This window comes from Zosterops lateralis (genome assembly GCF_965231275.1).
Source record: "Zosterops lateralis genome assembly, chromosome: 4".
Taxonomy (NCBI): Eukaryota; Metazoa; Chordata; class Aves; order Passeriformes; family Zosteropidae; genus Zosterops; species Zosterops lateralis.
Genome location: NC_139765.1, coordinates 69,011,343 through 69,083,431, shown reverse-complemented (window position 1 = coordinate 69,083,431; position 72,089 = coordinate 69,011,343). Strand labels below are relative to the sequence as shown.

General features: G+C 37.6%; 1 long non-coding RNA gene across 2 annotated transcripts; it reads right to left on the bottom strand.

Annotated features, from left to right (window-relative positions):
• Positions 1 to 31,062: 31,062 nt before the first annotated feature.
• LOC310908249 lies at positions 31,063 to 59,928 on the bottom strand. Of its 2 annotated transcripts, XR_014589816.1 has the most exons (5): positions 59,796 to 59,928; positions 46,107 to 46,378; positions 35,952 to 36,061; positions 32,535 to 32,577; positions 31,063 to 31,282 (listed from the first exon to the last, which is right to left on the bottom strand). It is a non-coding gene; the product is annotated as an uncharacterized lncRNA (long non-coding RNA). The 2 variants fall into 2 exon arrangements; XR_014589817.1 differs by lacking the exon at positions 35,952 to 36,061.
• Between the last annotated feature and the right edge of the window lie 12,161 nt (positions 59,929 to 72,089).

The following is a 72,089-nucleotide window of genomic DNA, read 5'->3' as shown; positions in this document are numbered from 1 at the left end:
CATTATCAGATTTACATCATTTTTTTGTGTAGCATTCTTGCCACTTAGGCTTTGTTCTTATACATGGACCATTACTGGCTCTAGGCATGCCACCTCTTCAGTTGCACTGAATAATGGTATAGAGAAAAGAACCTTCAAGGTTTAGATAATCTTCCTTAAATTAATATCATTATGGAATAAGAGTCCATTTCTTAAAATTAAACCAGATATTGACATTGTATTCCTTGTCAGAAACCGGTCCATGGGGATGGACTATTTTCATATTGAATATATTTTTAATTAGGAGAAAATGTATAAAACACATAAGTGCATCTTGAGCCCTTCTAGTCAAGGCCTTCCTGAAAGCAGCACTGACGTATGTCGCCTCTATATCTAAATTAAATTAAGAGTACAAGGAGTTGTTTTCTTTCTGAAAGCACTAGGAATCTATGTGCAAAAAAAAGAAAAAAAAAATCCTTTCTAGCTGTTATGAATTTATATATTATGCCCCATTCCTGGAAGAGTTCAAGGCCAGGTTGGACAGGGCATTGAGCAACCTGGTCCACTGGAATTTTTCCCTGCCTATGGCAGGGGGGTTGAAATGAAATCATCTGGAAGATCCCTTCTAACTCCAACTTTTCTATGATTTATGATTCTGTGATTCTATTTCTAGAAGAAATAGAATGAATAGAAAAATAGAAAAAGAATGCTTCTGGACATAGCTTCTAGACATGCTATGCCTTGTCCTGAATAGACCAAGGTGGATTAAGAGGACCTGAATACTCCAGATTTTATCTGCTTACATCTTTCTCAGTAAATGTGTCACAAGAAGGAAATAAGGCAAAAAAGAAGTTATTAGGGTCTGCCAAATATTTTCTGCGAAATTTCTTGGGTAGGAACTTGTGTTTTCATTAAAAACATACCTACGATGTCTGCTTTCCTCAAACTTTAAATTTTCGTCAGATAACGAAAGCTTCAGGATTTTCATCAAAAAGGCAATTTTCCGCAGGAAGGAATTTTGTTGTTTGACTGTATCTAGAAATTACCAATTTCAGAAGTTTGCTAAGCTGTACTGCAATGAATATAATTATTTCTGTTAAATCTGAGCAGTCTTTACCAAGAGCAGAACAGATGAGTACATGCAAGCCATGAAGTGAACAAGTCCAGCACACCTCAGCACCTTCTGAACTGCAGGTGAAGATTCCCATTCTTCCTGTTGCAGTATCCATCATGTTTTTTGCTCTCACTAGTGATTGGAATAATTTCTCCTCCTCTGATGTCAGCATTCAATCAGAATTGGTTTGTAAATGAAAAAGTGTAACCAGGGAGTCTAATCTGAATAATAATCAAACTTTTAAAGCTAATTTTAATGAAAAAGCTGTTTAGCCTTGCTTTTATTCTAAAATATTAGTGCACATTAACCTTTTAATAAGCCATCTTGTGGGGAAGGGATACATCTCATCTGTTGCACCACACAAAAAGGGATATCAGGGAATAGACCATCTTGCCTACAAGTTTCATTTTAATCTTAATTGGTTTAATACTATGAGCTTTTCTTCCTGGCTGAAGGCAGAATTGGAACCTGGTAAAGCAGGCGCGTTTTTTCATTTCTTCTGTGTTTTAACTGTAATAAAGGAACCTTCCCAATTTCCTCATAATCTGCTACATGCCAGTTCCCTCAGGTTGCTAGCTTCATTCTATTTCTATTTTTAAACTAAGGTAGTTGACTCTTGTTCTTTTCAGCTACCCTTTGCTTAACCTCTAATTTGAGTCTGCCAGTCTTTCCTGTTTGTCACTTAGAAGAAATGCTCCAGTAAGTAAGAAACAAGTTCTTTGTGCAGAGGAGCAAAAGCTTGTTTTTCCTTTATTGTCTCATCCTGTGCATCTTGCTGAGTATTTCACTGTACTATTGTGTCCTGCAATAAATCCCTCAAACCCTAGAAAATGCAAAAATTGAGGTTGCAGGTGTAATGATAGCTCAAGCTAGCAGTGCACAGGAGCACAAGCCAGAGTGAAATCCAGGGCTTGTGTAAAGCAGAGCAAGGCTGTCATTTCCTTTACTGGACCAGGACTGCATTTGGGTCTTTATAGGAATTTTATAAAAACATAAGCAACCCTTTTTCTCAAATTAGGCATCATTCAATACTGCAAATTCAAAATACTATTTTAAAAAACAAAAAGTACTCAGACTGTCCCCAAAAAGCTGTAAATTCTTACATCATTACTTTAAAACTATGACCTAAGCTATTCTTTTTACTTTACTTTTAAGACTTTGGGAATAATTTAAGGCAGACATTTTAAGCAGTTCTCCTGTGTTATATATCTGAATATGGAATCTGATGTTCCTTGTCTTTTTCAGTCAAGGCTGTGAGTAAAACATCATGTATTTCAAGGTTTGCAGTAACTCATGAGAGAAAGCCCCCACTAATTAGACTCAGATAGATGAGGATTGGGGTGAGGAAGGGAACAGATATATAAGGATGAATTGCAGCCAAGAGAGATTGGAATAACCAGTGGGGAGAGTCTCCATAATGTTCATGTCATATAACTTACAGATGAAAAAGTAAACTTCCTACTCTTACCTTGTGTGGCACAGCAATTTTTGCTTTCCCATGGAAAAATGGTATCTGCAATTTGGTGGGCTTTTTGTTTGTTTGTTTGTTTGTTTATTTGTTTGTTTGGGGTTTTTTGGGGTTTTTTGTTTTGTTTTTTTTTGGGGGGGGAGGGGTTTTTGTTTGGTTTCTTTTGATGTTACAGTTATTAAAGTGAAATGTTTTATGCTCTTATTGATATCTGAACCTATTTAAAACTCTTCTGTATTGCTCTGACTATAGATCTTACCTTAAGCCTACTGTAGGCAACAAAATTACAGCCCTGCTGACCTTTCAGGATTTGTTTCCCCTTCTACTGGATTCCCATGGAGTTTTTTAGCACTGGCTTAACTAGGAATAGTTTCTGGTTTTAAGTTCCTATTTTTGCTTTTAAATACAAATACATATTTCATAATAAGAGCTTTCTGCAGGTAATAAATATTCTCATGCTGGAAGACACAGCGGTGCAGAAATTATATTCAAGCAACTGAAATTCAAGTTGTCTTCTCTAAGAAGAAACTTCAAGTCTGTGCTCAAAAAAAAAAAAAAAAAAGTAAAAAAAGGAATCATGGAAACAATAAAACCCTATAATTCAGGTGATGGTGATTGTGATCTGTATTTTAGAAGTATAGCCCAAGGGATTAAAAACATGACAACACCATGATAACAGAAACGATGGTGTAAACATTTCAAATAAGAAGGATTGTGTCATCTAGATAATATGACCTCTGAAGAAAGAGTGAAAGAAACTCGAGTTATTTAAGCTTAGCAAAGTAAGGTGAGAGATTGAAATAATTGATCCCAAATACAGGGAAAATAATTCTGCAAGGAGGATTGGGAAACCACAGTCTGCCATGTTCGTGATGGGTACAGCACACAAACAGAAAGTTAGACTTCATCAGGAAAAAATATCTGGCTCGTGCAACAGGAGAAATTTCCTGCCAGGGTGGCAAAGTACTAGAATAGATTATTTAACCTTTTCTGAAAACTTCTTAGAGGAAAAGAGGAGTTAAGTGAAACAGTACCGCTGGTCCCATTAAGGGGCAGATGGCTGGATTAGCCCAATGTTTTCTGGCCTCTCACCGCCTGTTTTCCTCTGATAAGAAAACATTTTTCTTTTAGAAATATCATCTAGAGAAACTGCCTTTGTTGAAAGTGAAATGTTTTGCAGGAATGTGGTACTTTGGGCAGAGATCTGTTGGGATTTTGACTTCCATGATTTTGAACTGGCTTTTTCAGCTGGTATTCTGAAATGATAACTTCAATATGTTAAATGAACATATAGAACAGAAGGAAATGGTTTGAAATTATTTCTGGGTTTTTTTGAGGGGTGGTTTGGTGGGCTTTTTGGGGTTTTTTTGTTTGGTTTGGTTTTGGTTTGGTTTGGTTTTTTTGTTTGGTTTGCTTTCATTTGCTTTGGTTTCTTGGGTTGTTTTGTTTGTGGGTTTAGTTGTTTTTTGGGTTTTTTTTTTTTGGGTTTTTTTTTTTTTTTTTTTTTTTTTTTTTTTTGGTGGTTGGTTGGTTGGTTTGGTTTTTTTGTTTTATTTAAATAAATCTACAGATTACTCAAAAGCAATGATTAATTCAGTTTTGGAAAGAAGTCATGTTCCGTAACACCATTTGTCCAGTATTTCCCAGACATTTTTGTTTTAAATTCTATCACTGTATCACAAACATACATGTTTTCAGTACCTCACTTTGCCAAAGGAATCAATTTCAGCCTGTCAATTTTTAATTAAAGTTAAATGATATGTGAATTTTGTAGCTTTTAGGGAATATTATCTATGCAAAATCAATGAGTTCCACTGAACCTTATGGAAGTGTCTTGTTACGTCAAGGAGCTATAAAAGTTTCACTCTTTCCTGAAGTAACAGTATATTTAAGTGATATTGCATAATGAAACCTGACTTCATTTTTTTCTGTGAGAGACTGCACTAAAAATATCTGTACTTTGACTGGCAGTGATTTTGGGGTTTTTTTTGCTGTAGTTCATCACTCTCTGTGTTACCTGTTGAGAAAATAAGTTCTGGGTCATAGAGGAAAAAAAATTGATTTTTTTTCTTCTAAATCTTCTTGTAATATCATTTTTTAAAAATTAACACCATCTTTATTTCAACACATAAACACATAAAAAACAATTTTTTTCATATCGCTAATAAAATAAGGTTATTTTTGATGTTGATGATACCATCTATACCTTCTTAAAAAATCATCTGCCTTTACATGGTGAGAATTTCTATTCTGACAGGCTGTAAATGCCTCTTTGGTGTTTTTTGTGGTGCACGTCCATGAAAAGGCTGATTCCATCCCCCGTGTATTCTCCATTTATGTCCACTTAAGATAAAGACTCACTCCACACCGTTACTTTTTAAATATTTTTCTTGACAATGAGGTTGGTTTAGTGTTTTTTAATTTCAAACTGTACATAATGTATGCATGTGGAGCCAGAGAGAATTCAAATTATTGTGAATTTTCTCATGTGAACTTCTGCATTTTATTCCTGTGAAATAAAGGCTATCACAATATCTTCCAAAGCAAATCCCAAGGTCTAGCCCCATATTTTGTATTTTTCGATCAAATAAGATCCATGGTAGTTATATAATAACATTAAAGGTGATATTCAAGTGCAAGAGCATAAACCCTAAATGGCAATTTTCAACTCAGTGATATAAGACTATGTTATATATTACACAGACTTGTATGATTTATTTAAGGACATGACTCTGCACCAACCTAAATCCATGTAACCTCAATCTCAGCTGCCCACCCTCCTTCCTACGTGGGCCCCTGTAACCAGCTGGTGAGCTTTTAAAGGATCAGACCTAGTAAAAAATCATATCCTGCAAAAGATGGATGTTTTACTGGGAACTGGTGAGGAGAAACTGATAACTGAGGCCATTAATGGCTCTTTTCCTAACTGTGAGCTGAGTTTTCCAACAACCTAAGTAAGTGTGTTCCTAAATAAGTACCAGCGTTTGGCTCCATCTCACAAGTCATGTTTTACATTACTTGCAAGTGTTGTAAAGTAATTTCAGATGTTGCTAATAATGAGAGGAAATTTTAATGCTCAAAACCCCAAGTTAGTAGAAAAGGATTAAACAAACTTTCCAGGGTCATTACATTCATTCACTTCTTTTTTGTGGGATGGAAAGGAGGTATTAGATCAGTCATAATTACTGTACCAATGAAGATCTTAATGAAATAGAAAGGGAAAGGGTTAATGCAGTGCCATTACATGGAATTTACAGGCTTAGCATGATGAATGTTTCACTCATGTTGAAGGTGTTTTCGTTGTTATCCATGGAGTAAGGCTGACTTAATTCTCCAGTGATGAGGCTTTACTTCCATGATTAATGAACAAATTGCTATTTTCACAAGGGCTCATAAGACAGCCGTTTGTTCCTCCCTGATTGTTTAGGAGACCCTTAAGGCTTTCATTGGGGACCTCATTATTTTCTATATGGCTGGACAATGAAATAAAGGGAGCCTTAAAGGACATTCATGTATACATAAAGCAGAGTGCCTTATCCATCTAGGGGGAATGAGGATGAAACAGAGATGAAATCAGGAGCCATACAAACCATCCTTCTTTACTCAAAAATATGAAGGACCTAAATGCCATCTTTAAGCTTACTTTCTCTCTCAGGATTTAAAATTTCATCATTATCAATAAATCAGTCAGGAATAAATCAGAGTAAAGAGCAATTTGTTTTGATATAGGTGGGGGAAAAAAGCCTTGCAGTGGACCTGATTTGCAGATTATGGAACTCAACAGAGCTAATTACAGCAATATTGATTTATTCCAGCTGAGCACCTGGACTCCAAAAACTTCATAAAGCCCTTGACTTTGTTCCATTCTGTGCTTAACCAAGTGTATGACAATATTTCATTATTGTTTGCTAATGTGCTGAACTTCACATGCCAATATTCCTTTCCCTGACTGCATGCAGAGAGAATGAATATACAAATGATGCAAAGATTTTTATTGTAGGAGTTTGTGTAGTCAGTTCTCAGCACATGGAAGTCAATGAAGCCACAGTGATCCACAACAGATGACACAAAATAACCTGCCCCACAATTTTTCATCTTAGCTTCCAGTGGATAAAGAGACTAATTTGATAAAGCCAAGCAGAAATCCAACTCCATATACATCTCATATTTTTGTGGGTTCATTGATTTTAATTGTATTTGATTAGGTAATATAGGAGTTTAAAAAAGCAATTGGATAATTGAATAAAGAGCTTAGCTGTGCCTTCAAGGGGACTGCTGTTCTGAATGGTCAACAACAATTGGGAAGTACTGCAGGGCACTACTCAATGTTTTACATGGTTCAGAGGAAAATTCGTGGAAAGACAGAAAATAGAGATGGTGTTTGGTCTCACCCTTCCATCTCCTGTCCATCAACAGAAAAGATGAGCACATGTGTAGATCACAAAATGAGAGTATTCCTGTGCCAAGGGGAACCCCATGACGTAGGTGGAAGTAAGAAACTGTTTTGTCTAGAGGCATAAATCCTGGTCATCTCTAAGAGAGATTTCATTCTAAATCTTTGTTTGCTGTAATTCCTTCTCCAAAATCAGTTCAAACAAACAAAACAAAGCAAAACTCAAAAGCCAAACAAAGAGAATTATCAACTTTCACTGATATGTCTTATCATATAATCACCTGCATATATCTCATTTCTGAAATAAAAGATGATGCAAGATTTTGGATAAATATTGTTACATAGTCAACAAAGCCACCTTTTCTGTTAAAAGAAGAAGCTGTCTCTTAAATTTTGTGATCCATGGCAAGTCAAGGGTACCACGCACGTTGTTCTCTCATGGGCTTATCAAAATGGTTCACAAACACTTTATGTTTTGTTTTGGTTTTTTTTTTCCATGAAGTACCTCTGTTATTCAAGTACAATGCTCTTAGAATGTGATAAGATGTGTATGGATTTTAAAAAGAAAACATTCTGGAGAGTTCCAGCATATCTGACAGAAATGAAAAAGCATTTCTTACATTGTTTTGTTTGTTTTCCTTGTAAAGGGAGAATGTTTCAGTCACCTGCAGCATCATGTGAAACTACAGTTCACTGGAGGTGAGATGAACATGAAACCAGTAAAGATTGGTGGCATCTGCTCAGCCTGCACATATAAAAGAAACAAATCCTAACATAGGTTTGTTATAATTTATGCTTCCAATTGTTCGGAAGGATTTGATGGAGACACAATCCCACAGAACTTGTGGCAAAATTTTATTGAAGTTAGGTATAAGATAGTTTCCTTGCACCATGAAAATCTGAAAGTCTACTGCTTTTAGGACCTGCATTGAACTCAGTTAACAATTTAGGACATTTTTTAAAATCAAAACAGAGAGACTAAGTTCAATTTGGTGACTGAGAAGATAATAAGAGATTTGTGTCAGTGATAAAAATATCACATTTGATTTTAGGCAGAATTAGGACTTTAACTCAATTTACCATGACCTAGGCAGACTTCTCAGTAAAACTTTTGGTAATTCTGGAGCTGGGAAGGAAGACACTCTTTTTTATGCTTTTGGGGTTAGTTCTTGTCAAATCTGACATGTTTTCCATAAATATTTTTGTTGTTAATAAATCTGGGGATTCTGACAGAAGCACATGTTGCTGAAACATGAGAACACCCAGTGTGAGAGAGAAAAGGCTGCAAGGACACTTAGTGAAGGACAGAGGCTCAAAATTTAACAATAATTTTAAACAGTGAGACTGAAGGATAAATTGAAATTGCATGAAGAATCCTTTACCAAATGTTTGGGCTATTATAGAAATAACTCACCATGAGTACTGCATTTGAGCTTGATCACTTTTTTCTAAAAAGTAAGGGAATTTTTTTTTTCAAATCCTAAAAAGGGCAACATAAAAGGTAAGAAGCATAGGTGGTGGGGAGGAGTGTTTCTGTGAAAGAGAATAAACAGAACACACTTGATTTTTTTGGATAGAAAAGCAACAGGAAAGAAGTCAGTAATATAAATAATACAATAGTGGAGAGATTAACCTGAAGCTTCTCTGTGTGTTCTCTTTCTTGCTCCATTCCAGAAATCTGAAATGGCAGGTGGTGTAGGCAGAGAGAGATCAGAGCTGTATTTAGGAATACAAATTTGTACCGTGATATTTTTTGAGACATACACATTTGAATGTTAAAGAAAAATCATGAAGATCTGTAGTCATTTATTTTGACACATGAGCCACATCTTTCTTTAAGAAATTTCATTCAAAGAATTGAAAAATATTTACACTTAAAAGATGAGCTTTTTTTTTTTTTTTTTTTTTTTTTTTTTTTTAGAAAACTCTGGGGTTTATTATCTCAATAGGTTAATTCAAAATCCTCTCTTGTTTCAAGTGGCATTCCCCAGAGTTTATGTGGATTTTTTTGAGACATCTCCGTAACCTCTGCGTGTTAGACAGCACTAAAACAGTTTCCTTGAAGAAATCAAGAGCAGTTGGTATCATATATCCCTGAAACTGCTGTAATTGTATATGGCAGGTACCATGGGCAGCTCTAGGGAAAAGCAACAGAGTTGCTGAGGCAGCAGCGAATCCTCCTGAACTCTTCTCTTTCCTTGCAAGAGTGTAGGAAAATCAGGTTAGATGCTGTGACTGATGGTACTGGGGGAGGACACTCAGCAAACATAGGATAATAATTGTTTTTGTGGTGAGTGGGTTGAACCTGTAGCAGGAAATGTTGCTGTTTCCACCCTTCCCATGCTCTGGTGACAGGAGGACCAGATAAATCTATATCCCAGTTTTTTGTTTCGTAGATACCTGCTTTAGTTTCAGCACTTTCTTCAGTTTCTCTACTTGTGTTTTAGCTCTGTCCTGAGCCTTGAGCTGATCCAATTCAGTATTTCCCACCCTGCTGGGAAGTGTCAAACCAGGCTGTCATGTGTGTCCTCCACATCTGACTGCCACTGGCACAGTGTGAATGTCATTTTATTAGGAGAAAGCTACTGCAATCCCATCAGGTGAGCAGTTTTGGAATTGCCCTCTCCTTTATGTCATGGCCAATTTATTTTTTTGATTTTTTTTTTGGTTGGTTTTTGGTTGTTTTTTTCCTTTTAATGAGGAATAACTTGAGCTTAAATTAGGACCATTTGTTCTTTGCTAACAAACATGGTACAACAACCAGTAAAATAAATAGAAGGACTTTCATCGACTTCATGAACTTCAGATTGAACCCTCCGTATGTAAAAACTCCATCAGCCAAACCAACTTGGTCTCAGGAATGTCAAAAAAGGGAGAAGTCAGTTGGTCAGTGGGTGGAGGACTAGTGCTACATCTCAGTAAGAGAATCTGTTGTGAGTGTAGGATGGGAAAGTGGATTTTAGTGTCAAGAGCAGGACTTTTTTTAGAGCATGTAGACATGCAAACTGTTCAACGGTGACAGCAATCCTTTATTCCTCTTTAACGGCTCATACGTTCTCAAGGTTAATGATGAAAACCCAGAGGTCAGCAACATCAGCTATTTTCCTGCCAGTCATGCTCCCACCTCCAAAAAATGAATGTACTGTGTGTCAGGTTTTGCTGCTATTAGTTTTGAACTCAGATAATTGTACCGGCTTTGGTACACAGCCGCCCTGAAAAGAGAAAATGTCAAATGCAACATTTCCTTGCTGTAAATGGAGTCTGTCTGCCTTCAGAAGGTGATATCACAACAGGCTTCAATTACAAGTTCTCGTTGTAGCTATGACAGTGAAAATTATTTAAAAAAAAAAAAAGAAGAAGAAATTTTCTGGGTTTTGTTGTTTTTTTTAAAATAAACCTTCATAATTTATGAGCTGTTTAGGGAGACACAGCTCACTCCACCTCCACCAAAAATGAAATTAAAACCAACAAAGTTTAAATGGGTGTGTGTACTTACACTGTGCATGATTTACTCTCCAGGAAGGAGCCTGGGGCTGCAGGAAGTGGTTGAGGAGCTGTGTAAGAGCCGAGAAAATTTAGATAAGTACGAACAAGAAGAGCAGCTTTTCAGTTTTGTTCGCTTAGTTAGGCAGAGATTACAAAGCCTGATGGGTTTTTTTTTTGGGTTTTTTTTGGTTTTTTTTTTTTTTTGCTTTAAAAGATAAAATGAGCACCACCTTTATTTGAGAATTGATGGAAGATTGAGAAAAATGGAAAATGACACTGGCACATGACACAGCAAGTGACCAGCATGAGAGAGAATCAGGAGATATTTGGCGTGTTTAGGAACACTGAATCATTACCAGTCAGAAATCAGTTTGCAGTGAACTCACTGTTTGTCTGTCCTGACAAAAAGCAAGTGGTAGCACACAGAACTGACTATCTGGAGCATGTCTTAGTTTCTCACTCACATGCTGCAAGACAGCCTGTGACATTTCTTGTACCCAGCTTTGGTGAGCAGAAAGTAAAACAAAGATGACTTTGATGCACAAAACAAGCTGTGGCAGAAACTGGGAAAATTGTGATTATGTATGGTCTTTGAGAGGGCAGCACTTAGCTGTAATATGAGTTTGTATTAGGACTAATGTGAAACAACGGGTTTGTTCCAGATTACAGCCTGTGCTGACTGATTATCTGCTCTGTGAACCTGCAGTCACAGGTAATGTGTCTAACAGCTCAGTGAACTGTGAGTTCTCTGTGAGCTCCTTCTCCCTTTTACTCAGACTGTTTTCCTCTCAAACAGCTCATCATTTTTTGGCTGCTGAGGTACCTCGGTGCTATCCTATAAAAAGCACAGTCGGTGAAAGACTGAACATGTTCTTTGAATTTTTACTTGTTTTAAGACAGAGGTTGTGCTGAGGGTGGCAAATGTCAAGTACCAGAAATGGCACTAAATACTGAAAGAAATCCAATTTTCGTAATTTGATTTTTCTTTCTCAGCATAGATTCTTCAGTCTCATTGCCTTTTCTGGCCTGTTTTTAAAACATTTTACAGAGGGAGGAAGACTCTGTAAGCAATTGAGAAAACATAATTTGTGCTTCACTAATCTTATTACAAAAAACTTTTGTTAACACTAAATTATCTTCATTTTAGTCTTTGTTTTAGCAATTAAACATCCATTTCACGTGTCCTGACTGCCGTGGCCAAGAAAAACACATTTTTCAGTTTCACTTGGTAGCATCTTCCCATCTTTTTTACTTTTATCAAGTACCCAACTCCTGCTCTTCATTTACACACTTTTAAATCAGTCTTTATTTCTTTTCTGTGGGACTTCAGCCTTCTGATCATTCCACAGCTTTTCTTTGAAATTTATCTATGTGAATCCAATGATTTAATGGTTATTGGGATCTAGATCATGGTGCATGTTGGTTACTCCTATTCTATGAATTTATATTTTTTTAATCTTTTGGGTGGTGCTTATTCCTAGATGTCATTTATTTTTAAAAAACTATTTTTTTTTATTCCTGCCTGAAATTTCAGCCCTATCTTACATGTTGAAGTAATAACAGCTGAAATAATAGTGTTGCATGAGCGTGTGTCATTATTATCATCCATCAGTCAGGCAGTAAAAGACTTTATTTCTTTTGGAGGTTTGAGGTTTATTCCTTCAGGTCACCCCATCAGCTACTCATGAACCCTGTCCTCAGTCAGCAATAAGTCATAGTAGCCGGCCAGCTTGCACAGAATGGAAAAATGAGATTTCTCAGGAAGGCTTTTCAGAAATGATGGGCTGTGCCAAAGTGACCCCTCTCAGAGCAGTCACCAGATGTAGGAATCAAATAGGAAATGTCCAGCTATAAATTAAGATTGAAAAATTAAAAATCTATTTGTGAGAAAAAACAGCTGCCTATAGAAATCCATACAGTTGCCACTCTAAATTTTAAATTAACAATTTAACAATAAACTCTTTTTTTAGAAAATGTACTTCTGGCAAAAGGATACATAAGAATTTCCCAGGCCCATTGATTCTGGTTGAGCATCCTTGTCATACAGATCTAGTGGCTTTGAAAATGATGCTTCAACTTCTAGAGACAGTCACTGATAACAGAACCTTAATTATTGCAGCCAGAGTGGAATGAAGCAGAAAATTCCCTGCCATTCTTCTTTTCCTCTTTCAACTAAATAATTTAACTGTAAAAACTATATGTGTCATCAATGGAGTGTTATTTAGATTTATGTATCATATTTCAAATCAGCTGCTTTTCAAGGTACCTCAACCTAACTTGAATGACATAAAATTATATCCCTCATATGCCTAAGAGGGCATCAGTGCAACTCAGTGCAATCAAAAATTATCAAAACAAGTTGCCCTTTTACCCACACAAGCGTAGATATCTTCCATGTGGTTGCCTGTTTTAACATCTTTACAGTTTTCATGAATTTATTGTTACTACCTCTCTGAGGAAAAAAAAAAAAAAAAAAAAAAAAAAAAAGGATGTGTTCTTTTATTCTTGGTTTAAGATGTACCACTAGATATAGACACTCTATGCAACTTGTTTAGGAGAATGGAAGAAATTTATGGTAGGACAGGCTATTGATTTTATGTTTAAGGTTGCTGCTGTTGGAACTACAGTATAACACTGAAAAATGATCTTAGCTCTTCCTTGAATTCCAGCAGTCTCCGTGGCCTCAGCTGTAATCCTGGGCATCTTTTTTCCAAAAGCTTGTGTGCAGGCTGAGTAGAGGGCTGACTGTAAATTCCAATGCAATAAATTATATCAGTGTTCTTTTAGGAAGAACTACAGTCCTCTCTGCAAAGAAGAACCCAAGTTATCTTCTCTCTGGCATCAGAGCAAGGAGAGATGTCTAAAGATCCCAGGCCACTTTGGGCTGAGATGTGGAGAGTTTACAGTAGTTAAGTTTTTAGGAAAAGCTGTAGAGGTGTCCCAGAACAGAAAGGTGGCTCTTTTAGTCTTGAAATCAGCAGGGGAAAAGGCACATTCTGTACCATAACACAGAGTTCACAAGATTGTTGATCACCCTATTCTCTCCCACATCCAAATCCATGATATTTAAGGCCAAAGCAATTTTTACTGAGAAGTTAGCCAGTCAAGAGAGGGTAAGATTTCCAGAATTTGATTTTGAATGCAGGAAGCAAAATGCTTCCTATACAGCCTAATACCTAGAATTGATTGATACATAAGAAATGCTTTTCTATTATTGACTGAGTTATAAACAAGACTCTTCTTACACTGCCTGGTCAAACTACAAATCTATATTACCTCCTTCTTATTTCTCTACCCCATGAATAATATTTGCTCAGTCATCATGCAGTCAAATTATAAAGAATATTTTAGTTCTTATTCAGAAGGGTGAAAAAGCATGTTCACCACTAAAGTAAGATGGATGTAGTTGGTATAATCCTTACTTGGAGGACACTTCATTCCTCAAATCAACATTTGACTTTATGAGGAAATAAAGGATAATATTAGCCAATATTACTCAAAGTATATTTGATGAAACACTATTTATAGGCATGACTGTTTTTGATGTTAATGATTTTAGTATAACAATCATTCTATACTCCACTTTTGTGTCTTAATCCTCTGATTTACAGGAACTTGAAGCTCAAACTGTATGTTCTTCAGAATAAAGGATGCCAAAGGCAAGGTTAAAACATGGGAATTAAAACATGGGTTCATGTTTAAAAGCTGTTAGCTCTGCTAAATTCCAATTCCCCTCTTACAACCTCCCCATATTATTTTCCTCGCTTTCCTCCTAGGCACTTATTTCCTTATTGTTTTGGTGTGCTCTTGTTTGCAATGCATCTCGCTTCAAGAAAATGAGGCACCTTGCCTTTAAATATTGCTTTAAAAAGAATCTGTGAAGATTCTGCAGCTGCTTTTCCTGGTTGAGCAGTCCTTGATGGGACTGGGAGGGAAGGGAAGCCTCGTTGCAGAAGCTGGAAACAAATCCCTGGGACTTGGCTTGCCAAGCACAGCCTTTTGCTGGAGCTCACACAGCTGTGGAGTCCCCAGAAGCGAGGAAGTTTGTCTGAGGCAAGACGAAGAAAAGATAATATAAGCCTTGTGAGAGTTATTTGGCACTTCAACATAGAAGTGCTTGTACTTCCATCTGGGTTGTATGCGAAATTAGAGAAGCCAGAGCTACATCCTTCTCCTTGGGCTGTTGACAGGAGTTTGGCTCGCACTTTAATGGAATTTTTATGTTTGCCAGAAGGTTAGAACCACAAAACCTGTGCTGGAAATGGCAACCTATATTGTACAGAGGAGCTCATCCTGGCAGATGGAGGACAGAAAGTCAAACCAGTTCTTTCATGTCCTTTGAGTCTTGCAGTTATACCTCACAATGTTTCTGCTTCTGAGCACCTCCTATCCCTTTCCCAACATTGTTTGCATTCTCTCTTTCCGCTGTTATAACCACGGGGTTTTTTTCAACACAATTCATGCCTGGCCAAAGTGCTGCCCAAGTTTCTTGAGCAACCAGCTGCTTCTTTTACTTCAGCCTTTCATTTGACAGGATTAAAACAAAAAGCACATCAAATCAATCCACTGTGGTTTCTTCAGTGTTTTTTTCAGTATCAATGGGAGTTGCTTCTCAAGTTAAAATCACGCTCTATGCTGCTGACAGAATTAATGAGAGTGATGTAAGATAACATCATTCCATTCTCATATGATGGAGAGATCCAAAAGTGGCATAAATGGATGGAGGTCCATTGACCTCAGTCTGTGTGTGTGTGTGTATATGCAGAGACTTGCCTGTGTATATAGAATTATAGAATTCTAGACTGGTTTGGGTGGGAAGGACCTTAGTTCTGACCCCTGCCATGGGCAGGAACTCCTTCTATTATATCAGATTGCTCCAAGCCCTGTCCTACCTGGCCTTGAACACTTCCAGGGATGGGGCAGCCACAGCCTCTTTGGGCAGCATGTGCCAGAGTTTCACCACCCTCATAGTAAAGAATGTCTTCCCAAAATCCAAACTAAATCTATCCCCCTTCAGCTTAAAACCACTTCCTCTTGTCCTATTACTACATATCCTTGTCAAAAGCCCCTCTCCATCTCCCCTGTGGTCCCTTTAGGTACTGGAAGTCTTCTATAGGGTCTTTCTGAAACCTTCTCTTCTCCAATATGTGTCTTCACTGTCATTAGTGATATGTAAATTTTAACAAGAAAAGGACTACTCAGGAATTTTCAATGGTAGAACACATTTCTCTTCTTAATTTTAATTATCTAAATCATTACTCTTTAAGAGTAACTGTTCTGACTACATACTGTATGGAGGTTTCCCAAATAACTGGGTATTCTAAGGCATGAGAACAGAAATTGGGAAAAAGATGAACAAAGTTTATTGTACCAAACTTCTGAATGTTCTGTTTTTTACTAATATGGGAATAAAATATCTGATAGCTATTTAATTCAGAATATCTTCTATTGTGCTCCTTAATAACACATTAATGAAAAAAAAAAAAGTATAATGTTGAAGACCATTAATGCAGTGAACATAAAGGAACTGTAATACAATCTTGATTTAGACATGAGATTTTAGGATGGATCACTTTGATTGTGTTTTCTCTCCTGCTCAATTCATGCCAAAATTTTTCACCTAATTCTTTCTGTTCTGAGCCACCATGAATGCCTCCTTTCCACTGTTTCCTGTAAACTTCACTCTAGAGAGGGGAACAATTGTGGAAGAGCCAGTAATGCTGGACATAAAGCTTCTTGTTGCTGTGAATTAAAGTGTTCTCAGGGAAACGATGGGACTTTCAGAATCTCCAGCCTGTTGAGAATCATTCCCAGAAAAACTTCTCATCTATTACCAGATATTAAGCTTTGAGTCATTCACTGCCACTCTCTCAAACTCCAAGAAGGTCAGGGAAAGTGTCTTTAAGTTAAACTGAGTTTATTTTTATTGTTATTTTTCGCTGCCTCTAGAATCAGAGTTTTAGCCAGCATATAATACTGAATATTTTGGAATTTTCTTAGTGTTTGTGTAACCATTTTATGTGTTTATAAGCTCACTAATAATATTATTTCCACTTCAAAAAAATACTACAAATGCCAAAAAAAGAGAGAAAAAGTTCCCATGCAACAATTTATTGTTTACTTTAGAAAACAGACAATTGTTTATCTTAGTTCAAGCTTCGTTTAATGCCTTTCAAAATACAAAGTTAACAAGAAATGTATCTCTGTGGGTTTAAAAGCTTGGGATTAAAGTATTTCAAAATGGATTGAAAGCAAGTGTTGATTTTCTTTGGAAATCCACATTTTCTGGAAATTTAAACTGGTTGACCTTCATGGAACAAGGTAGTTCAAAACACTCTGAACCATCTCTGTGCATTGGTAAGTGCTTGGTTCTCCCTTGCCTTTCATATCTAATTTTGTTACTCATTATATTTGCAACAGAATTTTATCCAGGGACCCAAAGAATCAAAAGCATGAGATGTGAATTTGTAATAATTTGGAATGATAGGAGACTACAACCTTATGCAGAGGTAAAAGAAGTAAATAAAATGTTGCAAAAATAAATGCATAGTTCTCTACAGCATTTAGTTTGCTAATTAGTTAAACATATCTTTGCAAAGGTGGATGTAAAATGAAATTTTCTGATGAAGTAATAGCATAGTCCAGTGACGGGGATGAGATGGGTTAGGTAGTAATCCCATCTTCACCTCCACTCTAGATTGTTTGTGCTTCTCCTCTGCCCCACAAAGTGCTGAGACTCTATTTGACAAATAATGGTAAAAAAAAAAAATCTTTAGCAGAGATAAATCCACACAGATCAATTGACTCCAGTTCACAGCCCCCTCAATATCTGGCTTAGTGCTAAGACCTGGCATTTAGAACTAAGGACAAAAAGGATTTTCGGAGGAAAAGAGATGTTATGACTGCCTCTGGGGAGGGAAGGGAGATGGTGTTGGGGCTGGAAACTGTCCAAACCAGCCAACTCCTAAGGCTGCCAGAGTTTTACTTTCTCACTGGAAGCAGACCTGCATCTCATAAAAAGGAGAAAATGCTATGATTATTCTAACAGACCTCTGGACACTACCATGAGCTCTTTACCAGAAAAAAAAAAAAAAAAAAAAAAAAAAAAAAAAAGTGATTTAGAAACTCTAGCAATTTCTTTTGCCTCTCTCTTTGGAGTTAGCTCTTCATTTTAATAGCCAGATTCTCAAATAGCCCTTTAAAATGCCAGCAGCACTATCTGTGAAGCCACCTGCGTACAAGTGGAATTACCTGACAGATCTCCAACTGCTTCGATGGGAGCAGATTTTAAACAGAACTTTGAACATGTGAACATAAAAGGTTTACTACCAGGAAGCTCCAAGGCAAATAAAACAGTTCCTAAAGCAGTCTTTCTTGTATTCTGAAAAACTTCGTTTTATGGGTGCGGGTGTACCAATCGCCATGGCAGGAGGGTTGGAGCTGGATGATCTCTAAGGTCCCTTACAGGCCAAGCCATTCTATGATTCTGTTATTCTACTTGTAGGATAATTTCCAAGGGACTGGCTACTCTTCCTGCCCAGCAGCCAACCTCGTGTCTAACAGCATCACTGTCTTTTTGCTACCTTTATTGTAAGAGTGCTGCTGAGGGGTGTTTGCCATTTTACAAAACAGGAACTAAGGACAGAACCTGGGGGACATTCGAGCATTTAAGCAATATGGCCTTGTAGCAGACCATACAACTTGATGAAAAATGCAGAAGTCTGTTCACATTAAAAGAGTCAACAGCAGTCCTGCAAGTTCAAGCTTAGAGACATTTATTGATTTCTTCACATGCTGAAGAAATATTAGATGGATTTCCTAATACCATGGAAAGATTCAGTCTCACAGTACCTCTGAAGATAGGCTGATAGGAACGAGCCTATCACAAAATTATTCATTTTGTGATTCCATGAAAGAGAATTTGTCTTTGTCAGAAATTTCATTACCTTCCATTTCCAGGATTTTTGTCCTATTTTGCCATTGATGTTAACTTTATGTAAATCCCCTGGAGATCAGAATTTGGTTAAGCATCTCAGCTAATGCTCAACACAATAGTAAGACCTATATGGATCTGTCATGGGTTGCAGTGTAGGATGTACACAAAGTATTTATTCTATCACCATCTTCAGGAACTTTTGAAACCAGGTGGGGCAGTGTTTTCCCAAGCCCCTGCCTCTTCTGCTCATGGCCCATCAATGCCTTGCCCAGGACTCACAGGTAACTCCCTCCAGGAGTTATCTCTGTTTAATGGGCCATCAAGGACCCACTTCACACTCCTCACCCCATTGTGAGATGCTCCGCCCAGGGGGAGGAGCCAAGCATTCCCACCTGGATATAAGCTGGTATTTGGAACAGTGCAAGGAGCCCCTACCCACTGGATTCCCAGAGGACCAGAGCTACCAGACCTTTCTACAGGATCACTGCTTCAGGAAGAACACCTCACCTGGACTGCTTCCACTATCCTGCTCAGGTTGTGTTCTGACTCTGTCAGTGGTCCTTTGTGTTATCGCATTTATTTTATTTTTACCTTTTTACCTTTTTTCTTATTAAATTATATTTCTGACTTGGAGCCTCTCACTAATTTTGCTTTCAAACCACAACAGGATCTCACAAATTCCCTTCCATCTTTTTCCTACTCTTGTTTATAATGTTCATCTCAGGATGATTAGAATATTTTATGATAATACTATTATTTTGGAGCTCCTGGTGGCACAATATTTGAAACTGGAAGCAATGGCTAAAAGCTGGCAAATAAGTGTTGCAGTGAGGGACAAACAAACCTTCTTGAGCCAAGCCCCTTTAATGATTCATGCTGCATTGCCTCACCCTGGAGAAGGATTAATAACACCCAGCCAGTTGAGGGGAGTTGGACCCATCCATTTCCAGGGCCAATTCAATCAAAACCTCTGATTGAATAGTCGTTCACACAATAGTCACGTCTGGCCTTAAAATTCATACCTTTTCCTGGCAATCCCAGTCCTTTAGCTTGTAGAGTATTGATTTATACAGGAGCACAGGAGGTTTCCTGTTCCAGCCTTCCAGCCTGATCAGGGTCGCTGCATCCTCGGGTCCGATCGCTCGGCGCGTTTTATGAGCTTTGGATAATACACAGGTCACTAACTGGAACACTGCACATTCATCTGATTTTCTAGCTGAATGCTAATAGGGGCTTCAATATTTGTTCATTCAGCATTGTATTTCCAGTTACTGCAGTTAATAAAACTTCTTTCCCAGGAATCGTGCTGGCTAAGGGAATCAGAGCAATGTTTATTCCCATATTTTTTTCCCAACGCTTTTCCTTTCAGTCCTGTCCCTGGCTGACTCAGAGGTCTGCTTTGTATGAAGAAGACAAAGAAAAGGTTATATGATTATCTACTGAAAGCCAAGAAAACATACTTGGTGGCATGCCTTTTTCATTGTTACTTGGAAACCATTAAAATATTAAAATGTCTACAAAAGCAATAAAATGATCACAGGAGTATGTGGTGATATTTAATTTTCCCACAAGTTAAATATCACTGATAATTAACTGTTAGAAGTTTATTTTGAAATGACATTTCAGTGGAATATCAGACCTTTACAACATAATTAAAGGTTTTCTCATTGTAATGGTGCCCTATTCCTGGTATGAAAGCTGTTTGAAATTATCTGTCTGCTTCATAAATGATTTTTTTTAACCTTATTTTTTTCCCCCATTTAATTTGGCCATTTCTTGTTTTGTTTCTTTTTTAGCTACTGATCACAGCCATCTCATTAGGTAATTTGGATCTCTAAGACAGGAAAATGGCTCACTGTTTAAAATCAAATTGTTTGATCTGGTACTTCTCTCTGATTAGGTGGATTTTTGCTGCCAGTCTGGAAAGAGTTTGCTGTTAATAGAGTCACTCCAGGACATGGTTGTTTTCTTTTTTTTTTTTTTTTTTTTCTTTTCACATTAGGACTAGGGAGATTTAGGGAAATAGAGTCAGATTTTAAAAAGTCCTCAGATGTTAACTGAAGCAGGCTTTTGTCACTCCTCAGATGTGACCCAAAAGGTTCATCTATCCTGTAGAGAAAAGAAAAAACAATCTCCTGTCTGTTGCTGTTGAAAATATGTGAGACATAGCCAAGTGCAAATATAAAGAAATTTTATTCTAACAAAGAAGTGTTTGTGGCACAAATTCCCCATCGCAGAAGATTCTTCTCTACCACAACTCAGCTAAATTGGCTAACGTCCTACAAAAGAAGGGGGCATTAATCCTTATCAGAACATTTATTTCTCTTTCATGGTATTCAATCTTGACACGGTCAAGAAGCCTTAGTAGGGCATCTCAAAAATCCCAGACTCTAACACCAGTAAATCAGTGTCATGGATTAGCCATGGCAGAAGCTCAGCCCCAAAAAGCTACTCACTCACACCCACCCAGTTGGATGGGGAAGAGACTCAGAAGGCCTGGAGTGAGAAAACTTGTGGGTTGAGAGAAAAACAGTTTAATAAGAAAAGCAAGAGCTGCACCCATGAACAAAACAAGGAATTAATTCACTGTTTGCTGTTAGCAAGGAGGAAAGCCAGAAAAACAGGGTTTCATTGTGGATGACAGTGACTCGGGGACAAAGACCATCACTCTGAATGTCCCTCACTTCCTTCTTCTCCCCCTAGCTGTTATTGCTGAGTGTCGTGGCACAAGTCATGGAATATCCCTGGGGGCATTTAGGGTCAGCTGCCCTGGCTGTGTCCCCTCCCAACTCCCTGTGCAACTCCAGACTCTTCACTGGTGGGGAGGGATGAGGAGCAGAAACAGCCTGGACTGTGTATAAACACTGCCCAGCAATAAGAAAAACATCTCTGTGTTATCAATGCAGTTTTCAGCACAAATTCAAAACACAGCCTCCGAACCAGCTGCTGTGAAGAAAACGAACACTACCCCAACCAAAACCAACACAGCAATTTTCTCCCCTAACCCTCCTTTTAAGTTTTAGTTCAAAATTGAGGCAAACATTTTCAACAGCAGCCCCTAAAATTTCATGTGTTGCACAAACAGGATAATACAAGTATTATAATCATTTTATGGCCCATCTTGAGACAACTTTGTGCATTATTATCCAGTGATGTGCTCAGAAAAGGATTTCACTTGCAGTGCCACAAGGACAGGCTGTCTCCATCAACACTGCTAAATTAGATTATACCAGAAAATGTTCCTCAAGCTACTAGACTGTTAAAGCAATCCCTGGCAATGTTTCCATGAGAGAAAACAAATATCCTCCAAGAATTTCCAAAAACACAGCCTGAGGTCTAGCACAGACCAGGGACTATTTCCAATAGACAACTGGGAAGCAACTGTGCCACCTTTGAAAGAAAAGGGTTTAAGAGTGTGAATGTCCTAACATTGAGGGTGGTCTTGGTGCCAGAAAACATTAAAATTTAATAGAATAAATAAAACCCCAATGCATTTAATGTTTTGACATCTCAAGAGCAAACAGGCAGTAAGGAAGAGCAAGGCAAGTTTACTTCTGGTTTCTCATCACTCTGCTGTGGTATGGTAGGAAAGAAAGTTGCAGTGGAGCTGTAAAAGAGTTCATCATGCACATGGTGTCTCTGAGGCATCAGAGGTGATCCAGAACACTGCCAATATGGCTTCATATAAAGGAGAGAGCAGTCAGCACAGTAATTGCTGGTAGGTGCTAAATTCATTTCATACAGGTCACAAAACAACCTTCAAAGGGTGATTCCAACCAGCAACTATTGCAGTAGCAGGCATTGGGATAGGCAGAGACTACCCTGTGCTTTTGTGTTGAGGATGCACCTCTGAAAAGTCTTCATTTTGCAGATATTACTCACTGGAGTCCCCTAAGCTCCACAACTCCCTGATATATTTCTTATCTTTTGTGTTTTATTGGTGAAAAACTGAAATATAGAAAATATAAAAGAAGAACAGATTATCTCAAGAGGCTTTCCAAAATATTTATTTTCATCATTACTTTTGTTTGCTTTTGGTCGCCTTTTAGGAGAACTTGGCTCAGAGTTTAAGGTCTGACAAGCTGAAAAGTAATGTAAAGGGCATTAACATCCTATAAATCTGTCCTGTGTCAGGCAATGGATGTCAGACAACCTCTTCCCAGACCTAACTGGAAGGAAAAAGAGAAAAAGAACAAAAGGTACTTTTGCTTGTTTGTTTGTTTGTTTGTTTGTTTGTTCAGGAAATTAATGGTATTATCAAGAGGAGCAACCTTTTTATTTCAATATCAATCAAAATTCTTGGGTCAAAAGCAAGGAGTTATCTTCATGAATGTGGAAAGATTGGTGCTGGAGGAAGTGTGTTAACTCTGCCCTCCGTATTTATACTATATCCCAAACAGGGACCAGCTGGAAACACCCCATAATACAATCACAGGATGCACAAAAACATCAGAATCATCTACTGGAGCTGACACAGATGTTTTTGGAGAAGTTGAAGAGATTTATGCTATCAAATATGAGAACAGCAGTGCTTTATTTCTTAGATGCCTTTATAAAGTTGCTTCATGGGAACTTTCTCATGTTGACAGAAGTAGCACAGGACTGTCCAAAACACAGAAATAATCAGCCAAGTAGAGAATGAACTCAGATTTGTTAAGTATGATTAATTTTGAACTGTTTTATTTCAAAAAAATAACTAGGGTCTTTAAAAACTTAAATGCTCAAAAATACCAGGATTCCAGGAATCTTGAGGGCCTCTTACAAAGCATTGCAAAATCTTTTTCTCCATTTTACAGAAAGACAATAAAAAGAAACTGAGAAGCAGAAATAGAGATAATTTGCAATTAGCAAGTGACAGAAATAAACCTTCCATTTCCTGGATCCCAATGGACCTACAGTCCAATAAACCACTGAACCCCCACAGTGCTATTGAAAAGATATTGGCGGGTAAGTTATGTCATAACTCACTCTCTGTCTATGAAAAAACTAATAAGGGAAATTTAATCTAGAGGAAAAAAAAAAAAAAAAACAAAACCCAAAAAATTTAACCCCAGTCTAGCTGATCACAAGTATCTCTCAAATCTTAATACCTTTAAATAAATGTTAAGACATTTAAATTATGTGTTATGACTCTTATGTCTTTCATCTCCACCTGCCCTTTCCTGAAGCAGTCAACAGTGTGTGGGACATTCAGTTGAGGACAATCAATCAGCAGAAAAATATTAGAATTTTTAACCTTGATTAAAAATGCTGAGATATTTCATGAAACAGCTGCACACCACACTCAAGATAAGACAGGGTTGACAAAATGGTGGCTTAATGGTATTGGCCTAAAAGTTTTCAGTTTCTTCTCTTCTCTTTCTGGTTGTTCTTTTTCTCTGTAAATGTCATAGATCCCATCCCTGGAAGTGTCCAAGGTCAGGCTGGATTGGGCTTGGAGCAACCTGGGATAGTGGAAGGAGTCCCTGCCCATGGCAGGGGAATTGGAATTGAATGATCCCTAAGTGCTCTTCCAACCCCAAACCATTCTGTGATTTTGTGATTCCAAGATTCTGTGACAAAGATTGCACGAAACTGTGAATTGACAGAGATACAAATTCACACTTAAGAAAGTCCTAGGTACATAAAAGAAGATGACAGGGGGGCAAAGACTCTCAAGGAAATTTTTTAGGTGTTGCTGCATTTTGCTCATCTTTCCAGGACTTCACACATGTGGTGGTGCTTAAATTCAATTCCAATTGGGTTTTCACTGCTCCAGTTTGGTTTCATAATTTGTGTTTTATAATTTGTAATTATTACTATTGTTTAAGATGGCCTCTCCTTCCCTCTCCTTCTCCCCTTCTCTCCTTCCCCCAGACTTTCCCGCCAAAACCTTGGTTGTCCTGGTAACCCTATCCCATAATAGTTGTTTACCACTTTTCTGTTAAGTGTCAATCTTTAAGTTATATAACTTCCCCGCCCCCTCATCATGTATTCCTCCTCCCCAAGTTACTTATTATTGGTTCAAAAGTTGTGCATTCCCTCATTATACGTTGGCAAAAGGTTGTGATTGGTCCCACGCAATCCCACCCCTGTAACCCACTCAATAAAGAGCCATGGCATCCTGAGGTCAGCGTCTCTCTCGGAGCGCTGCCTTGGGGAACACGCATCCCCTGGTTGCACATCCTGAGAGTCCCGCCTTTCTATTCTGCGCACTATCCGCACCGTGGTCGGGTTTGCCCACGCCTCTGGCAAAGTGGCCCCCGGGTTGTAGTGGCGGCAGGGCTGGCCGGAGCTGCACCCATTGGAAAAGCCGAACCACTGCACACACAGGTGTTATTTAGTAGGGATTAAAAAATAAACAGAGCTGCAAACCTTGGAAGTTCCTCCTAGGCTACCTAAAAATAAAAATGCAATAGTCTTTAAAATGCTTAAGAGAAGACAGAAGGATGGACTCAGTAGCTGTGCACTTGGGCAAATTTATGTGCACAGATATCTTATTCCTACTGATAAACATTCATAACTCACTGCTAGATAACAACTAGAATTGTCCCTTTGTAAAAGAAATCCAAAATTGTTACATAGCTACAACAAAAATAATTGAAATCTTTTTTACATAAAGATTGTCGCAATAGTTTTAGACATTTATACTGGAAAGGATTCTTTCTCTTTTTTTTTTTTTTCCTTTTCTGGTTTTCTTTTTAATCTTAAACTCTGAATTCAAACTCTATTTGATTCCAATCTACCACAAGTTCATAAACACACACCTCACTAAGAGGATATGAGTAAAGACCAGCAAGTAATTAAATATCTTTGCTGAACTGGTTCCTTGCAACTGAGGGATTCATTATTTTTGTTTAATGAATTTTCCTAACCTTTGGTTCTGTAGCTGTGCTCCCTCTTTATTCCCCAGAGATGCTGGGGAACAGATAGAATCGACAGCAGACGTTTGTTCTTTGACCCAGGGGTATGGCCAGAAACAAGGGCTACCAAAAGGGGTCGATAGACACGCAGGTGCCAGGCTGTTAAGGTTTGTGTGTGAATAACTATTGCTGAAAATCAATCTGAGAGTTGCCTGGTGTCAAAAGCAGCCGAGCCCATTTGCAGGTAATGTGGTGATTTTCTTTCAGGCGGGTCAGACGCCACGCAGAAGAATTTATGATGAAAAAAAGAAGAAAAAAAAAAATAAACCTATGATTATGTAAACCAGGAGGGGAATTTTGTAACGACTGAGACACAATCAGGTGTAGGCAGAGACCAGCACAAACTCTTTAAAGAAGTAAAAGAGATTTTTAACTCAGTGAGGAGAGAAGCAAAATGAAAAAAAAATATGTTGGAAATAACTACAGGGTGCAGAGAAGCCATTTGGATTTTAAATTGTAATGATAACCATGCAATGGCATCACAGGGAACTTGAAAAGTCTAATTATCATGACGTCAGTCACCTAAGTGCAGAGTTAGAGGCTGCAAACCTGCTTCTAATCCCTCTTTTCAGTGCTCTAACCCCCCCACCCACACAAACAGAAAGGGACTAAAAGACACAGCCAGTCAATCAGTGGTGATAACACCCCCATACAATCAAGCAGCAGAGTCCAGGGGAGGATTAAGCATGGGGGAATAACAGGGTTATCAACCAGAGAAATGGCAAAACAGCCAAAGAAATCGTAAGGGCATAATAATAGCAAATAGCCTGGGAACAATTCTAAGCAATGAATTCCAGCAAACAAAACCTCACACTGTATTCAATCAATGTGTTTTAAGAAAATACAATGTGTCCAGTGGGTAGACCCCTGGTGTCAGAGTGAAATGAGTTGGTGGCATAATGAGTGTTGTTACTTCTCTTTTCTATAAATATGATGCAATCTGCTCCTGTTTATCTTCCTAAACACACTCAGAAGTTGGATTTCAGCAAAGATCAACAACTCTCAACTATGCTTTTGTACATCCAGTTAATGTATTTCTCCAAGACAGAGCTAAGAAGAAAGCTGAAATTAAAGACAGGTTTTGTCATCCACTTTGTTAAATGCCTATCTTGCTAGATCTGGTGGTAGCCTTGAGAAAGTTAGTTCTGGTTTTCAAGATAAAAGAAATCCTACAAAATACTCTCTTCCTGTGAAAAATAAGTATTTCTCAAAGAGGAAATATCTTTATAAATGCAAAAATCTTCAGACAGTCTCCAATTCCTAGAGCTCATTAGTAAGATGTTCAGTTAACTGACTGTTCATTAAAGATCTGCTGTGCACAACCCAACTTTGTCCAGAGGAGCTCAAAGAAACATTTTAGATAGAAAAGGTATCACAGGCCTATGGTAAACTGGAAGGAGACTACTTCTGGAGAAGCCAACCAAGCAAAACCAAGACATTCGTAGATATGAATAAATTGCAAGATCTGTCTCAAATTATGGCTCAAAATGATGGAGGTAACAGTAGAGCTAAAGCCTGGTGAGTGCCCTGACGTGACCAGTGTGGGACAGATCTCCCTCATGTTTTCATTTCACCACAGAGCAGATACACTATTGTATTCTATAGAATTTTAACAGAACAGAAAAAAATTACTTTCCATGCTGCTCTATTTGTCACCTCATACTTTGAGCAGTTCTGGCTCTTTAATGTAACTATCTTTATAATTTTCTGCAGCATTGGTAAATGCTAATTATCACTGCTTTATAGTTCACAACACCTGACAAAGGGACAGGTCCAACAAAGCAAGCAATCTGTACTGACTAACTTTAAGGGAAATAGATTGAAAAACAGAATCCAAGATCAAAATTGCACACCTGAGTGCCTTGTTTGGTGCTGGGTAAGAGCCACAAACCTTAGACAGAAGATATCAAATAAGGAGCTACTTAGAACAAGTTAATATCACATCTGCATGTTGCATTTGAACTTCAGCTCTCTGTGAAGCAGAGCATCTCAGTCAAATCATCGCAGGAAACTTTCCACAAATCTGGAATTTAATCTGGAATAGGTGCTTCTTACAACTGGAGAAGAAAGACATAGTTCTATCTTTTATGTATTAATGCATGTCCTGGGTAATTTACCGTCCCCAGAAGGTGCAGGAGCTCGTAATTTCCAACCACTCCTGCATTTGATGGAACACTAGAAGAAAGAATGAGCTGAGAAGATGAGACTCCTTATTCCTCCTAAGTTTACAGTCAACAAGGAAAGGAAACCAAGACATGGCAGAGAATGGAGGAGAAGCAAAACTTTGAGCTGTGGTCATGTAGAAGTGGGGAGTCCTGGTTTGAACTGCCTGCTTCTGTGCTCTTTCAATTTCCATCCAATGGCTCTATAGATTGATTATCAAAGGCAGGACAAAATTTCAGGACTTTCCTTCCAGGTAAATATCTTAAAGTGCTGGGGTTTGTGTCTTCTTTGCCTCTTCATTTTTTTGCATCCTTTTCTAAGCAGGGACACTCACTCAGGACACACAAACACACACACACACACACACACACACACACACACACATTAATGGAAGGAACATCTCTGGGTTTTTCTGTCTGCATTTAAAAATGAAGCAGTTACAATTACTAATGGTTCTTACAGTCACTAATGGTCAGCCCTGCCCTATTAGCCTATATTTGCTATTTTCCTGTCTGTTGCAATGCTGTTGAGGAGCTGATGAATTGCATGGCCCAGTGTCCAAATGCAAATTCAGATACAGTAACAGCAGCTTTATACCCCAGAAACCTTAAAAATAACCAGATCTAAGGCACCTGGTTAGTTTTGAAGTGTACAAAGTTTGGGTAAATGCATCCACCTAAATCATACTGTACATGGCAACATCATTGTTTTTAAACATTTATAAATGTTACTGTGAGAAATCTTGAGAGAAAGACAAACTCAAACCACATCTTTCAGCTTCCTTGGCACAAAAAGGAGCTCTAGGTCTCCCTTGCCTTTCAGACACATATTAATACAACTGTCTAAAAGAAACCTCTCTTTCAGAGGGCTTGACAGGAACCACTGGAAATTCAGAGCAGTGAGACATTTCCAGAGTTGTATAACGGTGTAAAGCCAATGGGCATTTTAAATAATTTGCTAAAAATTATTTGTGCAAAGTGAGAAAACTCTGCTGAAAAGCACATAAAAAGCCATGCTTTAAATGGCTCCTAGAAAATTTCTCATAACTCAAATTTGAACTAAATGTTTTCAGCCCATAAAAAGCAGCTTCTGTCTGCCTCTTGATTTAAAAACAAATCCATAATTTTTTGATTACACTAATTGCAATGCAGTCAAATTCCTCCCTTATTCCTCAGCCACTGGAGACCACAAACACATTCTGCCTGAACAACATGCTTGACTTCAAATTATGGACATAGAGGGATTGCATTGTAAGTAATTTCATACTCTTCATAAGGAGAATAGTGAGTTTTCATTGTAAGAGATCCACAACATGAAGTCTTCCATTTGAAACAAAGCCATGTATGATGGTGTGCTGTTGACACCAGGAAGAAAAATAAAACTGGATGGCTGAAAGCTAAAGATTAATCTTATTTCCCTAGATCCATCTTGTGTATCTTATGACCACTGCAAAATGTAAGTTTCACATTCAGAGGTTTAGGAAGAACCCTATGAGAATCTCAGGACTATTCTTGTTAGAACTAGCTTCTTATTACCATTAGAATGTGAGCAATCTGACTGAGAATCCTTTAACTCTCCCTCCCCAAAAGCTCCTTTTCTGTTAATTAATCTATCTGCTGTCTCATCATAGCTGGAAGCTTTGATTCGCAGTTCTTATTAATTGTCACATATTACATTACAGCCACAATACAGGATAGAACAGAACTGTGAAAGCAGAAGGTGCCTGGCAGAGAACAGAACTTAAGGAGGAGCAATGGGCACTCATGGTAGGAAGAAAATTACTCCTTCCTTGGAAAAAAAATACATTTCATAAGTATAATGCTGTTCAAATACTGACTGGTCTGAATATTGTTTGCTGTAATCAGTTTTCTCTCCAATATACAACTCTTTTTCTTCATATTAGTTTCTGTTGGTATTTGGGTTTTTTTTCTTGGTGCAGATCATAGACAGTTGCCCAGGGTCACAAACCATGATTATACTGAGACTGAGCTTTAATTAATGTTTATTTAATTATGATATACTTCTTGAACAGATGTTTGGGTTGGGTTCCAGGGGTTAGCCATGCACATCCAGAGTGAAGCTGTATTTGACAGTCAGTGTAAAACCATAATAACTTCTCCTTAGTTCCATTTTTTGTCCTCCTGAGATTCCTTCCTCATAGTCATCACCAAAATCCAGAAAGAACTCAGTTTTCTATGTCCTTCATGCAGTTCCTTATAGAGTAGAACAACAGTACAAGAGGAGACTTGCATTCTCCCAACAAAACCACCTCACCTTTTTCCCAAAGTCCTTCTCTCAAATTGCCCAACACAGATTTCAAAGAACATTTTATTTACTTACTCCTTGATGTTTCAGCCCTCTCCAAAGCTCCACTCTCCCACTCAGTGACAGGAAAATTAGCTAACTAAATGTAGAGAACTGGAGTTAGACATCCAAATGAATGAAGCACTCTGGGCTCCCTCCAGGATCAGATGGAATCAAGACCTGTCTTTAGAACATGGTCCATTTGGTCCATTTGGTCTACTCTGAGATGCAACTAACTACATCCTGGAAATCAGAATCTCTACCCAGAAACAGGCTGAAAAAACTGAGATTTTTCTTCCTGGAGAAGAGGAGGCTCTGGGGTAACCTTATTGAAGCCTTTCAGTACTTGAAGGGAGCCTACAAGAGATATGGAGAGGGATTTTTTTACAAGGGTAGAATGGCTTTAAACTGAGTGAGAGTTGGTTTAGATTAGATATTAGGAAGAAATTGTTTACTGCGAGAGTGGTGAGATCCTGGCACAGGTTGCCTAGGGAAGCTGTGGCTGCCCCATCACTGGAAGTGCTCAAGGCCAGGTTGGACAAGTCTCCCAACAACCTGGTCTAGTGTACGGTTCCCTTCTGGTGAAAAACATCCTGTGACATTTTCCTCATTGCATTGATAATTGAATTAAAACTCAGTTTTAATTCTATAATTTTAAAACTCAGAGCACTCCCAGTTTACAGCAGGCAACTTTTGATACACCCATCAACCATCCTGACAAAGAATATGATTATTCTTTTATGCACTCTGTACTCAAACAGCTGGACATTGATGCAGAAAGAAATTTTAATTTCCTTGATTTACAAGTAAATTTTAAATCACCATAGATAATAAATTGTTCCACTAAGGAAAAATAATAGCTCTCTCAATTGATAAATGTATCCACTAAGGAGATTCATCAGTGTAAAATGTGGTGGTGGTGTTTCCTCAAGAAGAGGCAGCCTTGCCTGTTAGGTTATTTTCTCTGGGTCTCCAGTGTGGCCATGATAATCTTGTTGCTTTCTTCAAAGTTTTCTTCCTCAGGTATTCATCCTATTTTGATCTGGACTTGTCGTTCATTGGAACTATGGAACTAACAACTTGGAAATCTTCTGCAAAGACTTTGCAAGGGTTATGGAGTGACTCAGAAGAAAAGCAGGAACAACCACTCAGTTCTAGCTCATGATCTTTCTTGGAGGCTCTTTGCCTGGCTTTAAGTACTTACATGACCATCATCACTCAATCTTTCTTAACAAGAGCATTTTTCATTACTATTATTTTAGAAACGTTTTGTAATAACTCAGAAGTACCGGGGAAAAAAAAAATCTGAAATGCCTCTTTTTATTTTTTTTCCCCCTTCACCCAAAATACATGTTTCCTTCCACTGTGTACAATCTGTTTCTGTGGCAGTGGCTTGAGTTTCCTTGGAAACGGCTGCAGGTCAGACCATGATTGGTTGTGTTGTCAGCTTGATTGCAGTGTTTCAGGCAGTGGGACCTCTAAGTGCAGCTCCGAAGCAAGTAAATAGGGGGCTATCCAAGGGCTTTGCATTAGTGGTCTGAAAGAAACCACACAGATGGCATCTGGGGGAGTGTGTGACACAGGGGCACTGGTTTGAAGAGAACAGGAGACAGTAAGGGATGAAAAAAAAAAAAAAGAGCCAAATGAGAGGTGGATGGCAGGATGGCTGGGATGGAGAAGTTTGGCTGCAGTGAAAACTGGCGCAGTCTCGTCTCTCATAGAGGGGGCAGCTGACAGCAGAGTGCCGTGGTGGTCTTGACCATGAGTCCCTCAGTTACTGGGACTGGAATGCTTTGTTTCCTGTTTGATTCTACCAGTTTACTGAAAATATTCTGAGGCACATGGGTATCTTAATACAGTACTAGGAGGGAAAAGGAAAGAAAGATATTTTCCACACTAATGTCTAGGAGTCAGTAAATTAAAAGACATATAATTATAGATGAGAGTAATAGGTTTCTGTCCTGCAAACTTTGGGGAGGAGAAGAGTAAATTGCCTAAAGGGACATCTCTGAAGCTGCTTAGTTTATGAATCCAAGTACAGTAAAAATCGCACAGGAAGAGCTTACACACTGAGAAGAAAAGTGGAATGGTGGGAAAAGCACTTGAGAAGAGATCTCTGAGCTCATTCCCTTTTCCACCTGTACAAGTACATGTGTAGTGAAAATCTTCCTGGGCTCACAGGTGAGCACAGTCACATAGAGTTTGGTGGTCGAATCCCATGTGAAATTTCTAAAACATCGTTTCAGAACTACAGAGTACCCAAAGAGAACCTAATCTTTCAAGGCTTTGCCTTGCCTTGCCTTTCTTTTCCTTCTGTTCCTTCAACTTCACACAAAGTAAGGTTTAATTTTAAACTTCAACAGCACAACAGTAGTGTGCTCTTCTGAACCACCCTGCCAGATAAACTTCCACGTGGTGATTATGTTCTGTCCTGACTCCTTAATGTACTTGATAAATTCTTTGGCAAGCAGACATGCCCAGTGCCCAGTAACCTACTGTGAACATACACACCCAAAAAGAAAAAAAGAGAGAGAGGAAAAAAAGGTGTTGCTTGTTTTCCATGTGTGCAGTTTCATTTATTTTTCTCCCTGACTTGCAAGCAGATCACTTGCCGATAATTAAGTAAAAAGTACTTAGTGGAATCGATCTGAATTCAGGTCTAAGAGCACTTGCTAATTCTGCTGTTAGTTTTAGGAAGCTGGTGGCAAAAAGCATCTATCAAGACAAATTTGTGCAGGCACCACCTATGGCTAGAGTCACAGTCAAATCTCTGCAGTTTAAAAACTTGCCTGTGTGTCATCTGAGCACCAGGGACTGTGAGCATCCTTCAGCCTGTGGAAAAATGCAAGTTAATGTCACCTGATATAACCTGCTATAAAATAGATTAAAAAAAATTTCCATTTTTCATTATTTTTACAGGCCCATGCACAGATTATCTCAGTTGACCTGATACACAGTAATCAGTTAAATTATATTTAATAAGAACAGCCCATAGTGACAGACACATTTCAGCTTGTGATGAAAGATCAGTCCCACTCTGACATCTCAAGAGTTAAACAGGAAAAGCAAGAAGGGGAGGCAAGACAGAGAGAGGAAGACACCTGTCTGCTGTCACACAGAAAAAAAGCAACAAGTTAAAGGAGGATAAAACCCTCTTGATTTCTTCTCTAGTGCTGTCCCCTGTTAACAGTGGTGCTCTTCTTTTAATAGTGTATCACTCTTTTCCAAGCAGATGTACAGCTCTCATTAGAGATAATCCTCCATGTTCCCTCATCTTCCCTTTCCCAGCTTTAGACAGATAACATTAGTTACTGTCCTTTTATTGCATTGTTCCATTTTGTGTACTCAAAGAACTATCTGCATTACAATAATCTGTGTATGTCAAATGGGATTAGGAAGGAAATAGAATGAATCAGCCAGTTACACACTAAATAATCAAGGAAATTTTTAACAGGAAAATGCATCACTAGAATTATGCAGGTAACACAAATTCATTTTTTTTTAATTGAAACTTTTTTAATCTTCATTGTAGACAAAATTAAATGACACAGAAATTATTCTTTTTCCTTAATAATATCTTTCTCTGGAAAAGAAATACATATTCCATGTAATGCATTTGCTAGCATCCTTTATATGGTACATAGAGGGAGCTGTTGGCATAGGTTTGTTAGACCAACCACTGTGAAAATTTTCCATTATTACCAAACCTGTAATAAGATTTCATTATTACTTTAACTGAAAAAATCATACTGTCATCATCAATATATGAACAAAAAGAATTTCATGAGTTTTTGGCACATAAAGAAGATATGAACTATAGTACAATATTCTGCTTTTTGCTGGACCTTGCATTCATTAGTATATGAACTCCAATAAACAAAAAGTTTTTTGCTATCTATAAATAGAAACCTAGGGAATATTAGCTTTACAATTTCTGAAGTATATGAGAACATATAAATGAGACAACTGTACATATTCCAATGTGTATGTATGAGACTCTCTTCTATTATTTCTAACACTGCAGAACAGTCTGAAAGCTGGAATCGTTGTCCTCAGTGGAGTGCAGGGAGGCTGCTATCCCTGCCTCTTACTCTTCTAACCCTCATGGATATTTTTCAAGCTGTTGCTAAAACAAGGGACAGGAAAAGATTTAAAGGGGAAGCTCTTACCCTGTGAACAGTTTAGATGCTGTTAATTACCCATGTAAAATGCAGCAGGACTCTTTTATTCTACATTTTTTTTCTTCACACGTGAGCATCTAAAATTGTCACTAGCTTGCCCTCAGGATAAGTATTAACATTTAAAAACTGCAAAAATAGATTAACAATTATACATTATATGAATGGGATAGTAACAAGAGCTGTCTTTAAACTGGTTCATGAAAGATTGGTTAGGAAAAGAGTATTTTTAAATAATGAAATATAAAAAGGAATCCACTCTGGTTTTTTTTTTTTTCCAAAACTTACAAAATGCTTTTTGAACATTTTTGCCCATCACATATTTCATTGCTGAAATTCTATATGTTTCCAAATTCCAAATTTCCAAATCATGACTATTCCCTCTGCAATCCTAGTTCATAAAACCCCAAACAGGAAGTTCTTGATATGATAGAAGAGATGTTACTTCCCATGAGATGTTTGGCAAAACTGCTGAGACTCACAGCCTCAAAATGCAAGGCAACCTTGGCCTTTTTACCCAGACCAGGGCTGAGTGTTTTAAGGTTTACATCAGAGCTGGACATCTCCAAGAAATAACGTTTCTAGGTTTTGTTAGAAAACCTTAGAGTTTAGAAACATCTTAAAACACTTGTTATGATTGACATGTCATACTGTGAAAAGGGTGAACAATAAAAACAGGGTCACCTAATTTCCCAGTGAACACACAGATGTTACATTGGACATACATGGTCACTTAGCCATTTTTCATTTGACTTGTAAATGGATTCCATTTAGCACTGAACACAAAGGAAGTTATTTACAATGCCTATTCTGTGCCCAATCTCCTCTTCATTTCAATCAGTGAGAGGTTTGGCTGCCTGTGATATAAGCAAGAAGGAGCCCTTCGTTTCAGCTCACATGTAAAGGCAATTTTGTTTGCTGTTCTACCTTAATGCCCGGAATAACCAGGACTACTGAATGATTTGTGTCTACCTCAAATTTTATGTCCATCTGATACTTTAAATTAAAAATTGCATTTCTTACTTGTGGCCTCAATTCAGCATGATACTTAAGCAGAATTTAACTTCAATGCATGCACATTCCTGGGGATTTAAATAAAGCTATCTGTATATTTAAAGATAGCGTCACGCTTTTTGAACAGCAATCTAAGCTGTTGCCAAGATTTCTGCTTTAACAAGTGCAGTGTCTCAAGAACCCATTTATTTATTCAGCAACTTGTTTTTTAGACCAAGCGCTTTTAAATCATCCAACTGAGTGTTGCATTTGTTTTGTATTTTCATTGCTAATACAACATTTGAAACCACGGTTCCTCTAGAGCAATTTATGAAGGAGGAGAAGGGGCTATTTGGTTTAGTACAAAGTATCAAAAAATAAAAAATGGAAATTTTTATAATTGAGCCATTTCATGTTTGGAAGAAAACTAAAAGCTAATCTTAACTAAAGTGCTTTCGTTTCAGTTCATGACACTAACAGCTACAGAAATTGTAGTGTTGAGGCAAAGAAGTTCTGTATTGTGAAAAATATACACTAAATTGTTCCTAAGTATCTCAGAAGATCTTACCTTCTGCCAGAAGATTTATATAGTCACATTTATTTTTCACTGAACTGTCTTCTCCATAGCAACGAATCACAAAAATGTACATGTACTTATTGTGGAAAAAGTAAAGATACTCACAGGCAGCCCATGCAATTCCTTAGTTGTCCATAAAGTGAATCATGGAATCAAAAAATGGTTTGGGTTGGAAGGAACCTTAAAGATCACTCAGTTCTGACACACCTGTCATGGGGCAGAGACACCTTCCACTGCATTGGATTGCTCCAAACCCCATCCAACTTGATGTTGGATGCACCCAGGGATGGGGCAACCACAACTTCACTGACCAAGAGATAAACCTGAGACTGAGGATCTGAAGTGTTTCAAAGCATTTATGATCAATCTTCTCCCTCCTGGGCTGGGACAGGTCCAGATCCAGGTGATGATTAATGATAGACATCCCAGGAGAATGAGGCTGGATGGAATTGTGTTACCTGTGGCTGGGAGATACATCACAGTAACTGGAAGACCAATGGATAAGGATTCAGGACACTGGTAGGTGGCGTTGGAGACTGCTTTTTTGCCAGCTTTCCCATGGTCCTTACTGAAAAAAGGGAAATAAAATACTGATGGTGCTTCATTTAATCTTTGGACACAAGTAGGAAACTTGCAAGATATAGTTACCCTTCATTCTGACAATTTTCCCTCCAGTTTACTCAGAGTACTTTTCTTCCTTTTCATTTTACAGAACTCCACCTTTCCATCATTGCTGTTTTATTTTAACATAAATATAGACTGAAAAATATATATCTATAGGACTTATCTTTATGCTCCAAAATTCTGGACACCGGTTGAAAGTTCTGATTATATGTTCTTTAACTTCTATTGAGAAAAAATCTTTGGTGTGGGAGAGATCAGTTTCTCAGTTCTGTTTCATGTACTTAGTGAACAGGAATATACTGATATTAAATATTTATTTCAGAAAAAAATCAAAACCATAAAAGATCCAAACTAATTTATGAATTTTTAGATGACTTCTAAATTAACCTTGATAATACATACATTTGCTGAACAGAAATATTACACAGGAAATAATTTACTACTCATGGAGCCTTTTTTTCTTGGTTTTTCCAACCCACTACTGCCTCAATATTATCTCCACTTGATGTAGACCAGGAACTTGAACTTAAAACTCCTCCACCACCAATGAAATCACCAGACTATTGAGGCAGTTTGGGTAATTCTTACTAATTTTGTCCTGTTGGAACTCTTCCACTTCAAATGAATGATACAATCACCTTTCTTGTAATTAGCTAAAACAGATATCCCAAAAGAAAGATCAGAAAATTTATGGTTCAGATGAGGTTTTTTTCCCTTTTTCCTAAAGAAAAATAAATAAAATATTCATGATTGGTAAGCAAATAAGAGTGGAAATGCAAATTGCTATTGAAAAAATTAATTCTTTTCACATGCCATTTAAAGAGGAAGTTCAAGGAGACTGCTTTGCAGAGGGGAAAGCAAAATTAGGACTTTCTTCAGGCACACTGGAAATTCTTAGAATTTATTGACTTGGATGCTTTAGTGTGGAGTCTATAAATATATATCCCACTCTGCACAATTAACAGCACCAGCACTTCAAGAAATATAAATCACTGCATTTGTGTTTCCCGTGTTGGTGAAGTCTCCTTTCTTTAATCTCCCATTTATAATCAGCTATGACTTAATAGAAAACTATTCATTTTTGGATCATCTTTTGAGTCATATGCTTCAGAGAGAGCACAGATGGACCAATAAAAGGTATTATTATCACTTTTGTACTACTCCTGTAGTGTAAAAACTCAATTGCTCAGATAGAATTTAATGAAGACTCACAATAATTTGATACTATCCCAAAACCAGGACAAATAAATGAGAGTAAAACAAACCAGTCATCTGCAATAAGTTTTGCCCCCACAATTTTGCATTTCAATAAAGTTTGAATCCAGACTTTAAATGCATAGAAGACCATTCAAATGGAATTCAGCACACTGAAAAGAAGTCTGCAGGAGGATCTCTGCACTGAATCCAATACATCCAATACTTGTTTCTTTTTGGTAATGATAATAGCTATAACACACCTATCATTCAATTTTTGTCACTCTTTCCCTATACCACACTAAAAATAACCTTTAAAATTAAAAAAAAATTCCAAAAATAATTTTCAGTCAGGTTTTTGTGGGTTTTTTTTTTGTTTTGTTTTGTTTTGTTTTGTTTTTGTTTGTTTTTTTTTTTTTTTTTTATTATTTTTTTGTTTTTGTTTTTGTTTTTGTTTTTTTTTTAAACTTATAGCAACTTATCTGTGTAAACTTTGACCATGATGTCACATCTTCTGTCCTAGGGAAGTCAGGATTTTGTCATTTTACACCTAGAGGAGTAAGAAAGAGATAAGATGATATGTACAGCACTCAAATCTCACAAGGATCAATGGTAAGGATGAGTCCTAGCATATGTAAATATTAGAATCTTGATACTGCTTTTTCAGTGTGTTATTTAAACCACTAATAAGGTTTGAACTTAATGTGATCACTGGGGATTCAGATTTTAAACAATCAGGAGATTTGTAGGAAACTGTTAGTTAGAAAATTTAGTTGGCTTTGCAGTTCTAAAGAGCAAAGAGTTTACTTTAGGCAAAATAGAGGCATGTAAAACACAGACATATTCTCTTCAATGGTTGTGTAGGTTCCCTCAGAAGGTTGTATAGGGAGATTGTCCTTCTACATGTCTTGAACATTATTGCAGGATGATGAGAATCACCGAAGTCCACTGGCCAGGACAGGACTGAATCCTGAACTAAACATTGACTATTGCACAGCTAAATTTAGATGAGATGAAAGCACCCCCTAATAGCAGCAAGGGCTTCCAAATGAAGCTTCACCAGGTGTCTTCACTTGCTGCCAGATTCACAAGAGACTTCAAGATACAGAATATTTACAGACTGAAAAAATTGGTTTGGTTGGAAGGGACCTTAAAGCCCATCCAGTTCCAACCTTCCTGTTATGGGCAGGGACATCTTCCACTATCCCAGGTTGCTCAGAGCCCCACCCAATCTGGCCTTGAACACTTCCAGGGATGGGGTATCCAGAGCTCCTCTGGCCAGTCTGTTCCAGGACCTCAGCACTCTCGCTGTCAGGAATTTCTTCCTAATATCTGATCTAAACCACTCTACTCTCCCATTCAATATAAAACTATTCCCCCTTGACTAATGACCTTGTCAAAAGTCCCTCTGTAACTTTCTTTTTGTACCAAATGCAGCTGCAGCTCTGAGGTTTCTCCAGAACTTACTCTTCTCCATGTTGAACAACCCCAACCCTCCTGAACTCTTCACTGAGCTTATAGATCTGAAATCTTTAAACACCAGAATGGTTTTGCTGCTCCTTGTACAAACCCTCATCTTTTAGATGACGTCAGCATCAAAGGGAGGTTATAATTAATTTCAAAATAAAATCCACGACTCAGAGAACCTCTTCGGTGGGCACTGACAACATTTATGTTAGAGCTTGGAGACTCAAGCTTGGATGTTTGTTGACCTTCTGAGTAAAGGATTATTTAACATGACTTGTTCAATTTTGTCCCTCTCAACATTGCTGTGATAATTCGTTTAGAAGTGCAACTCCCAAGGTACAGTAATACTGCAAGATATAATCCTACAATCTCCTTCTGACCTTCTGATGCCTGATCCTGTTTTCTTCTTCTTCTCCCTCAATCATCCCAAAAGTTGAGATTTTCCAGGAAGGAGATCCAAGCGATACTTGAACCAGTTCCTAGAAACACTCTTCACACCCAGTGCAATATGGTCCTTATAAAGATCTTACGAACTTCTCATAGCTTTCATATTAGCACAACATCCTCAAGATATATCTTATATAACAATATGTCCCTGAATATCATCCTTAGTGTGTCACAAAATCCTCATCACTCTTGTTTTGTAATTTCTAAGTTAAATTGTACTGTAGAGTAAACTTTTCTGTTGTCACAGTGACTTCTGTATCTGTGAAGGTAGAACAGCTCTTGAAAAGTTAGAAATTTCTAAATGTTAGCTCATATAGTAATATATTTACAGGGAAATATATGAATATATATATATTAATTATTTTTTCTTTGAATGATCTTAAATGTTGGTTGGGTATGTTAAGATTCCAGTCTTTGACTTCTTGTGTTAATTTCCCATCATGTGAAGAGAGCAGAACTTACAATTCTACTCTTGTTTTTATTTTTTTCTAAGCACAAGTCCCAGGTGTTTCATTTTTAAAAGATGTTACAGCAATAAAAATGTTATTAAAGTGTCTTTGTTCATGCTGTTATAGTTGAGGTTGTGTCAGCATTTCCATTACAAGCTTATCTTTTTCAGAGAAAATGCTCTGGTCCATTGGGTAAATAACACATGTTTTTCTATGACACACACAGAGGAAAGCTAGAAATATTAAAGGATAAAATTGTTTAGGATCCCATCTTAATTTCATACAGTGTATGTTGTGTTGTAATTTTTCCCCATGAATGAATAAATCAAGTATTACCTGCCAGTGATGGCAAATTTCCTTGTACCACAAACTATGTTATCATCGTTTTTTATGTAGACTTTTTTTTTTTTTTTTAATTGAAATCTGGAGAAAATGTGTTTCTCATTACCATGCATACTTATCATTAGGATAATGCTTTGAAAGTTCAGGTAAGCCTTAGAAATGTCATGGGAGTGAAGATGTGGTGGGCCCCTAAAAGACAGGTCAATAATAAAGTTTTGGGGGGTCGTTTTATGGTTTTGAGTACTCAACGCAGCTGAAAAGATCTTGGGTCTGTCTCAGACTTTATGTAGCATCATGTAATTACTCCAAATCCTAGGCAGCTTTTGATACTCCGGTCTGAAGTGACATGACAAGGCTGTAAAAAGGAATCAGAAACCAGGAGAGCCTTCCTCACAGGAAACTGCTGAATAGGACACACCTCAGTCTATTAATTTATTAGATAAATCTGCTCTCTCAAGAGGCAGCTCTCACACCTTTTACATTCAGTTTATATGTTTTCAGTCATTCATTACAATGTCTAGACACCATCCCCACTGTTAATAACAGCACATCTGTTAAGCTGAATCCTGAGCTCTCTCCCTGCTCTGGGGCTGTGATCCTGCACTTTGATGAGTGTTTTGGTTTTTGCCATGATCCTCTCATACTTTTACACTCCTTCTGCCTCATCTGACCCTGTAGGAGGTCACGTTCCATAAGAGCAGCTTGGAAAATAAGTGGTTTGAATTTCACGCCCGAACTCTTCACTCAGTATTTGTTTCAAAAACAAACATTGTCTTTAATACAAGGGATGGCGATCTCTGAGCCTGATCTTACTTAGCAGAGGAGGCCAAAAGCTTCACAGCCTCAGGCTTATTTTTGTTGTTGTTCTTGCTTATTAATCTCTGAATCCTTTAAGACCAAACATCTTATTGCATCCAGGTTTATTGTAGAAATACTGAGAAATTTCTTCTGGAAACTGGGATTTAGGTGTGCCAGGAGCTGTTCAAACATACAGGAAGAGATTTTTTTAATGTACCTTGGATAAGAAAAGAGTTAAAAAACTTTCGATGGAGAAGTAAATATAGAAGATGAGTGGAGAGGAATATTTCCACCATCTTTAGCACACAAGGAAGAGTCATATCAGATAATGCACCTTAAGTCAAATGGCAAGTGATAAGGTCATAAAAATGCCCATGTTCTTCCTCTGGACAAATCTCACCTTAACACAAAATTTCTTATATTTAAAGATTAGGAATTCTCAAAGAGGAGATTCATTTGATTCATTTAAACTTTTATGTCTATCATCAGATTGTGATTTCCTAACTTTAACATTATTTGCCCTTGTCCAAGACATGTTTTCCAGGGTCATCCTTAATCTGGTGTACTGATTAAAAAGCTTTTCTTTGTCTGTTCATTTCAATATTTAATACTAAGTTCTGTGATTAGGTGCAGCTATTTTTTTCTTATCTCCTCACAAATTTTGTGAATGGATAACTCCTAGACCTCGGTTTGAGGATATAGATTGCTGATTTTTTGCTCCAAATTAAGTCATGTCCTAAGCATAGGTCTCATAATGGGCTAAAGGGGTCAATCTTTTTCCAGAGATTCACAGATGTTGTGAGCAAGGTCTTCCTATCTCTGGATAACTTAATTTGCTGTGCTTAAAAACAGAAAAGCCAAAGCAAACTATTTATGACTTAAATATAAGTTGTTTTGAATATTTTTCTTTAAATCCAGTTTTCTGGAATGAAGTATTTTTGGCATTCACAGTCCTCATAAAGAAAAGGCCAATGACTTTCTTCTGAGAATAATATGTGGATAATTAAGATAATGTTTTTAGCAATCAGAAGTGTGTAACTGCCTTCATACAATGTAAATCGTTTTTTGTTTGCTTTTTTTTTTTGGCACCCTTTATATATTTAATTTAACTGCTCAATAAAAGAGTACAAAGAAATATGATGGTTTGCATAATTACACAGCTACTTCAACATTATATTCTTGAGTGTTTTTTATTCTTTCACTTGGAAATTTTCTCCATAACTGAGCCTTTTAGGATCTTTCTTTTTCTTCCCTCCTAGATACGTTAAGTGTCTGTGTTTTAGAAGGAAGCATTTGGTTAGGTTTCTAAAGCTGTATGGAAACAGCGAGGCACAGAAAAATATGCATAGCAGTGTATGTTCTTGTATAACATGCATGTTGGTTTATATGTGTGAATACATAAGCACATTTGCACATACAAGAAGTATTTAATCAACTGTTACGCCTTGAAAGATCAATCATATTAAAAAGTCACTTATTTTGAAGTTACACTGGAGAGTGGTTATTAATAACTTTGATAAATTGAGGAAAGCTTTGATAGCATAAAGGAAGTAAAGGGATTTTTTTTTTTTTTTTTTTTTTTTTTTTTTTTTTTTTCATGAGTTTCTGAATACTGGTGGAGAATAAACCATTTGTGGGGGTGAGGGAGGAGATGCTACTTAGCAAGAATTGCAAGCACCAATGCTTAGTTTAAGATGTATTTTATTAGTAAAAGAGAGGAAAAATTACAGAAATAACTCCAATTGAAAATGCTGCTTTAGTCTCTCAAACATTTTCCTCTAGATCCCAGTGCCCCTCGTGTACCTTAATCCACTGCAGCTGCTCAGTGCTGTTTGTGAGAAGCTGATACAGGACAAATCTGACTTGGCAGCTGTGCAAGGGCCAACCTGCATCACTCAGCTGCCAGTAATTCAGCTTTAGAGAGGAAGGATGTTTCTGCTCTCAGGTTATACTCATCGTTTTAGGGAAGGGAGTTTCTGGCTTCAGCCTTTGAGTACTTGCTCAGAGGTGGGAAACGGAGAGAGGAAACCTTGAGAAACTGCTACACAAAGCTGTAGTTGTCTCCACATTGGACAAAATGTTTGAGCACCAACCATTCTGCTTATGTATCAGACAACCTGATGTGGTGTATAAAAATCAGGGGTAATATTTCCACCCATTTTTTCTAAAATAACAATATTTTGGAGGTTTCATTTAGTGTAAAGTGTCTGCATGTTTTTTTTTCTTTTTTCCTTGTAAACTGTCTAAAGCCCAACTATCTTTTAAGGTTTTACATTCTTCAGTTGTTCTCTGTTTCTTTTTCCAGAACTAACTAACACTCTCTATTGAGAAGTTGAAGATAAATTGTTTCTCACTTGTAAATTTTCTTTGGGGAACTATTCTGACAGTGACAAAACTTCTACTGTGAAGTACTTCTCAGAGCAGTCAGATTTATACCCTTAGTAATGCTCTGGTGAGACCCACCTGGGGTCCTGGGGATCCCCAGCACAGAAGGACAGAGACTTGATAGAGCAAATCCAGAAACCACAAAGATGATCAGAGGACTCGTTCCTGTGAGGAAATGCTGAGAGAATTGGGATTGTTCAGCCTGGAAAAGAGAAGGTTTGGGGTGACCTAATTGTGCCCTTCAAGGACCTGAAGGGAGCTGACAGAAAAGATGGAGAGAGACATTTTGCAAGAGCATGTGATGACAAGACAAGGGGAAACGGCTTCAAACTAAAGAGAGTAGGTTTAATGGGATATCAGGAAGAAATTCTTCCCTGTGAGGGGGCACAGGTTGCCCAGAGAAGCTGTGGCTGCCACATCCCTGGAAGTGTCCACGGCCAGGTTGGAAGGGGCTTGGAGGAACCAGGGATAGTGGAAGTTGTCCCTGTCCATGGCAGGTAGTTGGAACTGAATGGGCTTAAACATCCCTTCCAACCCAAACCATTCTATGATCCTTAGTGCAAACATAGTAGCCTTCCTATGAATTTCATGGTACACTGGATGCATATGAAAGGAATTGCAAGCACTCAAGGGGTCTTTTGCCTTTAAAGTGAGTAGCTTAAAATTAAATATTTTTGAATAAAACTTTTGGATTTCTGAGCAAAGAGAAAGATTGGTAATCCATGCTGGTAGCTATCAACACGCAGCCTCGTCTCGGAAGGAAGCGCGTTTTGTATCTGTCAGATATTGGCTTACATAAAGCTTGCTGCAAATCCAGAGAATTTTAGATCTTGTAGATAAACTGGATTTAGAAACAGTTGAGACACAGAGGAGTAAGTTTAGTGTAATTTTGCCAGTTTTTGTAACACTCTGTTGCAAAGAATGACAAAGCTGAACTCAGAGTGATTTATTGAGAATTTAGGTCATGTTCGGTATTTCCACTCACAAAAGCCAATTTATCCATAGGTCTCTCTGGGTACCTTTCAGAGAAGAGAATGAGTTGTTTTCCACATTTCATAGACAGGTGATGTTTGAAAGCATGCAAATAAGTGAATTCTCCCACATTTACACAGAATGTCATCAACTTTGTTCCTGCCCATGGCACAGGGGTTACAAAGAGATGATCCTTTAGGTCCCTTCCAACCCAAACCATTATATGATTCAATGAACCAGGGCTGAGGGTAGAAACTTTAGCCTCTTTATCTGTACAGGTTCCAGGTAGACAATTGTATTTACTGTATAAACAGCCAAGACTACTTAGATTTAAAATTATTAACCCTCCTGCTTGCAATTCCTCTACTAACAAAGCATATACAGAGTGTTCAACTGGAAAACTGCGGAGCATGACAGTCAATGTGTTGCTATAATACTTGTTGTTATGAATTAATTAGCTGATTTACATTTATATAGCACACTTCATGCAGAATCAACACATGGCATTATACACTTAAACTACATTACAATTAAACAGAAATTCTGCTAGAGAAGTCAAGACGAGGCATCCAAAATAAACCACCCAAAAAGCTCAAAAAAATTAAGTTTCTCATAGCTCTTACGGTAAGCAGTTCATTTAAAAAAATGGAAAAAAAAGTCAAATCTTTAAGAAAGGGCAAGTACGAGTCTCAGTTATGTGGACAGTGACTGATCAGCTGTTCAGGGAGGTAAGTGGAGATGAAAACAAGATGTGAAGAGCATAGAAGTTCTGTAAAAGTAATTATGTATTTGACAGGAAGCCTGTGCAGCACCCTCCACCCCCATGTGATAAGCCAATATATGCAAGTGGCCGTTCTAGGTGCCGAATTTTGTGCAAACCAGGGATTTACACAGTTCCTGGTCAAGGAAGGCTGCAAACATAAAGTGGCAGTAATCCAACTGTGGTGCTACAAAATGTGAGTTAGGAGCTGTGCATCCCACTGAGACAAAAATGTTCTTAACCCACTAAATTCCTGAGATGACTAAAATGAAGTCTGAACATCATGGCTCACTTCAGCTGATTAGAAAATTAAAATTCCACTCCCAGCCGAACACTGAGTGAAGACTCATTGTATTGTTGAAAGAGTTATTGAATGTAAGTAAAAGAGAAAAAAATAAAAAATTAATTTTATCTGACTTTGAGAGTTAAGGAAAAAAAAACAAAACATTTTTAAGATCCAAGGTTTGACTTCTGAAAAAAGATGTTAAAAAACAAAAGGTACATCATTAAAGGATGAAATTATTTCTAGTGATTTCACCACGAAAATATTAGAATTCAGTGTCTTCTTTAACTGTCTTAGAGTGAAATCTATCTGTTTCTGTCTCTGGAACTGAAGGACTGTTTCAGGCAGGAGTTCTCAGATGTCAGCACCGACTGAGCCTTTTCTCCAGAAATGTGCTTCTCTGGGCTTTTCCATTGTGTTATACATTCTTAAGAATAATTTTTGTCTGATTGAAGTTTCCCTTTTCAACCGAACACCGTTCCCTCATTTACCCTTTACTCTTACTGTTTCATTAAGTTCTTGTTCCAGTGAGTGCTAATTTTACGCACTAGAAATAAAAGGTATTAAAGGATATGATCCTAAACAATGTTACTTTTTCAAAATACAAAGTGAACTTCTAATTAGATGTATTTGAAGTGAAAACTGAGAAAGTGTTTTTCAGAAAAGAAGTGTTCCTCAAGAGCTGTTTTTCTTTTCAGCCAAACACATCTCGATTTACAAAAGATTGTGGAAATACACAGGAAAAAAATATTAAAAGCAAATAAAACCAAGCAGAGTTCTGAAAAAATAATTAAGCAGCCAACTTGATTAGAAACATGGCGGGTTTTTGGTAGCCTGGTACTGGAAACTACATCACACAAGAATTCATATTTTCTGGGTATTTTTCTTTTACCTTTTCATAATAAAACCTCTGTCATCAATGGGCAAGCCAAAGCTCGGCATCAGGAGCTGAAGATAATTCTTGGTGCTTCAGTTCAAAAATTAAATGAAGCTTTCCACATGGAACTCATGGATCACATGCATTCCATGCCTCATGTCCTTCAGATTGCACGAGTTGTCTGCAGGGTTTTGGAAATGTGGCTTTCATCCTCTGGCATTATAAATTTTGGGCTTGTCATTACCTGAAACACCTTCTCTTTCCTCAGTTCATACTCAGCTGTGATCCTGCAGGAGAGGAAAGGATAATGGGTCATTCCCAGTGTGTCCAAACACATCCTCTGTGCCACAATTCAGGAAAGCTGCACAAATGCTGCAATGGGGATTTCTTTCCTGGGGCACTGGCGTAAGAAATACACTGGGGGAACGTGAGAGAGCTTAAAGTATTTGACCAAAATGAAATTATAGCCGTATCAATGGTCAGCAATAAATTTGAGCAGCCTAGTGTAAATGTTGACAGCTATAAATTACACATGAATGGATAAGTCATGCCAGGGAATTGGATAGAACAAAAATTGAAATAAATACATCAGAAAGAAGAAGGAAAAGAAGAAGGAAAAATAAATAATAATAAAAAAAAAAGGCTGGAGTAGGGAGAGGGAGAAAGTAGCAATCTACACACCCAAGAAAAACATGTCAGTGTCCCTCCAGCCACACTGGCAGTTTAGGCATGGAAAAATTACTGAAGGCAGATCATCATTATCAGAGCAAAAAAAAGATGTCTCTAATAACTGTGTTATCTGCCATCAAATCTCCAGAGACAAAAATAGACTCATTTGCTCCAAGGTTTCAAGGGTTACAGAGTGAGGCAGGAACCACAAAAAAAGAGATTGATACCAGGGATTAAAGATCACAGCTGTACAGAGAGGAGGTGGAAACAAATTGGCAGTGTTTCTAAAGCCCTGATGAAAGAAAATGGTGCCTTGCTCGGGAAGGTGACAACTGAAAGATAAAAGTAGGAAGGAAATGTTTTAATATTAGAGCTGAGCAAAATGTTGGTAATGAAACAGAGCTGCAGTTTTGCTTAGTTTTGCTCTCCCTCACAAAGTGAGAACTTGGATCGCTTTCTCAAGGTGAGCAATCCCGAGCCAATTTATTATATCTTCTGGTGGAAAGGATACAGAGGAAATTGTGATTGCCCTCGCTGAGATACAAACCCAGCCATATGGTTATCCAGCCTGGTGCACCAGAGTGTTTCACTCCTTTATTGAGTTACCTCAGGCCTGACCAGGCAGAGCTTGGTCCTCTCCCGGGCAGGGATGGAGGCGCCAAGCTGTGCAAAGCTCGGGCTGAGCCACGAGGTAACCAAGCAAAGAGCTGCTGTAATGGCCATCAAATCCCCTGGCAGAGCAGGTATTAAATTACAAACCATTAAGGATTAGCCCAGGAGCCGCTGCAGGAAGTGCTAAAGACAGAGATTTCTGCAGGCTCCTTTCTCTCCTGGGCAGGACAGGATGGATGGACCCAGAGAACACGATTACATGTATTAGGCTTGCTCACAAAATGGGAACTTGCTTGTCTTAGCACTTGACCCTGAGGATTGCTAAGCAGGGAACTCCCCCTCAGACTGGTGGGAGCTGAGAACAGGGGAGAAAAAAAAATAAAATTAGGGATCTTCCTTAAATCTGTCTGCTGAGTTTAGATTTTATTATAGAAACCTAATTTTAGCTTCTCAAGTTCCAAATTACAAATAGGGATGGACGAAACCTGAAAGAAGCATTTTGGAAGCTTTCTCTTATTTGTTTCCTTAAATTTTATTCCCAAACTGTCAAAATTTCCTGGAGTAATAGCCACTGCTGACTTTGACAGCTTGGTGATAATGATGCAGTGATGCTGATTCATTAAAACAATTAGATCTTTAATTTTTAAAAAAATATATGTGATCTAGTTTGCATTAGATGAACAGTATAGACATCTTGATACCAAATCTTTTTTTCTGCAAAACTGTTTTTTTATTCTAGGACCCCCACCATGGCTGATCATGTGGCAGGGATATATTGCTGTGCTGGAGGGGAATTTGGAAGAATTTATCATATTTCTGAGTACAACACCCTGAAAAGACATTCTTCTGTAAGTACCCAAGCAGCTTCAGTGAACTCATTTTTTTAATATGTATGGATAAAGACTTTATGTGTATGGATATATAGCCTGTAGTAAAGAGGAAGAGAGTCCATAGAGTAATTTTGAATTAAAATCATGGCCTTACAGTACATTAGCTGTGACATTTTCTTCAGTGAATAATAATGACAGGATTGGTGGTGGATTAGGCCAAAGAAACAAAAGAAATGTCCCCAGGTTGTAAGGAGCAATTTATCCCTATATTGGGCTGGGCAATCCCAGAGCAGAGGAGGATAATTTGTTATTTTAAGTGAGGTGCTGAAGAGCTTTGGAGCAGAGAAGCGTGTTCTGTCTGCTGCCAATAAAGGTTAAAATGGTTAAAAATTCTTAAGAATTCTTATGAAAGTCCTTATGAACTTTAGTTCTTTTCAAGGTTCTGAAAAACACTCAAAACAAATCCCTTATGGTGATTAATTAGCATCCATTGGACTCTACAGAAATTGCTTTTAAAACAGTTTGTCATTCCCTGCAACCAGACACTATTGGCCCAAAGAGGTTAACTGAGGACAAAAATATCACTGCTCACTACTTCTCTAGATCAATGTAAAATTAAAAATTAAAAAGATATATAAACTTTTTTTAAAAAATGTATATGCTCTTTTCTTTTGACTGTTTGGCCTTCTGCTGTCACTTTCTTGTCCAACTGCCAGCAAATCCAGAGATGCAAATATTGCCCTCCCAAACCATAAATGCAAAACAATTAGAAGGGAATTTGAAACTCTTGTTTTATCATTTATTTCTAGCTGATGGTTTAGAAGTAGTTTAGTTGAGCTAAGTGATGTTTTTCAGCCACTTTTGCTGTAAAGATGAGGAGGGGCAGCTCTCATTTCCAGTGCTGTTTTATCTGCTTTCTCTGCCTGCAGAAACACAAACTCTGATTAAACCACTTCAGATGTCTTTCCCTTAAAGCTTTCTCCTGCATAAATGAGCTGGTGATGGATTTCTGCTGAACAATTTTGAAGCATCTCTGCACCTGACTTTCCAGCATCCAGGATCATCCAGACTCACAACTTCAGCCTAAGATGTTCTATGAATAATTTTAAACGACGAGTGTCACTCATCGATCATTAGCTCACCTAGAAGTTGGATCTAGGGTGAATATTTTCAGGAAGAACACTGTTAAAAGAAGAGTTTTGAATAATTATCCACATTACATAGCTTCCTAGAGATTACTCACCATTAAGCAGATTTAGGTCTTGTTAACCACAGGAAAGGAATTGCTGAAATTCTTTACGTCTACATAGGGACACACTTGGTCCTTGTAAAGTGCCTCGTGTGTTTGTTAGCACTACTTCTAGCATATAGTAATTAAGATTTATATTGCTTGAGGATATTTGATGTTAACACTGGAAATTATGTTTTTTCTGTAATCAGAATGTAAATGGGGAGGGAGGGAAGATACACTTGAGACTTGTATTCATGAGTGTGGAACTCTCATTTATATTGGGTTTAGCACAGCAGTTCAAAAAGCCCAAGAGCAGCCAGGACCTTATCCAAATGCTGGACCCACAAGATTTAGGGAGTTCTGTATTTTCAAATAAAATTCATTAACAACAGAAGCATCTCTGTTATCCAGAGTGGATATAATCTTTGTTTCTACATCCTAGAACATAATGTGTAATAACAAGGTCTCTATGGAGGGAATACACAGGCTACTAAAAAAGTTCAAAATATTTTAGGAAAATTCTTCTTTGTCATTTTTTTTTTCTGTGACATTATTGTTTTGGAGTAACAGTCTCTGCCTTGAAGAATTTGCAGTAATCATAGGGAAAAAAAATTAGACAAAATAATAAAATCAGCTCCCTATTTTTCTGAGGCACTGCAGTTATGTCAGGAAAGACAGAGAGAGAGAAGGGAGATCAAAATATATTTTGATTGACGTGGTCAGGATGCATCTTGCATCACCCTTTTTCTTACCAGACATTCTAGTCAGAGGAGCAAGAGTCTATACTAATGATTGCAACACAGCAATAACAGACTTTTTTCCTGGTAAATAAATATCCTTTTCCTTAGCGAAGTGAGAAAACATTTTACTATTAAATTGCAGAATAATACAGAACTGAAAAATAGAGAACAGAAATCAGATCTGACCTGAGAGGTTTATGACTGAGGGAGCAGCCTGGAGTGACACAGCCCTGCTAAATTCACATTGGAAAGGGGAAAATGGATTTCTTTCAGAAGAAAAATACATTTACAATGGTGGCTTGCTTCCCAATTCAAGAAAAATGCTATATTCATCTAGTTGCCAGAATTTGAGTTGTGTTTAATTTGAAACATAGTTATGGATAGATATATTGATATAGCTTCTACTTTTTTTTTTCCCTCTCTTTTTGCTTTTCCACTCTTTTCTAAGTTTTTAACAGAAGAATTGTAAATTGAACATCAATGCAGCAAGCACGTTGTGGTGGTGTTTGTTTTTTGTTCACTACATCAAGACAGTGTCCTTTCCTGCCTGTTATTTCAAACTAGCTAGAATGAAAGTTGAGTTTAATAAAGTTTTTTTTGAGTGCTCAAGTGACATTAATGTTTCAAAAATTATAACCTCCAGTGCCACAAATATCCACCTGACATATGCACAAATATGCACCTGACATCCTGGAATTTATTTTTTAAACATAGATTAGTTTGGAAGTGGTTTAGTTGAAATAATTTACTTCTATCGACTACTTTCCAATGCAAGAATAAACAATTCAATTGAATTTATCCAGCTGTAAGGTTGCCTCACCCCAACAAGCTTTAAGCCCACTGGTTGCTTTCAAACAAAATTTAACAGGGACATTGTTATTTAAAAGAGAATTTAATTTGTGGGGATCTCAACAATCAAGTAGGTTCAAATTAGTAAGGAAAAAGCAGAAAGGGCTCAGCTGATAAATATTCTGTTTGGCCACAGCAATGAGCACATGAAGAGCTCCCAACCAGCTTCAGCCTTTCTCTGTCATTGACTTTGGCCTACTGCTCATGGAAATATCCAAGGGATACAGGGCAGAGCTGGAGATGTTGGTGTTGGAGTCAAAGAAAGAATAAAGAAAGAGGTACAGGGAAGTTCATCAGAGAAAAGGTTCCATTAGCTCCACTGCCCAGAGAGCTCACTGGTTTTGATAGCAAGAAGCAATTTCCTGCACTTCAGAGTGTCACTTGGCTGGAGCTGTAAATCAGTGCAGCTTATGGGAATACCAAGGTGTGCTAATTATATCGTCCCTGATCCTCCCTGGCATTAAAATCCCTCCTAGGAAGAATTCACCCTGTGAGGAGATTCTTTGATTTAGAGCCTGGGAAATAATAATAACCATAATGTAACAATACAACTTGAAAAATAGTATAAGGTACTATTTACTAGTAAGCAAATGCTTTAAAAAAAAAAGACAATAATGCAAGATCTCCTGAAGAATAAGTCAAAAGGTAGTAGATAGACAGGATTTATCTAAAACCATTATAATTCCTACTAAATATGAATTCTGGAACAACATAAAATATGCACAGAATAACTGTGATTCTTGTCATCTTGAAGTTTTATGCATTACTCAGTATTTTGGATGGAAAGCAAAAGAGTCATTCCTTGTAAAATCACAAGAAAAGGGATAAGAAAATGCCCTAAACTCCAGGGAGAAAACCTTTCACTTCCTCCCATTAGGCTTGCTAAACAGTGAATTAGTGAATGAGCATTCTGGAACCCAGATGTGCAGTGACTTGAGTGTGTCATGTTCTGGGCTATCCTAATCATTAAGTTGCTTAGCACAAACAGGTTTTTGCTTTGCCAGCATCTTCTCCACGAAGTTTTATGAATCTCACTTTTCATTTCCCACTTCTTTTGTCTGTGCTTCAAAAGCAAAACGTTTCACCTGAAGCTGAATAAAAAGTCTCATATGCCACTGACTTTCCTTTTGACAATTCACTTAGGAAAAACAACTAAACAAATTTCAGTCTCTATAAAACCTTTTTTTCTTTCCTTCCACTGGTTTGACTAAGTGAGGAATAATCTATTATTTATATTCCTATCCACTACACACAGAGCTCTCTCTGGGGAGAAGATGAGATAAAGAGCAAACCACCTGCGACAGATGTTGCTCATATTCTCTCATGCACTCTGGGAAGGTGCTCAGATTCTGCCATGGTGAAAGTGGCATGTGGAAAATAGAGAGAAGGGAAACTATAATGGTGTTCTGAGGAGGGGAAATAGTTTATGTAAAACATGCTGTCTCTAACAAATCATCCTATAAGCTGTTGCATCAAGGTAGGCAAACCACTGGGACACAGCTTTTCATTTTACACCTTCATTCTTGACTGTGTCCCCTGCACAAACCAGCTACAGGACCCTGCTGCTCCCAACACTGTGTCTGAATTCAAATCACAGAGAGATGAAGTATTGAGGGCCTTAAATCAAAGAATTATGGGGAAACAGTAAGGAAAAATGTATTTTCCTTGATGCAGAACACAATGCAACTGATTAAAAAGAAGGAAATGTAGTAAGGCAAATTACTAGGACAGTACTTTTTACATACATGCATGTCCAAATTGCTTTTGAAGGGCTGGGATTTTCTACTTGAGAAATGTACAGGCAACCAAGACTGTGGCAAGACAGATATAGGTAGTGCTAAAGGCAATCCTGCCTAGGATATATTGCAGCTGTGTTAATTACCAAAGAGTGGGAACAGCCTTGTCCTCACAGCTGGGGGTGATAAAAGAGTGAGTGAGTTGGTAGAGAGTCAGTTGGAGTCTGCTGGCTGCGCTGTGAGGAGGAAGGGACAGGAGGTTGTGTGAGGGACAGAGAAGGTGAGCCACTGTACGAGGGACAGAAAGCATTGAGCTGGAACTGCAGAAGGAAGAGAGAAGAAGGTGAGAAAAAGCCAGAGCTGTGGAGAGCTGCCCATAGGATTGATACATAGAAAGGATATGAAAGAATTCTAAATAACATGCTGCTGATACTTGAAGCCATCTGAAGTTTTTATTGAGGCACTCTGAGTGTGTGGCCGTGTCAACTCCAACACGAGATGATTCTGTTCTCTCTTCTAAATTGGATGTCTGCTCTTCCTTCAGCACACACTTTCTGTATATTTTCTCTTAGAAGCAATTTTGAGCATGACCCTTCAAAGTACTTAGAAATCTACTAGACAACTGGAACAGTGATGTCTGAGAGAGCCAGGCTCTGAAATATGGAGGATTTGAATATTAGAACCCTTTTGATCGACTGAATTCTTGATGGTATTGTCATAAATAATGTTCAGTAAACCAGGATTCCATGTTATGGTGGTCTGTATGGGAAATTTGGCTGTAGTCCTGGGTTAACTGGAGTAGCTCAACAGATGCCCATCAAATGTTTCAGAAGTATGAGTGAAGATAAAGCTCTAGGAATGGTTTGCAGGCAGGAAATGAAAACCCCTTCTGAATGGGATTTTTTTTTCTTGTCAGCTCTAGGATGAAAATACATATTACAAGAATTTGGGATTCAAATGTATCTCACTAACCATGTCAGCATCAGAAGCTGCTTCCTGCTCAATTCCTCCCCCAGACAGAGATTTGATTACCCATCTGTACTCATTTGTCCTCTCAAAAATTTGTTGGAGAATTGGAAACACAGTTCTTGGAATCCCTGGAAAGTCCTTGCTGATAAAACTTGAGCTACTTATCCTTTTAGATAAAACACAAAAGATTTTTAAGTTTTATGTTTATGTGAACACCTGTATCTCAGTTGCTGCACTGCCATTCTCCTCCCTTCCTCTAGCTTCTGAAAGATAAGAAGATAAAAATGTTTCCAAGTTATGTAATGCAGTTTTTCTCTAGGAGATCCTCTTTTCTCTGTGTGTGCCCAGTCTTCAATGGAGCCAATATCAAGTGGATATTATATGTGTTACTGTGAAACAAATAATATATTTATTTAAAAATTGTTTGCTAGTCAAAATTTGAGAAACTGTCATTAGGCATCTTGCAGTGCTTTAGTCTGGATAATTTTTTAAATCTTGAAGAAAAATACAACTGAATGCAAGGGAATTTTTCTATGTTAGAAAGTCAAGCTTTCCCTACTTATTAAAAAGGAAAAGAACATTTTGGATTGGTGAAGACCATCCTACTTTTCCATAAATTGCCTGCCTCTTATTTTTATGAACTACAAAGTGAGAGGCACAGCAAGTAGTACAAAGAATTCAGCTGGTCAGAATCTTTACTTTTATACTAAAATCCATTTATTTCTGGGCAAAATGTAAGGAAAAAGTAAGTGTGTATGTAGAACCCTAGTAATTTAGTTTTCAGCAGGTCATGTTGCTGCACAGGCTTAAGAGCTAGTTCACACTGTTATTGAATAAAAGCAAAAAGTAGAGTTACCATAGCAATGGCCAAAACACATGATGCTGATTTTTCCCTCTGAGATTTAAAAGTCTCTCACATTTTTAAGGAAATATGCATCAAAATATCTCATCTGCACTTGAAGGCCTTGGTGGTTTTTTATTGAAATGCGCCAGATTTGATGTGTTCAGCAGCAGCTCTTTACCTGAGCGATTTTGAAGGCCAAGTTGCAAGAGCACTCATAGTTTGAGCACAGCCTTATACAAACTTTTTGTCATTTGCTGCTGGACAGACATATTTTCATGTCTTCCTAGGTTTGCAAGCAGAAGGGAAATGAGAAGCTGTATGAAGGAGGTTATATTTCCAAAATCAAGTAAACATTGCGTTGCGATCCTTCCCTCTGGAATGGCGAGTCTAAAACAAGTATCACAATTTCTGTGTCTGAGACTATCTTGGATGAAGAATCTCTGTGTCTATCCTATCATTTCCCTACTTTCCCATTAACCAGAAATGGAAGAGTGGAGACTATGTGACATGGGTTAACATCTTAGTTTAGGAGTTTGCAGTATTAAACTTGCAGCAGTTAATGATTTACACGTGTTTCAAGGGTTTTATGTGGCACAGGACAAGAGTGTAAAAACTTCTATTTGTTGTCTTTTAAAAAAACCTTCCAGATAATCCTTACTTTTGGAAGAAATTCTAGGAAGATAATACAAAATTACTTTGTCTTGGCACACAGGAATTCCTGCTGGCAAAGAAGGGCATTATGAAGCACGTTTCTGCTGGTGGCACAGGCTTCTGGAAGAAATTTAAATGGAATTTTTAGAACAGTTCAGCCTTCAGAGATCCTTTATTGCTTCCTCACAGAGCAGGTTTAGTATTCACTGAAATTTTATTTAATTTCCATTGGCTACCTAAGCACTTTTCTTCAGTTACTACGTGAAGAATCTTTTCCTTTTTACTTTTCGTGTTAAACCAGTGGTGCTGGATCCTTTTATGGACCTCTGAGAAAACATCACTGTTGATATATAAACATCTGTGTAGGGAATATGAGCCTAGAAAATGTGCTAGTTTTTCTCAGTTAACTTTTCAGAGGGTCTCAAAAGCATCACACGTTCTACAGGTTGAAAACAGATGCCCTATTAAAACTATTAAAAAGCATTGCTATACCCTGTGAAATAATTATTACATTTTACCTTTGCAGCTGATACAGATGAAGTCATGTCTAGGCATCCTATAGTTGATATATCAATGGAAAATACTATTATTTAATTTTAATAATAATCCAGTGCAGAAGACAGTCATATAGAGACAGAGCAGTAAATGTCTGACAAAGCAGTTGAGTCAGGTAGAGATCATTGACAGTGAGTAGTGGTTTCATATAACACAAAATGTCAAAAGAATAATTCACAGATAATATTAGGAAGGGTAAATGAGGAGACAATGGTTCAAAGTGAAAATAAGCTCAGGGTGCAGTGATCCAAAAATTGTGTTTGAAGGCGATGTAATGCAAATACAAAGCTGGCAGTGCTGCATCCCTTTGAAACAGAGGGAAGTCTGCAGTCTAATTGTAAAATATGGCTCCATTTACTGAACAAAGAACGTTATCAGCAGGACAAGAGGAAAGCTGAGAAGAAAGCACTGGTTTATACTGTGGGTAGTCACCTGTCTACAAATGGGCAGAACAAAGAGTATGGATTTGTACAGTCCCATTTAAATACTTCAGGATTATTTTGTACAAGAGCAGTATCATTTTTCATATCTGTACATACAATGCTGAAAATAATGATTTGGTTGTTCAGCCTATAATGCCAACGCATAAATTTCCTTCTGAATGGAGGTTCCTTCTTAATTACATTCATCTGTACATCTCTGTCTGTGTAACAGGTTTGTTTTTGAGTCACTCATTTAACAGGTGCTTGAAAGCAATACAAAGATACTGTGAAAATGGTGATGGGATTTAGTACCAAAAACATTCATCAGACCCAGCCGGGATACACCAGGCAGAGGGACACAAATTTTGGATCGAAGGACTGTTGGTGAAAAAGAGAAGTGCTTTTTTTGATATATATATATATAGGACTAGATTACTGGGCTGTTACCTGCCAGTTCTGGCAAGTATGTAATCTCATCTGTAAATTCAATAACCTCAGTTTTGAAAGTAATTAAAGTGCTCTCCTCCCCTTTTCTTACTGGACAAATGCCACAACTTAATGACTCCGATGTTTAGAATCTTACTTTCGGTTTCCAGTTTCTATTCCCGACCAACACTGGAATGTGCCACTATTATTCTGTTCCCCTTCTCCTCTGTAGTGTTTTGAGGAGTGACATTTGGTTCAGTCTTTAATTTTCCTCATTATGCTTGAGACTTTTAGCCTGTGTTAAGAGTACAGATATTTTTCTTCATCAACTTGCTTTCCTTGTCATGTGAACACTAAGACCTGGTTTCAACATTTTAGCAGATATTTATTTTTCTAATAATAAAAAAAAAATAAGCACAAACCCTTCAGGAAGTGATTAACATCAATCTTCTCTAGCGTGAGTACAGTCTGTTATGATCAGCTCAGGACTTGCAGTTGTTTACAAGGTGAGATTAACACAAACCCTCAAATTGTGGAGTAGACTGAGAGAGCTTTCTTTTAAGCATCCATACAGAGCACACCTGTTGACCAAAATCTCACCATTTACTGTTCTTTCATGGCCCATTTACAATAAAATGTTACATCCTTCTTGTTCTGGTTGCCTTGATTTTGCAGCCACTAACCCAGCCAGCACAGTTGCTATCCCTTTAACACGCTGCTGCTGTCCCGGTATACATACTATGTTTTTATTAAATCCATAATTCATATTTCCAAGTTCCTTTTCTCACATCAGGAGTTGTAAGCAAGAATAGTAATGACACACATCAGGAGTTATAAGCAAGGATGGTAATGATATAAGGATGTTGCAGCAAACAAAATGTTGTGCAGGCTCAGTGCTGCTCCCCATGAGCCTCCATATAACTCCCCTGCCTGTGTGCTGAAGAATCACAGACTGAAAATGCTTCCAGCTAGACAAATGTTTTGGGGATTTGGATCTTTGGAATGAAAGGATCAGTCTGTGTGTTTGCAACTTCTCACTGGCCATTGTACACTGCACAAAGGCACTGTTAGGTAGGGAAAGATTTGTTGCAGCCTATTTTCTTCGGCTAATGTTGTAGCAGGTTAAAAAGATAAAATGAGCTTAATTTTATAGAAATAGTGCAAAAAATGTTTGAATATTTAACCCCAAAATCTTTGTTGTAGACGTGGATGATCACACATACTTATTTACTCTTTTTCTGCTACTGAAAAATGACTTCCACAAAAAAAAAAAGAGAGAAAACATGGAGATATGTGCATTACTATGTAGGTCAACTATTAATTGGTTTCAAAGGGCTTTATTCTTTAAAAGAAATGATCCTTTTATACTTACAGGAGACATTTGTTCCATTTGCAGTATAAATTGGGACACATGCAGTTTCCTTTGTTGTTCTCCAAACCAAGATGATTAAGCAAGCTCATTAACTCAATGAGCAATACAGTAAGACCTTTTGCAAACTACTTCAGAAGAAAAGCAGAAAAATCTCTATAAACACAGGTGAGCAATAAAATACCAATAAGGCAAAAGTATTGTTTGCAGCATACCCTTAATCAGTGGCTATTCTTTTTACGTCTCAGCATGAAATCTCCACTGAAGAAATCTCTCTGAAGTCAGTTTCATAAGAAATAATCAGACGAACTGCATAAAAACTAAAGGCCACTAAGAATTAGATTTTGCCTATAGAAAATATCTATTAGATGTCCACAAATGAACCACTTGCATTTGAAAATACTTTGGCTTCCTGTCAAAACTCAAAATTGTCCAGGCAGTGAGGGATCAGGTTAGGAATGCTAATGCCTGTATAAAATTAAATCTGACCAGGGATGTGAAGGGAAAAAAAAAAAATAAAAGCTTCTTTAGGTATGGTTGTGACAAAAGGAAGACTACAGACAATGTGGATCCTCTTAAGAAGGAAATAGGAGATCTGCTTCCCCGGGCTGTGGAGAAAGTTGAGGTACTCACTATCTGCTGGCCTTATTTTCTGGTGGCTACCTGACTACTAGCAAAATATCTTTAACATGAAGGAAATGCATGAAGGGGCAGGAAGATATTGGGCTGCACAAGCCTTTTCTATCTAAGCCATAAGGCAGGTCACAACTTACATTATTTTACTGCTCTCACCACCTCTATTTTACTCCACCAGTGTACAATTTTGCCTCCTAGTTCCTTCAGGAGAAATCTGGAAATGGTTGCGGACTGACCCCCAGGTTAATTTATTAACATCTGTAGTCCTGCAACTGGCAAAAAAAACCAGACAGGCTCTGGTCAGGTTGGTTTTTGCTACTCCAACACAATGGGCATCAATGTTGCAGCATTGCAGCAGCACTATTCTTAATCTCAATATGAGATTAAGAATCTGGTTATATTTATTCTCTCTTCAAGTTGAAAAAATACTTGCCCATGTTGTTGGAAGCAATCTATATGTCAAAGCCTCTTGGTACTGAAAAAGATAAACAAATCAAGTCCTGGCCAGTGCAACATATCAGAGAGTAAAGTTTAATTTGGTCTTGTGGAACATCATGGAAACTCAGCCCCACAAAAAAAGTACTTTTCAGACTGAAATTATCAAAGACTTTGAAGACAGAATGTTCTGGTCACAAAGTATTTACAGTGGGGAAATAAACATTTATGAATATTTCTGTTCCCTTCCTTTCACAAGCTTCACTTTACCTAGACAGACAGTCCACAGGAGATGACTGAGCTAAATGCAACAGTGACCAAGCTGACCCAGAAATACACAAAGTTCCTCAGTTACCATTCAAGTGTTACTCTGTTCCTATAGAGTAGAAATTTTTAGACTGTAAATGTTTTTGGGGAAAAAAAAAACATTAACACCACTGTGTTTTACACTATTAAATCATCAATATAGTCAAAGATACCTAACTTAGTAATAATTTAGGTATTGATATTTTAGCTATTAATAATTTAGGTATATCATTATCATTTCTAGTTATTGATTCTACTAGAATATTTTCTACTCTCTCTGTAACTTTGTAATACTTTCCTTGAAAACTAGGTTCTGATTATGTATTTTTAAAATAAACACTTATTTGCAACATCAAGAATTTTTACCAGAGTGATTTAAAACATTTTAGTTGTCTCATTTTCCAGCATCACTCAAAAAACTTACCTTCATTTGCAAACATTACTGTGTGAAATATTGCTACAGTGAAGTCAGCAAAATGACTTTGGACTGCAGGGTGCTGAAATTCCCACATCCTCTTCCCTGACTGCTACAGAGCCAGGATTTCTCCCCTGTTGTGTTTATGCTGAATCGAATGGAGTTAGAGCCTATAAATGATTTGCCACTGTGTAAATGTTTCAGTAACAAAACTCCAAGAATTTCCTATAAAAACAGAGGTAGTAACTAAGGTTTAAGAGAGGAGTGGTAGGTTATTTCTAAATACAATAAGTGAATCTTACTTAATGTAGGCATACTATTTCCTTTTTTGTTGTTGTTGCTGTTTAATCTATGGTGGATTATGTTGTATCAATTTATACTTGATAATAAGTGATATACACTTATTATAATTTACACTTATCTAAGTGTGCCTTTGTAGTGACACACAGTTCTGAAGGAACACTGCATGTATAGGCTAATAGATGCCCAGAGAAAACTACACTAACAAACCTAAATGAAATAGTTAAGAATATGAATTTGTGACACTGGCACAGTTTCCTTGAGAAGAACTTCAGTCGCTTCATGACCAGAACACTGACAATTTTCCTTCAAGCTAAACATTTCTCCAAATTTAAGTAACAGGAAGGACAAATTCTATCTCTCATTATGGTATCACCCAAATTTAGGACCAAAAAGAACTGGAAAAGTATAATCCTTCAACGAATTGTCATAATTTTAATAATTGTCTGCAATTAAGTGCATAAAATTCAAGAAAAAAAAAATTCAGGTAGTACACTCATGGTAGGTAGCTTGCAAGAGTCACTGTCACAGAATCACAGAAGGAATTAAGGTGAAAGGAACCACCGTGGGGTCATCTGGCCCAGCCTCATTGCTCACGTAGGGTCCTCCTGAAGCACATGGCAAAGGATTGTGTCCATACAGTTCTGGAATATCTCCAGAGAGGGAGACCCCACACTCTCTCTGGACAATCTCTTCCAGTACTCAGTCACAGACAGAGTAAAATTTTTCCTTGTATTCAAGTGGAGCTTCCTGGGCATCAGTTTCTGCCCCTTACTTCCTGTCTTAACCCTTGGCACCACCGAGCAGAGCCTGGTCCATCCTCTGACACCCCCTTGCAGACACTGACAGACACTGATGAGATCCCTTTGACAATGTAGGGTTAAACTGATTTCTGAGGTAGTAGGGCCTGAGAACAAGATGTTGGCTTCACTGCAACCAGGATGTTATTTTCATGCTATTGTTTTAACCAAATCAACAATAACTTTGCCTAGGTAAGGGGGAGAGGGGGGCATGATTGTGATTCTTAGTAAAATATGTAGGCCTTGGGAATTAAAGTTAGATAGACCAGGTGTATCTGTACCTGTATAATCATTAATATGATAAATGGCATTATTGCTAATTGTAACATTATTTTGATAACTAAATATGATCATTCTCTTAAACCAGATTCTTAAGCCGAATATCAAGAATCAATTGTTACAGGATTATGCTTGGGTAGAATCAGTGGAACAATGGTATTTAATGATTAACATATATCCTTGTGTAATAAGAAAAGTATAAAACTGTGTCCTTTTTTCAGTGGAGTTGGATTTGGGTGCATTCAAGACCCCCCTGGCTCCCAGAGCTCTCAATAAAGCACCACATACAATCATTCCATGATTGTGTGTTTTTACTATGCTAACGTCCTCTGAGTCCTCTCTTGTTGAGCAGGCTCAGCTCTCTCAGGCTTTCCTCCCTTCATCATCTTTGCTGCCTTACACCAAACCCTCTCCAGGAGCTCCATGCCTCACTTGTCCTGAGGTGCCCAGCACACAGAACATCAGGTGTGGAGGGGCAGGATCACCTCCCTGGACCTGCTTTTTCCAATGCACTCCAAAATGCCATTGGCCTTCTCGGCCACAAGCACACACTGGTCATTGGTTAAGTGTATTTAAACTGAGATTTCTGCAGGAAAGACAACTCAGGGGCTGTCTCATATTACATATGTGAGTGGATGGCAATTTTGAACATCCTGTTCAAATTTGAACATCCGCGAGCTGAGCCACAAAAAACCCTACAATTATGCAGTCAGCAAAAATAATACCTCTCTAGGAAATGCTTAGCCATGGCATCTTAATACATTTTTTAGCAGCAATCTCTCCCTGGAGAAAGGTCTCTCTTTACCACTAGTGTTCCCTATATTTAGGGCTGGGAACTGAAGTGAAGGTACTTGCTAAGTAACATGCTACTGCAAACCTTTGTAATTCTGAGGCTTTTATACCCAGAAGGCAGCACTGCTACAAATGACAAGTCAGAGAAGCTCAAATGGCTCTTTCACTACTTGCATGGTGTACATACATATGCAAGAATGAGCCACCATCCAAAAACCTTTTAGCTCCCAGACATAAAAATCTGTGGTGTGGTTTCTAGAATATAACTGCAGGCAGTATGGAAATTGTACCATGAGAATATTGAGGGGAGTATATGTAAAATAAAGAGTGATTGCTGTGTTAGAAGCCCTCAGGTTGGAATTCAGCACAAGAGCTCTGTAGGTTTCAGAAAGAAAATACCTTAAATGGTGCTAAAAGATATTAACTAAATGTTGCCTTTGCATAGGAAAGAGACATTATTTGTCAAATATAATGTTTTAATTTAAGTGATGATCAAAGGTCTCTTATTGCTTTATTCCCCAAACAAGTTCATTTTCCTCAACCCAGTCTGGTTTATGAAGAAAACAGAAAAAGTGTTTAAATCAAGTTTGCTTTCAGAGGAAACACCTCTGCAGTGAAAGATTCTTTGCTTCTTTTCACTTTTTACAGTGAGAATTTTGATTCAAAGCAAAGATGGTTCCAGAGGAGTAATACTGATTGAGAACTTGGACAGGGTGTGAAGAGGGATTGCTTCTGCCAGGTACCTCCTTTGTAACCATCTTCCTATGCCCCTCTCCTTTCCACTCTGCCTACATGGTCTGCTTGAAAACAAAGCTTTGAGAACATGCTGGCTTTTCTACTACAGCTGGAATTTATCTAACACAATTGGAACCTTTAAAGCCTTTTACTGATTTTGTAGCACTGATTAAAAAAGATATTTTTACCTATCTGTACTCTGGTTCATCTATAGTGATTTGTATGACCCTCCACACAAATGACAATGTTAGCATCCTTGCAGCATTGATAAAGCCAAAAAGCTAATGCTGTTTAAGCATCCCAACACCTTCAGAACACTACCAAAAGAATATCCCTTGTAACAAGCAAGGTGACAGAAAAAGACCGGGAAATTGCTTACTTATGTGGCATTTTAAAGTAATATTTTTTTTAATCTAAGCTCTAGGACAGCAACACCTTGAAATAATCTATTTCTGTAACTCTTTTCTCTTTCGTCCTGCTCATATGAGTTTTAACTTTGTATATTATTTGTTAGACTCACAGAATCAAAAAATGTCTGGGTTGGAAGAGACCTTCAAGATCATTGAGTCAAACCAGCCCCAGCACCTCAACTAAACCATGGCACCAAGTGCCACATCCAATTTTTTTCCTAATACCAAACCTATATTTCCCTTGGTGCAGCTTAAGACTGTGTCCTCTCATTCTGCCAGTTGCTGCCTGGAGAAGGAGACCAACCTCCACTCTTGTAGGCCCTAAGAGAGATGCCCATCATCAGCTACCTGTGTATTTCTGGCTTCAGGAAGAGGAGTAATGTGGGTTTAAGGTGAGTAATACCTTGTACTAGGTAGATGTCCTGGGTTGCAGTGTAGGATATGCCCAAAGTATGTATTCTATCACCATCTTTGTGAGCTGTTGAAACCAGGTGGGGCAGTGTTTTGTTAGCGCAGGAAAGAACACACAATCACAGAATGATTGAGTGGGGTGCTTTATTGAGAGTTCTGGGAGCCAGGGGTCCAGGACCCAGATCTTGGCTCCATCAGATGTTCAAAATGGACACAATTTTATACTTTTCTTCTTACATAAGGATTCATGTTAATCATTAAATCCCATTGATTCTACTCAAGTAACAATGTTCCTCATGATTCTTGCTTAAGATTCTGGTTTGAGAGAATAATCATATTTAGTTATCAAACTAACATTACAATTAACAATAATAACATTTATTGTACTGATGATTATACAGGTACAGATTCTCCTGACCTAACTCTATTCTCAAGGCCTATGTACTTTATTAAGAATCACCATCATTTCCCCCTTCTCCCCCATTACCTAAGCAAAGTTATACTTGATTTGGTTAAAACAATATCATAGAATAACATCCTCGTTGCAGTGAAGCCAATGTCCCATTCTCAGGCCCTGCTACCTCAGAAATTATTTCAACCCTATATTATCAGTTTCCCTTGCCCCCTCCCTCTGGGCTGTCTTCTGCTCATGGCCCATCAATGCCTTGCCCAGGACTCACAGGTAACTCCCTCCAGGAGTTATCTCTGTTTAATGGGCCATCAAGGACCCACTGCACGACTCATCATCCCATTGGGAGATGCTCCGCCCAGGGGGAGGAGCCAAGCATTCTCACCTGGATAGAATCTGGGATTTGGGACAGGACAAGCAGCCCTTACCCACTGGATTCCCAGAGGACCAGAGCTACCAGACCTTTCTACAGGATCACTGCTTCAGGAAGACCACTTCATCTGGACTGCTCCCACCACCCTGCTCAGGTTGTATTCTGACTCTGTCAGTGGTCTTTTGTATTATTGCATTTATTTTATTTTACTTTTTTTTTTTCCCTTCCTATTAAATTGTATTTTTGACTTGGAGTCTCTTACTGGTTTTGCTTTTAAACCACAACAGTAGATCATTAATTATTAGTACCTAAATTATCTCTAAGTACAATCATTTAGCTTTACCAGAAAAACTTAAATGCAACATATAATTTGTGTTTTAAACACAATGCTGGAAGGGAGGTGAAACCCTCAGATGTTTACCTCAGGGTCAATTCAGAGTCTCTCTTGCTTTGTAGTTCTCAATGATCTGCTCAGTAAGATGATGTTATGCCACCCAGAGATGTAACTATATCTGTTCATATGTGTCCTACAGCTCCTACAGGGAAAACTCCCAGAACATGATCAATCTGTTCAGGGATTTAAAGTGTGATTTATATAATTTACAAGCTGTGTTTAATACAAACTATCATGGCACTTATCCTTAAAAAAAAAAAAATCTTAAAGGTTCAAACAATTTTACAAGCACTGATAATTAACTCTGGGATTTTCAAAGAGGTTTGAAACTGAGCCCCTTATCCACAGCTGAATTGGCTGGATAACTCCTGAAGACTGCTTTAAAAGATCCCATCCTTGACTATTTTAAGCACAGATCTGTTCTCAGAATAGAAAATACTTCCTTACCCCATCCAGCTTTCTTTGCAAGACGTACTATGAAAGATCCCAGCTGACCACTGTCTATTATAAATCAGATTTTAAAATGATGAATTTGATCCCAGTCTTTAAGGACAAGTAAGCACAAGTAATGCTTTGTTTAGAGATTCTTCTTAAAATTAGATACTACAGGGTCCACTGATACATGTTGAAGTGTTAAGAAGAAAATCAGATTTTTTTAATAGTGAAGATGATTAACACAGTAATTTAATATCCGTTGCTAGAGATTCTCCATGGTTAACAATAATAGACACATTCTTCCACAAGTTATACTACATTTCAATAAAGAATAGATTTTTAAAACTGCATGTATCTGTTCTATAAGCAGTCAGAATTGAACACAACAGTCCTTTTTAATTATTTTACTGCTGAATTTCTTTGTGTTGAATATAATTTCTTCATATTTTTACTGCCTCTATATCTTTAATTTTGTCCTTTTTTTGGTTTTTTGGGGTTTTTTTTCTCCCTTGGCAAATAGACAGTCAGCAATATCTTTGAAGAAGTTTTAGGTGATGTATCCTATTTTTGTAACTGACTGATTTTGAGCCCAGAGGAAAGAAATAAATCAAAATTGTATTTGGGTGCTATGAAGGAATGGAAAAATTGTTGGGGAAGAAAAACAAAGAAACATTGTGCCAGTACTCAGTTTTTGTCTTCTTGGTTGTCACAAGAACTATGAGATTGTTGTAGGTTTTAGGAGCAGAAGTACCCAATTTTAACTTATCCTTAATTGAAAAACCTCACTGATAATCTTGAGAACTGCAAAGTGATATTTTAAGCAAAAACTTTAAGCAAGAAATGTGAGTGTGAGGGAATGCTGCAATCCTGAAGAATAACTCTTTTTTTGGGGGAAGTTTCTACATCCCATATTCTGCTACAAATTACACCCGTGATTGAGCATTTCATGGTGAGCCATAGAAACAAACAATTGTGTGTAGACACTAAATAGAAACACTGTCCTGCTTATAATGGTCTCTGTTGGAACAGTACAAGGCTACTTCTAATCTGTTAAAAATCTCCTTCACAGTGTTTGTCATTTCAGAGATAGACAAAAATAATGCAGAATATGCTTTTACATGGGTAGTTATTTTATGGGCATTATGGTGCAGAAAGCTTTTCAATTAATGTGAGGAAATATAATTTAACCTTGGAGTTCCATAGGGACACTGAGTGCCCTACTCACAGGATTGGCCACACCACACACTCAGCATCTAATGGGATGGTATTAGATGCAGCTCTGGTCACTTGGGGAGAATTAAGCAGATCTGTGGGTGCTGTTCTCTTTGCAACAAAGTTCTATAGGAGACAGGAAGGATTTTGCAGAATTTCCCAAGGTTTTCTCCAGCTTCAGGTGAGCTAATCTGAAAGTGAATTCCACAGCAAGTGTCTTATGCTTCATTTCCTCATTTTTCACCTTTACTGACCCAGAGGTCTTAGACAAATTCTTAGGAATTTCTATCCTCTGTCCAAACCTCCAGGACTCGTTCACCTGTGACTGAAGGGGGCAGCAATTCCTGTGGATGAAATGATCATTACCCAACTTCTGAACCACTTGTTTCCCAGACTCACACATACACCCTCAGTGGCTCAACTGCTGTATCATTTCTTTCTGCATAACAGAAAGCATCACCCATTTTATTTCACTGCTCCTCTCTTTGGTTGTTTCTTTCATTGCTTCTCTCTGGTTATTTATCAGCAGTTTTCCTTTGTTGACTGTTCCAAACATGGCATCTTCAAACCTTTATACCTTGCACCCATCTTAATTTGTGGTTATGGTGTATAATTAATAAATAAAAGCAAAAATAACTGACTAACATGATAACATGGTGATAGTGACCTGCTTTGCTTATTTTTTTTCAGCCCTGATTTTTTCTGAGAAGTTCTGGGTAGCATAATCCCTACACAATCCTGTATTAAACTGTCTTGATAGATCTTACAGGAGAAATTACTCAAAATATGATAGGTCCAAGTCTGCTCTCACAAAGCATCTATAGTCCAAATATCAAAAACTGGTTCACACAGAATATATGGCTCCTACTGGAAAATAATAAACCCTCCTTACATTACCAACCTATTATACACACATTTTACAATCTGAAGGAGCAATCTGTGCTAAAGAGAAACATAAATAAGTTCTTATTTTGGCAGTTTTATTACAAACTGTGTTGCACAATGGCAGATGAGCAATTTTATTCATTGACAAATGGCTTAGATCGGACTGGTGCAATGGTTCATTAACCTTATGATAAGTTTGGGCTATCTCAGAAGTGTTCTTGCTGTGAATTTAGATTTGATGACGGCTCACACATCAAGGAAACAAATTGCCTTGTCTTTTATAGGAAGGAAGGGGGGAGTAAAGAAGTTAATTGATGTCTTTTAAATCCTATAACTAATAAAGCAAGGTTTTTTCTAGATACTGCTTTCTAATTCTTATGAGATGCATTAGACAGACAGAATGCCAAAAGCACAGATTATTTTAGTTCTGTTGTTACCAATTAGAGGGAGTCAAAGAACCCTGATCACAATTATCAGATTTTAATGAGCAATTGTCTGTCAAGATTTTTTTCACAACTCTGAGGGCTTACATTATTTGTATGCAAGGTACAGGCACCCTTGCATAGTGAGTTTTTCTTTAGATAATCAGTACCTGATTTTTAACAATCAGTTTTCACTGGGCATTTTTGAATAATTGTTCTTTGATCTCTTGGAAGAGCTACTACTTACCTTGCTTAATCTAATAAATTATGGACTAAGAAAATATTAAAATCATAAGTCAGGAAAAGCAAAAATTATTTTTAAAAAAATCTCCTGATATAAATCTCTTTTGATTCAATGTGTCAAATCACATTGACCTGATTTACATCAACCAGATTCTCATTCCTACCAGATACCTTTTCAACAGTCTTCTTCATTTTTAAAGGGAAATTTGCAGAGGTGCTGGGTTTAAAGCCTTACAGTTCATGTTACCAGAGAGATCTTGGCTATTATATTTAGTTTTACTTATAGTAAAAAATATAGTGGGAAATGAGGCAATGCTAGCTTTGCTGTTTCTAGATTAACCTATAAATAAATGCACACTTAACCTCCAGACAATTAAAGATTGATCTCCTCCAGAATGGTGACTTTGTGCTATCTACTTCATCAGATACTGGGGTGGTTTTTTTTGTTGTGGTTTTTTTTGTTGTGTTTTTTTTTTTTTTTTTAAGTAACTTTCCTTGAAATTCTGTAAATGTTGGATTTTAATCAAGAAGTTATTTATGAGTGTGCACTAAACATGCTGTTGTTTTAGACTCATACTTTATTTGATGAGGAAGCTGCAAGATATGCACAGGATGAGATTTGAAGCCTTTGTGACAGTGAGTGTCACATATGAGGAAGAATGAGTACAGATGGGATAGTATTTTTCCTGCTTATTCTGGATCATTGAAGTAAATACTCTGAACTTCTGTTCAGTGCCATCCTACTTCTGTCTGTTATCTCTGTAAGATATTCAGGCTTCTAGGATCACTGAGTAAATAAGGGAGCTGATCACTGTTCAGCATCGGTGCTCTAAATCTTTCTCTCAAGCACATAACTCAGACTCTGAAGAGAAAGAGACCTGTGCTCAGTATTTATGTAAAATTCTGTATTTTTCTATCTGTCGCTTCCCCCCCCCAACTCCACCCCAGCTATTTTTTAACTTCTTGGCTCATTTCAGCTAAATTTAAAGATGGGACAGTGGTCACCAGGTAATGAATGTCTGACATAGAAGTAACTGACAAAGGATCACCAACTGGTGAGAGGAAGTCAGCAATATAACTTCTAATTAGACACTGGAGAATTCAAGTAGGAAAGTGTAAAACAAATCATGGAAGCGCCAACTGCAAACCCAACTTTAAGCAAAGTATGAGATAGTAGAATATTCACCCACAAACTGTAGTTGTAATGCAGTTTTCAGAAATCCAGCCAAAAGTTTTGTGTGTTCTGCTGGTTTGGGCTTTTGTTTCCTGTCATTGAGGCACAATTTCTTTTATTCCCTAAAAAATGAAACATTATAATTCAGTCTATTAAGGCCTCAGCAAGTGCTGTAATTTTTTGCTTGTATGAAAAAGAGTAAGGATTGGTTAAAAAAGAAAACAGTTCCTTTTTTTTTTTTTCCTTACTTTGAAGGAACTCTTTATCATCTTCATAGATATCTTTTCTTTACCAATAACTGCTATTTTATTCCTGTTTTAAAATATTCTTTAGAAACCTATGATGGCTCACTCCTGCCACCATCTTTGGTGATAAACTAGATAAAGCTTCCCATGAATCCTGCTTTTATGGCTGATTCTTGTCTTCTTTTTCTAAGTTATATAGTGCAGAAAGAAGATTTTACTCTGTCACTGTCATTTTTACTGAGGAGGGTGCCATGCCATCAAATATCTCTATTAAAATAGATATGGCTACTTCAGAAATAAGGTGCTGCTTGATTTAATGGAAACACTGGTTCTAAAATGTAACCTTGCTACAAGGACTGAAGTTAAACACAAAGAAACTGCAGATAATAAATAGGCACAAATGTCAAATTCTGTTACCACTCAGTTAGAAATGTTCCAGAACATAGTAGGGAGTTTTATTGCAAATGCCAAGAGTGCTGGTAGCCCTTGGAAGACTGGGGCTGCTGAGTTCTTACACATGGAACATTCCTTTTTTCCCCTCTTTTCTCTTTGCTTTCCATTGACAAATCTGGTTTGGACAGTTCATAACCCGCCCATGTTTGGATACACCAGGTTCGCCACTCCCAAGAGAATTCATTTAGGTTGTGCTTAAATTTTACTTACAGCATTGCAATTGAAAGTTGAAAATAACCCAGGGTGGTCAAAGACTAGTTTCAACCTACCTGTAAATGAACACATATACACACACACATGTTTTCATAGGATCCTTATAATCTACAAAAATTTGTGGGGAAGAAATAATGAATGTGTCCAAAATCCTAAAATCTGGGAATAAATGTAACCGAAGTTTGAGGAGAAGATCCTCATTAAATGAAATGTTAAACTTGTCATGGTAGAGAAGGCTATGCACAAAAACTAAAAAATGAAAAATCGGAAGGGAAGTGAGAACTATAAAAGTGAATGGGATGACAAGAAATACGGGGTAATGGACTCAAGCTTACCCAGTTAATTGTTATTGAAATTCCAAGATTTTGTCCCCTTTCCTGAATGGAATTTCAGTAAATTCTTTTCCTCTAACTATCTGGTTATGCATTAGCAGTTATAAATTCATAAATCTTTATTTTCTTTGCATAATTTTACCTCTTTGCAAGTTTTGGCGCTGGAAGTTTAAAAAATATGAAAAATATTAGTTTCTTGTTCATTACTGCACCAAGTACTGGCAAGTTAATCCTGGATATTTCTAAAATCATGTTCTTCCAAGCCAAAGCCTTATGTTGATTTTTTTATAGTGGGAAAATTCCATTTCTGAATTTCCTAAATCTTTCTGAATCCTATAATAGAAGGAAAATCCCATGTTTTCTTATTACTAGCTAATTTTAATAATTGCCACGTCTCCCCCATGACTGATGGACTGGACACATTCAAACTCCCTAAACTCTGACAGTGCAGTATCATGACAGGGCAGGGTTTCTCGATCACTTTACATCAGATTAATCCAAAATGTGCTTCTGCTTTTATCATTATTATTTTGAAAGTCAACGAAGCTGCATATCTGGCTTAGGTCCCAAATACCTCCGGAGTGGCACAGATCTCACAGTCTGGCAATGTGTATCATGTACCATTTTGAAGAAGGGCGATATTGATTGTATTATCCACACTTCACAGATGTAAAATGGGGACTCTGAGTGTTTATCCAAAACAACTTTCTTAGCAAAGCTATCTGATTTCATAGTCCCTGAAAGAACAGAGTCCCTAAAGGTCCAAAAGATTTGGAACATCGCCTCAAAAGTTGTCCAGATAATGTCTGTCCTTAGACAAAGGCAACTATTATGAATTTCCTCCTCTGAGAGAATGCCTGCCTGTTTCTCAAACAATTTAGTTATCTGAATATCTCTAATCCAGGAGGCACTTTGATAAACTGGACCTAAATAATTTGATCTTTCCAACAAGCTGTGCTTGAAAATATGTTTTCATATTAGTGTCACTGTCTATAGTTGTCTGTATTTCCACTCAAACTGAGAATTAGAAGAATTATTTTCTTCCTGTTGCTTAAAAGAATTCTATTCAGGGGGTTTTGTCACGCTAATGAAACAGATTTTTTAGGAATGAAAGGTCAACTGTTTGAATTGTCAATCAACTGAATTTGTCACTCTTTAAATCTGTCAAAAGCCGGCATTCTACTTTGAAAAAAATATTATAAAAGTCTAAGGTAATGATACTATAAGAAAATGAAATTCCTTGTGTTCTAAAGAAGGAGTTGAAACTTTGATTAGTTCTTTGTTTTTTTCTAAGCCTCAATTTGATTAGGATAATGAGGAAACATTCATGAATGGTGTTATGTCCAATGTCTTTCTCCAAAGATTCATGTGAGACTGATAGTATTTTTTTTTTCTGACACTAGGGCCATTACATTATTAAATTTTAAGAATTCACATTATGTCAAATAAACTGTGATGCAGCTAAATAGTTGCAACAGGACAAGACATGTTCTAATAGAGACAAAAGGAAAATACTTGACATGTGAAATAGGCATGAGGGTCAGACCTGAAGAAGCAAATCATGCAGCCAAACTCAGGTGGAATGGATTTGTTCACTTTGGTCCTGCCAGCTCAGCTTTGATGACAGAAATAACAACTTTTTGCTGACTCTGCAGGCATGCCTGGCCTTCCTTGGTGTTCCAACAACAACCCACACCCCCACACCATGCTAAAAAGTGAAATTGAAGGAGTCAAGCACATCCTTTCAGAGGCATAGAAAGGGCAAAACCCTAGTCATCAACTCCAG